At 39.8% G+C, this 69,520-nt stretch overlaps 7 protein-coding genes across 7 annotated transcripts; 6 read left to right on the plus strand and 1 right to left on the minus strand.

Annotated features, from left to right (window-relative positions):
- Positions 1 to 2,705: 2,705 nt before the first annotated feature.
- On the plus strand, positions 2,706 to 3,650 carry LOC121171551 (olfactory receptor 6N2-like). Its single transcript, XM_041003279.1, has one exon. It carries the CDS (start codon positions 2,706 to 2,708, stop codon positions 3,648 to 3,650), a length of 945 nt encoding a protein of 314 aa, XP_040859213.1.
- Positions 3,651 to 13,352: 9,702 nt separating this feature from the next.
- LOC121171493 (olfactory receptor 6N2) lies at positions 13,353 to 16,222 on the plus strand. Its single transcript, XM_041003200.1, has 2 exons — positions 13,353 to 13,429; positions 14,786 to 16,222. The coding sequence occupies exon 2, from the start codon at positions 14,792 to 14,794 to the stop codon at positions 15,743 to 15,745; it is 954 nt and encodes a 317-aa protein (XP_040859134.1). The 5' UTR covers positions 13,353 to 13,429; positions 14,786 to 14,791; the 3' UTR covers positions 15,746 to 16,222.
- On the plus strand, positions 13,359 to 22,866 carry LOC121171494 (olfactory receptor 6N1). The gene is made up of 2 exons (XM_041003203.1): positions 13,359 to 13,429; positions 21,787 to 22,866. The coding sequence occupies exon 2, from the start codon at positions 21,805 to 21,807 to the stop codon at positions 22,741 to 22,743; it is 939 nt and encodes a 312-aa protein (XP_040859137.1). The 5' UTR covers positions 13,359 to 13,429; positions 21,787 to 21,804; the 3' UTR covers positions 22,744 to 22,866.
- Positions 22,867 to 31,750: 8,884 nt separating this feature from the next.
- On the minus strand, positions 31,751 to 32,704 carry LOC121171552 (olfactory receptor 6K6). Its single transcript, XM_041003280.1, has one exon. It carries the CDS (start codon positions 32,702 to 32,704, stop codon positions 31,751 to 31,753), a length of 954 nt encoding a protein of 317 aa, XP_040859214.1.
- Positions 32,705 to 44,156: 11,452 nt separating this feature from the next.
- LOC121171590 (olfactory receptor 6K3-like) lies at positions 44,157 to 45,252 on the plus strand. The gene has a single exon (XM_041003331.1). The coding sequence runs from the start codon at positions 44,268 to 44,270 to the stop codon at positions 45,225 to 45,227; it is 960 nt and encodes a 319-aa protein (XP_040859265.1). The 5' UTR covers positions 44,157 to 44,267; the 3' UTR covers positions 45,228 to 45,252.
- A 9,085-nt stretch (positions 45,253 to 54,337) lies between these two features.
- LOC121171626 (olfactory receptor 6K3) lies at positions 54,338 to 55,309 on the plus strand. The gene has a single exon (XM_041003382.1). The coding sequence runs from the start codon at positions 54,371 to 54,373 to the stop codon at positions 55,307 to 55,309; it is 939 nt and encodes a 312-aa protein (XP_040859316.1). The 5' UTR covers positions 54,338 to 54,370.
- Positions 55,310 to 68,472: 13,163 nt separating this feature from the next.
- LOC121171553 (olfactory receptor 6K2) lies at positions 68,473 to 69,450 on the plus strand. Its single transcript, XM_041003282.1, has one exon. It carries the CDS (start codon positions 68,473 to 68,475, stop codon positions 69,448 to 69,450), a length of 978 nt encoding a protein of 325 aa, XP_040859216.1.
- Positions 69,451 to 69,520: the final 70 nt, after the last annotated feature.

A 69,520-nucleotide genomic window follows, 5' to 3' on the forward strand; every position in this document is an offset into this window, starting at 1 on the left:
GAAAAAGACATTGAGTATCCTGGCACTCAAGAGATTCCTTCTGTCCTGAAGTCACACTGGAGCTCTCAAGATAGATATCTTCCTCTCATTTATCTCTAAAATCTCCAGTTCCCTCGGGAAGTTTTTCCAGTTTGAACTCAGTACTTGCTATGTTTCTTTCTTTTTGATATTATCTGTTTGTTAATAATTTATGGCTCTTCCCTTTGTTAAGTGTCATTTAACAAGTGCTTTTTGTCCCCACGTTCTGTTTCTGAAAAATAAAATATTTGGATTTTTGAATGATTCGAATACCTTACTTTCAGTAGATAATATTCTATTATTTCTATATTTAATTCTTGTTCGATTATTTATACTGTACTGGTACATGTTTATAGGTATGACTCAGCCAATATCAGGACTTTTGATAAAGTTATTGAGCACATGGACTTGAAAAGTGCACTTGTATCATAACAATGGTCTAGGTTATAACAGTCATGCCAATTCATAACACACAACTTGTGCTCTGCTTCTAACCAGCTCCATGCTTGCAGCCTTGGAAAGCAGCAGAGGGTGGTTTAAGTCCTTAGGGCCCTCACCCACATGGGAGATCTGGAAGAAGCTCTTAGCTCCTGGTTTCAGATCAATTTAATTCCAACTATTGTGGCCATTTGGGGAGTGAACCAGCGTATGCAACATATCTCTGACTCTATTTTTCTCTGTAAATGTCATTAAAATAAAAAAAAAATGTAAGTAATTGTAGTCTTTGCAGATTTGGAGGATCAGCACAGTATTTTAGGTACTTGATAAGTATTAATTGACAGAATGAGTAAATGATAATGAACATGGTGAAGGTCAGGGTGATGTTGATAGTAATGGGGGCAGAAAAGGGCAGCATAAAAGTGAAGCACATGTGGGTTGCACTCACATGACAGTGATGTTCCTTGCAATGGGTGAGAAATCCGGACTACCCAGGCTGTAATTCTCCAAGTATGCAACTTGAGTTCTTACTCCTCATCAAAGCTGATGAGCCTTTCAAGGCAACTAGATATCCAGATGAAGCAATGGGCTAGAGAACAGAATCCAATGTTCTGCAGAATTGCAGAGTGGAGAAAAATCATTTGAGAAGTTGAAATGTTCTGTTTCATCTCCTTGTGTCAAAATTTATGTCCCAGAGGAAGTTTTGCTAAAAATCAGTTACACTGAGAAACTCCAGGAAACACAAACAAAATCAGTACTCCTTGGCAGTAAGCATTTCTGGGAACTTGAAATGTTAAGGGAGGGAATGGCTTGGGGGGAAAATGCTCAGGAAGATGCCTCAAGTTCTAATATCATCCTTATAGGCAGGTGATGGGCAGGGGTGGTGCAGAAGATATGAGAGTAGTTGAAGATAAGCAGGAGAGGAAAACTATGGGCACATTGATGACACTGCCTATCCCCAAACACACTGCAAAAAACATCTTTCAATAACTTTGAGAAGTATTAATTCTCAGGGTCATAAGGGGCTTTATAAAGCATCTACTTAAAGATATTCATATTTCTCAAAGCTTTACTTACTAATTTGAAGTACAGAGTTATAGATGAGGAGAGATAGGTAGATAGAGATAGAGATAGAGAGATAGAGAGAATTTCATCTGCTGGTTCACTCCTTATAGCAGTTCAAATACCAGGGCTAGATCGGGATGAAACCAGAAGCCAGGAGCTTATTCTGTGTATCACATATGGGTAGCAGGAGCCATATCCTGCTGATTTCCTAGACACATTAGACAGGAATTGGTTTGGAAGTTAAGTAATCAGGACACACACACACACACAAAATACCCACATGGGATCCCATGTGGTGGCTTAACCAATTCCACAACAAAGCCAGCCCCTAAAGTTCTTTATTTTAACCATAAACTTAGGGTAAAGACAGGCGTAATGATTGGTCCAATTTTCTTTTTTCAGGTTTTGCAAAATAAGCTTAGAAAGCCAAGTCCCAAAGAGAATACCTTTTCTGTTAACAATATTGCCCAGCTAGACCTATGACACAGCAGTCTTGCCTCAACAATATTTTTTCCCATCCATCCCCCTTGAGAATTTCTGTTGCATGTTTTCCATGGGGATCATCCATTAAAATTTATCCTGTCTGCTCATGGATGCTACACTTGACTCTCTAGTTGTGAGATTTGAGAAATAATCACATTTCTGTCTTTTCCCTTATGTTGCTTCTTCAACCCTTAATGAAAACAGTGATGAGCAAGGGTCCATGAAGGAGCCTTTGCAGTCACAGTTGAGAAACTGTGCAACTCCATTTTCCACAGTTTGACACTGTGATGCTTGGACAGAGAATATATTGTGAGTGGATGTTTAGGGCATCACACACAGTCTCCTCAAGGACTGAGAAGGGATGAGCATGGCAATGTTTCCTTCTCCCTAGTTCCTTGGTGTTGATGTGGGGAAAATTCTTGGGAATCAAGATTCCAGGGCCAGAGCTTATACAACTGAAAAAAGTATTGATATGTGAACAGGGAAATCTTAAATTCATTCACTCAAGTTCCATCAGCAATAAATATTGAGCAGCACACTTCTTCCTTCTATTTTCACTTCCTTTTTGAAAGTGAAGGGAGTTGCTTTAATCATCCTTGTAACTAGGCTCATACACTCTATGCTTTTGTCTCAAGAAATTTCCAAAGAGGGAGAAGCTTGGAGAAGTTTATCTTCTGTTTTACTCCTTGTTCCTAGGAGTCATGGATCACATCAATCACACCTGGACCAAGAGTTTCATCCTTGCTGGTTTCACTCTCTCTGGGACCCTACGACCTCTGGCTTTCTTGGGAACCCTAGGCATCTATCTGCTCACCCTTGCAGGAAACTTGTTCATCATTGTCCTGGTCAAAGCAGATTCCGGACTGTCCACACCCATGTACTTCTTTATCAGCGTCCTCTCTTTCCTGGAACTCTGGTATGTCAGCACCACGGTGCCCACACTGCTACACACCCTGCTGCATGGGTGCTCACCTATCTCTTCAGCTGCATGCTTTATCCAGCTGTATGTCTTCCATTCCCTGGGCATGACTGAGTGCTATCTGTTGGGTGTCATGGCCCTGGATCGCTATCTTGCCATTTGCCGCCCACTGCACTACCATACGCTGATGAGCAGACAGGTGCAGGTCTGGTTGGCTTTGGCCAGTTGGGTGGCTGGTTTCTCAGCTGCACTTGTGCCAGCCATTCTCACAGCCACGTTGCCTTTCTGCTTGAAAGTGGTGTCCCATTACTTTTGTGATCTGGGGCCTCTAATGCAGTTGGCATGTGTGGACACAAGCTGGCATGCTCAAGTGTATATAGCTGTGATAGGTATGATTAACATATGTGACCTTGTTCTCATACTAGGACTTTATGGGGGCATCCTCAAAGCTGTGCTGAAACTGCCCTCAGCTGCCAGTCGTGCTAAGGCCTTTTCTACATGTTCTTCTCACATAACTGTAGTTGTTCTGTTCTTTGGCTCTGCTTTTATAGTCTATGTGGGGCCACCTGGAATTCAAGCTCAGGGCACAGACAAGGTTATTGCCTTACTGTATACTTTTCTTACCCCTTTTCTCAACCCCATTATATACACCCTTCGTAACAAAGATGTCAAGGAAGCTGCCCGAAGGATTGCTCAGAGAGTTAGTACTGCTTTGAAGAAACTCTGAGGATTTGTGGCATCATTCTGCATTCATTTGGTTATCACAGAATCCATAGAATTGATCAGTTGATTCAATCTATCAATAATATAATCAATAAAGATTTGTGAAACAGAAAATCAAAGTGACAGGAATCTTGGATCAAGAAGGACTGACAAATGTGAAGTTAGGAGAGATGTGTTCTTTGTACTGATACAGAAGGAAGGACATATTTATGGAAAACAATCAAAAAAGGGGGGTGGGGAATAAAGAAATTTGTATAGAGCTAAGAATTAGGAAAATATTCCTTTGTGTTGAGAGAATTTAGCAGATCCTGTTTGTGGGGCTTTAGTCAAGGAGCTTTTTCCTGAGAAATGTCTGGAAGACAGCTGTGAAATTAACCAGAAATATAAGGGCATCTATGATAAATGCTCATTTGTACTTGTGAGCTGTAAGGTGAGCAATCAGCGTGTGAAATTGAACATTCAGGGGCAAACAAGCATTTGTGAAGCTGAAATTGAAAATTTTCTGTCTAATGAGGAAAAGCAGAATATTGGAAATTAGTGGCTAACTCTACTGATGATCTGAAGTGAATTACAGAAAGGCACACTGTGTTTTGAATTTGAAATTTCTCCCAACCAGGAAACATCCTTAGCATAGTTCCTTCTGTACAAAACTAGTGTTGGGCACCAGGAGATTTAAAAAGTAGGCACAATTTCTATTTTTAAAGACCTTGCACTTTTGTTTTGAGGAATCAATTCTATCTCTTTTCTTCTCTCTTTTGTACTTCTCCTCTGTCCCTGTCACCACTGACACATCAGGACTAGTGGCAATACACCGACAAGCACCAATTAACAGTCTTTTTGTGCTTTGTTGTATGTGCATCTATGGTGGTGAAAGGTCATGAAAAATGGTGGGGAAGAGCAGCGTGACTGAACTAGAATAGAATGTAAATTGCATAATATGTTTTTCAAAAGTGGAGTCTTACTCTTCTAGAAACCTCGTTGGCACTCCTTTGAAAGGCCTCTTCAGGCAAGGGATGGAACTATGGTACCCTCCCAGAAGGTTTCTGTGTCAGAATCAGAAGGACAGACCTCTACTGAAAACATCCGAAGAAAATTAAATTTTGTAATTAAAAACTCTGGGAACCATTATGTGCCTTTAAAAAAAAAGCAGTAAGACAAAGAGACCTTGGTTTTCTACTTTTGGAAAATTACATCAAAGTGTCTTTTAATGAAAGGGTGCATTGGTGTTTAGTTGGTTTTGAGAGGAAGAGTGTGTACAGAAGAAATTGTGTTTGATATGATGAGTACTGGCGTTGGGCTGCTTGTACACTCAGCAATCCTAAGAGCACACTGTTCTTTAACCTCCATGTAGTCAATGGAGATCGCTTGTTCACTGGGATCTTAGGACGGGAGTTTCGCCTCAAATAACTTCTCACTGATCATCCAGCTTAGACCTCACTATATCCTTTGACATTTAATATGCTCTACTTAAAGCAAAAACCCATGATATTATTACAAGGACAAGATCAATCTTTAAGGAGAAAAAACAATTGTAGAAACAACAACAACAACAAAAAAAACACCCCGTAATTCTTTTACTTTCCATGTCAAAACAGTTTTTCTTTTGTGATGAACAGTGGATAAGTTCAAGTCTCAGGATAAATCAAGCATGCGGGGTTTGAAGACTTACTTTGAGTCAATGCTGATGGCACCAGAAGTTCACTGAACTTGTGCTTCAGATAGTGCTTAAACAGTTATCTGTTCAAAGTCTCTGCGCAGATCAGCCTGAAGTCAAAAAGTGGGAAGCAAAACTCAACTGTATTACAGGACAATTTAGAACTAGTCTGGGACTAGGATAACACCAAGGTTTGCCAGTCCATTTCATGATATCCTTATCTCATTTGGGCTCTAAATTTCCATTTGTTGACATGTTTGTTTGGGGCAGACTGAGTACCATTCAGCAGAAATGGGTGAAATGTAGAATCAGCAAGCCATATAGACTCTCTCTGGATCCCGTCGTTCCCACAGAGTAATCCTAAACAAGTGGAAGTCATGGTCTGCCGCAGAATTTTGAAAGAATTTGCTTATTAGTCTGTCTACCCGTGACCTCTTGCAATGTCAATGTATCCTTTTTTTTTTTTTTTTTTTTCCTGGAAGTAACTCTGAACTCTGCAGCTAACAGGGCCATCCCAGGCCATCTGCTTGTGTAGTAATTTATGGCTCCACCGATATCTTTTACAGGTGAATATAGAATATTCCTTATTAACTCCCCTAGAGTGGAGAAATGGATAAATGTCTTTCCAAAATCAATTGGGAGAATCGAAACTCAGTTTAAAAGCCGAGAATGAATTGATTGCGATTAAATTAATTGTGATAAAGAACATCACCAAAGAAATAAAAAAGCAAACAGAAGCATACTTGAAATGAATGAAACTAAAAGATAATATATAAAATACTTGCGGGGCACAGCAAAAGCAGTGATAAAAGGGAAGTTTATAATGCCCAATGTTTACCTTAGAAAACTAAATGCCCCAAATAAATAATCTAATGAGAGATCAAGAGCAAACCAAACCCAAGTTGACAGGAGGTAAGAAATAATAAAAATGAAAGCAGTGATAGATAAATTCAAACTAAAAAACAATGCAAGAGATTAAGAAACCAATTTTTTTTGAGAAGCAGACAAGACTTTAGATTACTAAGGACAAAAACAAAACTGAAATAAATAGAATTAGGATGAAAAAGAAGGCAATGTAACCCAAACCATTGAATTAAAAAGAATCATAACAAACACTTTTGGAAAACGATATGTTAAAATTGCTGGAAAACTTTGAAGAAATGGGGAAATTTCTGGAAACAGCTATGAAATAATACACAATGGGTTCAGTTTGAAAACTGACAGAGACCATTTCAATTTAGGGTTTTAAGGGCTCCATAAACACGCAGCAAGGAGAAAGTAAAATGTTATTACCACTTTTGAAATTGTATTCTGAAAGCTTGCATTTTGTCTGTTGTAAAAAGAAAGACAAAAATTTATTGCTTAGGACTATTGAGGAGAAGAAATGATTGATAATAAAGATAATTTAGAAATTGTTCTTTCTTCTTCTTTTGTATTATTATTATATTTTTGACAATCTTTACATAGTTAATTAGTGTAAAAAGGTTTAAGGGCTATAGGGCTATTGTTTCATTCATGTTTAAAGGGGCGTATTCCCGCATGTAGGGTATGCTCCAATGTTCTTGCTCAAGGGATTTTGATAGTTCACCAGTTATGAATCGCTGCCAATCTTGCCACTCCAAGCACTATGAGGTCTCTGAAGAATCCACTGATTGACATAGTCCCTCATAGAGTCTCCATTTGCCCAGTATTTCGCTGCCAACATATTCCTGAGATGGTTGATTGATCTGTTCTGTCTTCTCTCTTTTCTTGGTTAGGGTTCTGAGTCCCACATTTTGATTGGGGAGATCTCCAAAGAAACTTTGTCTGAGGTGTGCTCAAACCAGATTCTTGTATGTGCTAGCAAGTAGAGGGCCCAGTTCAGTCCATGGCCCTGGTTGCGATCGCTGGGTTGGCTCTGTTTTTAGCCTCGACTTTCACTGGAACCAATGGGTGTTGCAGTCCAGTCTGGTTCTGCCCAGCACATTCTCAGCCCTCACATAAACAAGTGGCTGTAGCCTAGTTGGAGCAACCCACAGTAAACCCTCACCAGGCTTGCCCCCTACCCGGGTTTGCCAGGATATGTAGCAGTAATCCAGTCTGTCCCACACCCCATTCCACCCCAGCCCCTGTCCTAGTTTTCCTGCCCTCCCGTTGAAGTGGTAACCCAAGAAGGATGAGCTCACTATTTCCCTCCCAGGCCTCTCCCACTCCCGGATTATGCACTTTCCAGATAGTTCTGGGGTTTGACTTGACAGAACTAGGCCCCAGTGCCAGCCTCTGCCAACTGTTGCTGTGGCTAAGCCCAAACAACTCTCACCCACTCTAATTTTGTTTGCACCAGAGGGAATAATCAGCCCAGCCTGGCTTTTCCCTGATCTAGTCCACATGAGGCGTACAGGTGTTGTATCCCTGCCTAGTCTGGTCTGCCCCCATCCCAGCCCATGCTCTCCTGCAGGGGTAGCTGTCCAGCAAAGGAACCTTCCCTTATTCCCCTGCTGGCTCTGCCCCCTCCCTCCCTTGTTCTCACATGTGCTAGTTGGGCGCTGTGGTCACTTCTGGCACAGGCAACGTCAGCTTGACATTTGGTATTGTGCACTAGTTTTTGTTCTTAGTACTAACTATGCTTTAAGACCTTCTACAGTCTTCTAATAATGTTTTACTACTCAGGAGAATCGTGAAGGTTTATATTTTAATTGCGTAATAAAATTAAAAGCAATATTCTCCCTATTTCTTTCTTTGAATAGAAAGAAACTACATTAGTTCTGTGCTGTTTGAGTTTTATTTGTCACAGATTCTAATGTATGTACACATGGTCTGTTAGCTTAAATTTTTTCAATTGGTACATTTTTGTGGTTTGAATAATTAATGCTATTATTTATTTGTATATCTTACATGCCTTGTTACAATTCCTTTTTGTTAAATATTTTAGATACACAGAAAAAGTGATATGAATGCTCTTGTAACTCTTCATGTACTGTTTTGCCATATTTGCTTCTGATTTTTAAAGAAATAAAATGTTACTTTTATGTAAGGAAAGAAGAAAAAAAATTTGTTTAGCTCCTGAGAAAGAAGAAAAAGCCAATCCCCATCCACTGTTGTATTATTCATATAGCAAAATTGTGCAGGTTTGGGCGAGGCTAAAGCCAGCAGCCAGGAGCTTCATCTACATCTCCCACTTGGGAGCAGGGGTTGAAGAGCTTGGGCCATTTCTGCTGCTTCCCAGGCATGTTAACATGAAGCAGGACTGGAAGTACAATAGCAGAGAGTTGGGGAAAATGCCCACAGTGGATGCCACGTCACAGGTGGCAAATGAGCCTGCTGTGCCACAATGCTGGCCCTTTGACCTTTACTACTACTACTACTACTTGCCTTTCTTTGCTTAAGATTTATTCATGTTACTTGGAAGGAGAGAGAGAGAGAGAGAGAGAGAGAGAGATAGAGGTACTCCAACCCCTGATTCATCCCAGACCTTGACCCATCTGAAGCTGGGAACCAGGAACTTCTTCCAGGTCTCCCATGTGAGTGAGTCCCAAGGGTCCCAAGGCTTTGGGCAGTCCTTGACTATTTTCCCAGGCCATCGACAGGGAGCTGGAAGGGAAATGGAGCAGCCAGGATATGAACAGGTACCCAGCTGGAATGCCTGTTTTGGCAGGAAAAGCATTAGCCTGTTATGTTAGCTCACCAGTCCTGTGACTTTTAATTAAAGGCACAGATCTTCCTCTGTAAAATGAAGCTCTGTCAATAAATTACTGCTAAACCAATGTATTTGGCTCTCTTACATATCTTGGCTCATCAAATACTTGTTAGGTTAATTATTTAGAGGAGAGGAGTCTAACAGCAAAACAGTTTCCATATCTACTATGTGAAACAGGAAGTGTAGACTAACAGGTATTAAAATGATGAGGAATTGGAAATAGAGTGGTTGAGACGCCTTTAACACATATCAGAGTGCCAAGGCTTCACTCCCAAATCTGGATCCCAATTGCAGCTTCCTGGAAATGCAGATACTGAGAGACACATGATGTCTCTGTGGGCCGGATTCTTGTCACCCACATGGGAAGCCTAGATTGAGTTCCTGGTTCCAACCACTGCTGTCGTTTAGAACTCACATCAGAGAAATCTCTCTCTCTCTCTCTCTTTCCTTCCTCTCCAAACCCCTCTATGTGCATGTGTGTCTGCCTCTTAAGTAAAATATTTTACAGTCCTATACAGTTAATTTTTTGTATTTTATAGTGCTTAACTGTCACAACCCAAATCCACATATATGAAATGTGGCTGGAAGAAAAAGCCAGTGATGGCCAGAGGACACATAGATATTCAGTTGTGCCAGTGAACATAACAGGTCCTTCACTTAGGGTGTTGACGAATAAAGAGCCTCAAGTGAGATCTGCCCTGAGAAAGGCTTCCTTTACTTGTGACAAGTGAAGGAGATGGTAATGACTTACAGTCCTTTAAATTAATTACTTCCCTTAGAAGTAGTATTCTAGAACTTTTATAGTAAAGGTTGGAGAGGTATCCAGGATTTAAAAAGTAGGGGTGAGCTTTGCCTGCTCAGCACAAGTTTTAATACAGTTTGTGTTCAAAATTTGGCTCATGTTGATTTATAGCTTTAATATAGTGGTCTGCTTTTCTGTGACCACAAAGGCGCAACATAAGTTTTAGTGGTATACCATCTGAAAAACAAGTTCAGGAGTAATCCTTTCAGATTCTCTGCCAGTGGTCCAAACACTCTCTTTTGAGAAGACATTCTACACACTTTGTTTACAATAGTGGTCGAGAGTACAGGCCTTGAATGAGGTGTTATCCTAGGGATGTGATCCTCTGGTTGTAGAGCCCCAGAAATGTTACTGTGAGCTATGATCTCAATATAAGACCCCATTTAGTAACACTTGCTAAGTAACTCACGTCATTCAAAGCACACTATAACGTGATTCTCACAAACGCTATATGAGATTCCTTTTTTTCCTTAAGATTTGTTTATTTTTATTGGAAAGGAAATCTACAGAGAGTTGGAGATACAGAGAGAAAGATTCTCCATCCATTGGCCCACTCCCCAAGTGGAGGCAACAGCCGGAGCTGAGCTGATCCAAAACCAGGCGCTTTCTTCAGATCTCCCACATGAGTGCAGGGTCCCAAGGCTTTGGGCATCCTCCACTGCTTTCCCAGGCCACAGGCAGGGAGCTGGAATGGAAGTGGAGCAGCCAAGACATGATACAGTGTCCATATGGGATCCTGGAGTGTGCAAGGTGAGGATTTAGCCACTGGGCTATCACATGTGGGCTCTATGAGGTTCCTTTGATTGCTATTTTCATTTTATATTTGAGCCACGTAAGGACCCATGTCAGGATTATAAACCCAAACAGCTCAGAGTCCATGATCACCGCTTCCAAGCTCCACCACTTCCTTAAGTGTTGATGGCGTAATCAGAGAGACTCCTCAAAGAATGACATTTGATGGGACCATGCACAGGACCAGCAAACAAAACTGGCTAAAAGCTTGTGAGGAGACACAGAATCTCTTTAGAGTTCTGAGGCAATACAGAGCAATATGTTTGCAGGAACAAAGACAGGGCGATTGGGACCATAATCCAAGAATCTGTGTTACATCATTGGAAGTAGAGGTTACACAAGGCTGACAGGGATGGGAAATGAAGTTGCCTTCATTTTCTGAACATGTGTACCCAGGTGAGAGACCTTAACAGTTTGTCATCAAGTTCCCTCCCAAGAGCCTGACTCTCACTTTCCTCTGGGTGTTGGAGTCATCCCCTTCCCTTTACCCCTTGTGAATTGAAACAATGTTGGCTCAGGGGACTGCCAATTGGGATAAGACTCACTTAAGAGTAAGAAAGGCTCTCAGATCCTGCCTCACCCCTTACATATCCTGAATCAGGCAAGACCAAAGCAAACATTGGATTTTCATTGGTTCATTGCTGGGCAGGTGATCTGGGGGCTACACTAACTATACAATTTCGATTCTGAGAGATGGGACTAACAGTGAAGGATTTGAAACAAATACTATTTTCAGAGTTTAGTGGAACGATGACTTCAATAATTGTGGTTTGGAATATTCATCTCTGTGAAACCACAGCAATTAATTTGAAAGGGATTCTAGTTTAACAAATGTATTTGCTTTATTTAAAACTCAGAGGGATGGAGAGAGAAAGAACAAAATAGAGAGAGAGAGAGAGAGAGAGAGAGAGAGAGAGAGAATTGCATTTTCTGTTCATTTCCTAGATAGCTGCAACAGCCAAGGCTGCACCAGGATGAAGCCAGGATGAAGCCAGGAGCTGCTGGGTCTTGCACGTGGGCGACAGGGTCCCAAACACTTGAACTGTTTTCCACTGCTTCTCCTCAGCCATTATCAGAAAACTATATCAGAAATGGAGCTGTTAAGACATGACCCAGTTCCCATACTGGGTGTTGAGGTTGCAGGTAGCGGGTTTACTCACTATGCCACAGTACTGGCCCTAGAAGACGCTTTAAGGGCCATCTTATAATTCTCCTTTTGATTTTTAAATTCATTATACAGCAAAAAGATGTTGGGAATATTTGAAAGAATCTTTGAAAGTGTCGGGAGAAGGAAGTTGTCCTTTATGCTGCTATAAACTAGCTAGGTGTCGGCATGGGTGGCAGAAAGCCAAGTTTTCTGAAATGTCATTCATGACACAGCAGCTGTGACTAAGACCTGATGTGGTGTGATGTTGTTTCAGGAGGAGATGCTCTTGATAAGCTGCACAGCGGGTGAGAGAACCTTACACAGGTTTGTTAAGCAGATGATTGAAGACACTCGGTGAGGCGAAAGTTTATTTTCTAGAGATCGGCTGGGTGCTCCTGAAGTTGTCTCACAGAGATGCTAACCCGTAGAAAGAAGAAATGTCAGTGACAGTTCCTTGTAAGTAAAAGATGATCAAAAACATTTTTTACAGTTTCTCTGAGTCAATGGGAGTAGAGCAAGTGAGACCAAATTAAATTTCAGACACTAGTTCATTTTCATAAACAGAGCTTGATGTGTTCAGTCGCAACTGAAACAACAAAAATAACCTAAATTGAGGCTACAGAAAGTCAAATCCATCTAAGGAACATCAATTAACTTCATGGTTCTCTGCTTACTGTTCCTGGTATCAGTAGGGGGGACAAATCACAATTCAATACTCTATTCTCTAAGGTCTTACCCATTAATGGACTCACAGACTGAGTGAAGAGCATTAATTTCGTAAGTGGACAAAGTAGGTGTTACAGGAACATAGAAAAAAGAAAAACAAGTGGCTTTTTCTGGAGTCAGGACAGCCCATTATTAAGCAGCCAGCATTTGACCAGATTCTGAAGTGTGAGAAAGGGGAGGACAGGAGGACGAGAATTCAGGAAGCACCATGTGATCAGGGTTTGAAGGCACAGAAATGTCAGCAATCAACGACCTCTGTTTTAAAGTGTCTGTCTTTCAGAAAGGTGGATGCAGTGTCCCTTCTTGAAGAAGGGACTTGAGTATCATTTTGAGTGAATTCAATACTTAAGATATCAAAACCCAAAGTTTGTTTCTGGTACAGGTCATTTGCATTTGAAAGGGATATTTAAGGTTCAGTGAGTTGTATAAATAGGAGGAAAAGTATTACTATGCTATGGATTGAATTGGTTAGTTTAACATCTTTTTCATCTATTAACCTTAATGTCACAATCATTATGTCATAGATTAGGATAAAAAAAAAAGCCAGAAACTGCTAACAGAAACTGAAGAAGGAGAGAAATATAGGGCATAACTGGCCCTAGTCACTATTTTATACATTTAAAGGCACATTGTATCTTCTCTTTTCTGTTTTTCTTTTTGTGTCTGCTACACATTGTGCATGAGGATGGATAGAATGTGTAACTATGTATATGTATTCCTTACCTGTCTTAATACGTGTATTTTGGAAATACAGGGTTTATTCTCACTACCACTTTATGATTTTGTTGTTGTTGTTAATCCTTCAAATCTGCATTATCCAAGTGTGGTAATTATTTCTGTTCTTGTCCTATCAGGAAAACCCAGATGGTAAACTCACACACATATTTCTGAGTTTGAGATCAAAATTCATTTCAAGATGCTTTAAAAACATTCATCTGAACATTTGGTCATTTGCAAATGTTCCTCAGTGGTGCCTACATTTTTGGGTGAGTTTTCTGAATTGCTTTGCTATACAGAATACATGCTTCCCTAACTCAAGTTGCCTACTTTTTATCTGAAAAGTGTTTTTTTCCTATTTTATTCAGTTGATAATTATTTTTCTTTAAAACTCAGCTCAGGCCTAGTGAAGTAGCATGGCAGCTAAAGTCCTTGCCTTGCACGCATTAAGATCCCATATGAGCACTGGTTCTAATCCCGGCAGCCCTCCTCCCTGTCCAGGTCCCTGCTTGTGGCCTGGGAAAGCAGTCAAGGGCAGCCCAAAGCCTTGGGACCTTGTACCCGTGTGGGAGACCCAGAAAAGGCTCCAGGCTCCTCATTGGTTCAGCTCCAACCACTGCATCTGGGGATTGAATCAACAGACAGAAGTATTTCCTCTCTATTTCTCCTCTCTGTATATCTGATTTTCCAATAAAATAAAATGAATCTTTAAAAAAACTCAGCTCAAGCGATTCTTCTAAGAAGCCATCTTTAGTCTTCCCAGTCTGAGAAATGACACCTATCACTGATAGTCTGCAGTGTACTCTACTTCCTAGTCTACACAAGGATGAATGATTGACATTATCTACTTGATCAATGCCAGTGTAAGTTCATTGTTGAAGTTTGGATTCATTGACACATTTTGTTTCCAATTTATGCATATAAACGTTAGCTAAGTAAAAAGAAATGATACACTATTCTATCAATCTCATGTACAAAATTTACTCCTATAGAGTAAATTTGAGAAAGTCCATACAAAATGAAACTAGAGAGTATAACTTTATATTTCATATCTGTAATGTAGTATCCTTATGAAACACAAATAGGTAAGAATCTTTCCATTCTCTCTCCTATGAGCTTTCTCATCTGGAAAGTAGACATAACAATGGTACTGATTAGATGTGTTTACATTAATATGTTGAATACAAAGCATTTGTTAAAGTGCTAATATGAAGGTATGCTAGAAGTTCATGCAAAATGGAATGCAAGGGGGGCAGGCATGACAGCCTGGTGTTTAAAGTTCTTGCCTTGCATGTGCTGGGATCCCAAATGTATGCCAGACCCTGCACCTGCCTGGGAAACCGAAACATCTTCCTCTGTGTCTCTCCTTCTCTCTGTATATCTGACTTTCCACTAAAAATAAATCTTTTAAAAAATGGAATGAAATGATACATTTATTTTGATACAAAAATTGCTGAAATTCATGCATAGCATTCTTATGAATTAATGTTAATAGGGTAGTATTAACAATAACATCAGCAATAATGGTAATAAACGTGACACTGAGTTGAGAGATATATGAACTTTTCACCTGTGTTTGGATGCCATGTTAATTCAGTTTTTTCTCCTTTCTTTCTCCACCTCAGTGTCTCATGGAACAACACAACCACTCCAGTTTGACTGAATTTGTGCTCCTTGGCTTCCCCAATGTGGGGCATGTCCGGGGCTGGCTATTTGTCCTGCTACTTATAGCATATTTATTCACCATCTGTGGCAACCTGCTTATCTTCTTGGTCATACGACTGAATGCAGCCCTTCACACACCCATGTACCACTTTGTCAGTGTTCTTTCCTTCTTAGAGCTGTGGTATACAGCTACCACCATTCCAAAGATGTTGGCTAATCTTCTCAGTGAGAAGAAGACCATTTCTTTTGCAGGATGTCTCCTTCAGACATATTTCTTCCACTCCTTAGGGGCTTCTGAATGCTACCTTCTCACAGCCATGGCCTATGACCGGTATCTGGCCATCTGCCGACCTCTCCATTATCCTGCCATTATGACCACAGCACTCTGTGCCAAGATGGCTGCCAGTTGTTGGACTTGTGGCTTCCTGTGTCCCATTTCTGAAGTTATCCTGGTTTCTCAGCTCCCCTTCTGCAACTATAATGAAATCCCCCACATCTTCTGTGACTTTCCACCTCTGCTGAGCCTGGCCTGCAAGGACACATCTATTAACGTTCTGGTGGATTTTGCCATCAATGCGTTTATTATCCTCATCACCTTTCTCTTTATCATGGTTTCCTATGGGCGGATCATCGGGGCTGTGTTGAAAATAAAAACAGCAGCAGGAAGAAGGAAGGCTTTCTCCACATGTGCCTCACATCTAATTGTGGTCCTCATCTTCTTTGGGAGCATCATCTTCATGTATGTGAGGCTAAAGGAGAGCTACTCACTGACCCTTGACCGCACACTTGCTGTAGTGTATTCTGTACTAACACCACTGGCAAATCCAATCATCTACAGCCTTCGTAACAAGGAACTCATTAAAGCCATCAAGAGAACCATCTTCCAGAAAGAGCTCAAAAGTAGTCCAATACGCCACTGACTTTCTACTGAGATCCTTGCTTCATGTCCAGGTTCATCTTATGAAATTTTTAGGCTATTTAGCCTGGTCTTGAATACTCTTCCATTGTTACATGTAAACAGAATCCTGTCTCCTCTTACTTTCTTACAAACTTTGTATTTGTTACATTTTCTTTTCCACCCCCCACGTCTATACAATATCTACTTGAAGTCATAAGGGAGGAAGGTTTGAGGAATTTACATAGCAGTTAGGAGGGAGTCTACTAGTAAACGATTTGTTTGTCTAGCAGGTGCCTTTCCTTGGTCTGTTGGTTCCCATTCCCATGCCTGCAGATGAAGCACCTCTCTTTGATCTGTTATCTATTACCTGAGGATTAGGGAGTGTTTGGCTTGTGCATTTCCATATCAACCAGTCCCAGAGCCTTCCCAACAGAATTGCAATTGGCCATGGCTCCACACTGGCAAGGCTTCCCAATATCCTCTCAATCAATATCTTCCTACAAGGCATTAATCAATTGTCCTACAGATTGGAAATGGAACAGCCAGGACATAAACCAGCGTGCATATGGATTGCTGATGCTGCTGGCCACAACTTAACCTACCACATAATGTTAGCTCCCTCAATGTATTTGTCCAGCCTTCACTACTGGAAAACATTTTCTCCTGGTTTCCATAGCACCATATCCTTCTAATTTTTCCTTAGCTCTCCAAACAACTTTTCTAAATGTTCTCTTATACCACTCTCTAGCTAAATGTCCAGTTTTTGTTTTTAAATGGCTTTAGATACCATCTGTTCTGTGCAAACAACTCCTAGGTTTCTATCTCTACACTAGACACTGTTTTGAGCTTTTGACACATATGTAACTACACACTTGAGAACACTATTTGAATGACTCACAGGGATTTAAAATTTTATATTTTGAAGAATGAAATTTTCGAATTTCCAGCCATGAATACTGTATGCTATGATTGTCCCAGTTTTGTGCCAGAAATTATAAGATTTTATTTATTTATTTGAAAGGGAGACAGAGGGAGCTCTCTTACCCCTGCTTTTCTTCCTAAAGGCGCAGAGTATCTGTGTCTACATGAAGACTGAAGCTAGGACCTAGGAACTGAATCTAAGTCTCCCATGCAAGTGGCAAGGACCCAACTACTTGAGCCATGACCACTGATTTGGTCATTGGGAAGTGAGAATCAGGAACCTCATGTAGGACTCAAACCCATGAATTCTAATATGGATGGCAAGAATTCTAACTCCTAGACCAAACATCTGCCCACAAGTGATATGTTGAAATCTAAATTAGAAATGCTATTCCTAAGGCCATTCCCAATTGGATGTAAGATAAATCCTAGTGTCTCACCATGCTTCACGAGGCTAACAAAGCAGTTTACTGTCATTCTCTCCAACGTGACCCTCATTTCTTTACCCTTGTTTTATTCTTCCCTAGCCATATTGCCTCTTTTATTCTTTCAGACACTCAAATCTTTCTGGATTCAGTCTTTTCCATTGTACTTCCTTTGGTTCACTCCTTTTGTGTGTTCAAATATCACTTTCAAATGACATTATCTTTGAGAAGAATTCTGAACACCCAGCTGAATTCATGTTACTCATTTTCATCCTTTAAATTGTTTTATTTTTCTTCAAAACAGATGTAATCAATTATGCGTATGTGCTTTTGTAAATAAGTAGAACAATGTGTATATATATTATATAAATTAGAAAAATATGAATATACATTTATACATATATATTTATATATATAGTTTGACATTCTCTCCTAGAAATCTACAAACTGTGTTTGCTCTGATTTCATTTCAGACTTGTTGTTTGCTGTTTTTCTAGAATTTAGAATGTCTAAACGTATTATTTTGAACAACTGGTGAAAAAATATAATGAATATTATTTATTCCTGTCAGTTTTGTCATTGATCTTCAGTGATCCTAGTCTGATTCCTAACATTACTAGAACTCCTGGGTTCCAGGAAATACTGTGAGTCATCGTAGTTGTATTCATGTGGCTCACAAACCATCAGTCGCAGTTTGTTCTATGTCATCTTTGAATACTCCTAATAATTAGTCTTTATCTGAAAACCAGTTGTGTGCCACACTAGGTTATCTTTTTTATTTTGAAGATTTATTTTATTTTAAATTTTTTGGGGAAAGTCACATATACAGAGAGGAGGAGAGACAAAGAGGAAGTACTTCTGTCTGTTGATACACTCCCCAGTCAATCCGAAGCCGGGACTTCAGAACCTTTTTCAGGTCTCCTATGCTGGTGCAGAATTCCAAGGCTTTGGGCCATCCTTGATTGCTTTTACAGGCCAGAAGCAGGGAGTTGGATGGGAAGCGGGGCTGCTGGAATTGGAACTGGTCCCCACATAGGATCCTGGCACGTGCTAGGCAAAGACTTTAGCATCTAGGCTATTCTGCTAGGCCCTAGGTTATAATCTCTTGATATGTGTTTATTTATTCTCAAATTATGTTGAATAGGTAAGCAATCTCCAGATAAGCTTCATTGTAAAATTAAGTAGGTCAAAGTTACTATTTAACCCTTTATTTTCTTATGTAGCAGTATTGGTCTTGAATTTCAAAGCTAGCAATTAATCATAAAAATGAGATTTTTATTTCTCAATCACAAAGTTCTTAGAATCTCTGGAGCTTTCTAAACTATTTTCTCATACTTTTTGATATTCTAATAACTGCTTCAATTTCAAGACCTTTTTTCACCTACTTTTTTTTTTCCTCCTGTGTCTGCTGAGGGGAGAACGGAAGGGGGCTGCTCCTTGTACTCAAACTACATCAGCACCTGGAGATTGGGAGGCAGTCATTTGATAATGCCTTAGAGCCCCTGATGTTGGGAGAGTGTTCCGAGGGTGTTACTGAGTGGTTTTGATTGCTCTGAGACATTGTTGGCTTCCTTACGCCAGAGTTGAGAAAATCCTTCCAAGACCCACTGGCTGACCAAATCCATCCCAGTGTGCATCCATAGACCCAGACACTTGCTGCAAGGCTTAAACTCTACTGCTTTCCATTCTTTGATGAGGCACTTGGTGTCCTCTGCTGGCCTGGAGGAGCTGGCTGTCATGGTCCTGTGTATATCCAGACACGCTGTCCACTGCACAGGCATCAGCAACTGATGAGATTCAGTCCCAAATCTTGCACTCCCAAGGTTGGACCATGTATTTCTCTGTGGCCAGGATTTGAGTCAGGATATCTAGTTGGAGAGTCCCTTAGGGACTCTTGCATGAGGTGACCTCAGACTTGATTCCTATGTGTGGAAGCTAGTACAGCGTCAGGTTCTGCCACAGCCCATGCACACACCAGTGGATGCAGTTCACTAGTCAATTCTGCCATTAGTCCCATTTCTTGTGTGAACTGACGGGCACTCTTGCCTTGCCCAGCCAAGTCCAGCATAAACTCAGTCTTCATGTGGCTGAATATGGAAGAACTCCACAATTCCCTACCTATCCTGCTCCTAGCCACGGTTTTAGCATGTGTTGACTTGTGTTGCAGCCTAGCCTGGTCTCTCATGCATCTCCATCTGGCTGTAGTACACCCATGAGTAGTGCAACTTAACTCAGTGTTAACCTTAAACAGATCAGGGTCACGCATGCTGATGGGTGTTGTCATCTTGACTAGCCTGGCCTGCACATAGCCTTTGAATGTGTCTGCAGGTGCTGCAGCCTGTCCCAAGTAAACTTCCTCCCTGTTAAGCAAGGTGTACAGTCCACCCTGACTCAGCCTGTCGCTACTCCCCCAATTCTTGCATAAACAGGTGAGTGATGTAGTTACACAGAGGCGAACCCACAAATCCTCTATAGATGCTGCCCCAGATCCAGTTCTTTTGCATTCTGATGAGTGCTGCAGCCTAGTCTGGCGGCCCATCATCTGGTGATGGTAAAGTATTTACAAGCATGTCTACCTACAAATGCTTTAAATCAGGGCCCTTCCTCAAGAGAAGGAGAAATCAATGATAGACAAGGGATATTAATGAAAGGGTGAAGATGTATTTTAAACAGAACTTAACTACTAAACTAGGGTGTTGTTTAAGTATGTGTTTATATAGTCATTAATCAAATCAAACTAATGTGTTCATCCGCTAACATATTGATCATCTATTTGTGATCAAATTTTTAAAATCTTTTCCCCTAACATTTTAAAACTCAAACACCAAATAAAGTTCTGATGTTACATAGCCAGCTAGAAGAATATCAGGAATTTTAAATCTTAGATCGTGAGAAAAGACTCTTTTGGGGGTAAGTTAATGCTAAGAGGAAATTTTTGTTTTCTTGACAGAGGTAGGAACAGCAGACAAAATTGGGAATGTGCATTGGCAATATCTGTGCCATCCACACTCTGTCCTCATCATTTTGAGATCCAAGAAGGTTAGGAAGAAATGTCCTGTTATCATTAGGAGGTATATGTTTTCTCCCAAATCACACAAATCCCCTTTCCCTAGAATTTCCACAGCAGTTATTTCATTTTTGTTCAAGGAAAACATTCAAGTCTAAAAGGAAAACTTGAAGTGGCAGTTATTGCAGTAGTGAACTAACAGGTAATGAAGGACTCTTGGCTAATGAACTTCCTAGATGTCAGTTTGTCCTAAGAGACCATTTGAGCAACCCCGGGAGGTCTTCTCAGAAGACCCAGGAGCTTCTGTCCAATCAAGAATGTAGGTAATGGGAGAAGAATGTTTCATGTTTGACTTACTCCCACAGGTTCCATCAAATGCTAAGCTTTAACTTGTCCAGGTTTCAGGAGTGGTTCGATGTACTACTTCTAAAGAGAGCTAGAATCTGAACAGGCAGTTTCTTTGCACTTACGATTCTGCAGTGATTGGGCTCCCATAATCAAGCCAGAGCAGGTGTCTCCTCCTCACCAACGAGCTAGGGTAAGGACTTGGTCAGGCGGGTATTGGACCCTGTTACTTCCTTGTCTGAGCCTTGGGAATGCATTTGCAGCTTTCAGAAATTTCAGAATAGGTGTTGTATAACTAGTATTTATGGGGCACATCATTCAGAACACAGAAACACCATTTATAGGAAAACAAGTGTTCTGTTTACCAAATGCTACAGTGTAGTGTCCAGGTTCAGATTTAACTAATTGTAAAAGTATAACTCTTATCTGAATGACCTCCTCTTTATGAGTTCCAGTTTCTTTGTTGCAAAACAAGACACTGAATAAGGTGAATTCTAAAGATACACCCATCACCTTTTTATTTCTATAACTAAAACGTCATGGACTATGAGTAAGATAATTACAATATCTAGAATGCAGGGGACTTATTCTCTAAGTTTATTGGTGTGAGCAGAATTAAATATAATTGTAAGTAACCAAGGTAAGATAAATGCTGAATTGTACATGTAGCCCGGTTTTAAGGATCCTGACTTCAGTATCAAGAAAGTGAAGGAATTAATCAGGAACTAATGAGCTGAGGAAATAAATGTTATATTGTTCAACATCATCTTTATTATTAGGATATCAACAATTTTCTAAGCATTTTTGGAGGTAAGGCTACATATGAGATTTATTCATTTGTTTCACCAAGCTCACTGTGTTGCTGTAGTATAAAATGAATATATGAAAACAAGCACAATTCATAAGAATATGATTAGAGGAGCAGTGCAGAAGGATGGCTGAGCGCTCAGAGGTGAGGAACAGCAGTGTTTATCTTGAACAGTAAGGCAAGGAAAGTGACAGATATGATGGAAAGCAGTTTAGGTTTCCCAGAATGACTTGGGATAAATATTTTTCCAGCGACAACACCCAGGAAATCAAGCATTGCTATCGCCATTTGTCAAGTCATGAAATTTCTATAATAATGACAATAATGGTTAAACCCAAATCAGGATGTGTTAATTAGAAAAAGGCACTACAAACGTAAGGGTGAATACTCAGAAAGAAGCTGTTGATTGGGGAAGAGGGAGTTGGAGAATTGAAATACTGGCCTCTCAAAACATTTAGTGGTAGAGGTACAGGTAGAGGTACAGGACAAACATTTGAAAGGTTTTCTTCATGTTGGGACTTCTATGGCTCAACTTTCTTCTATACTTCACATTCTAGGGATAGGAACTATGAACGATGGACATTGGCAACTGGAGCCAGGTAACAGAATTCATCATCTTAGGCTTCCCCCATCTTCAGGGTGTCCAGACTTACCTCTTTCTCTTGCTCCTTCTCATTTACCTCACCACCATAATGGGCAACCTGCTGATATTCCTGGTGGTCCGCCTGGACTCTCGGCTCCACACACCCATGTACCACTTCATCAGCGTTCTCTCCCTCTTAGAACTTGGCTACACAGCTGCCACCATCCCCAAGATGCTGGCAAACCTGCTCAGTGAGAAGAAGACCATTTCATTCTCTGGCTGTCTTCTGCAGATATATTTCTTTCACTCCCTTGGAGCTACCGAGTGTTATCTACTGACAGCTATGGCTTATGATAGGTATTTAGCCATCTGCAGGCCCCTCCACTACCCCACCCTTATGAGTTCAACACTCTGTGCCAAGATTACTGTTGGCTGTTGGTTGGGAGGTTTGGCTGGGCCAGTGGTTGAAATTTCCTTGGTCTCTCGACTTCCCTTCTGTGGTCCCAATCACATTCAGCACATCTTTTGTGATTTCCCTCCTGTCCTGAGCTTGGCGTGTACTGACACATCGGTCAATGTCCTGGTAGATTTCATCATAAACTCTTGCAAGATTCTGGCAACCTTCCTGCTGATACTCAGCTCCTACATGCAGATCATCTGCACAGTACTGAGAATCCCTTCAGCTGCAGGCAGAAAGAAGGCTTTCTCTACTTGTGCCTCACACCTCACTGTCGTTCTCATATTCTATGGTAGCATTCTGTTTATGTACGTGCGGTTGAAGAAGAGCTATTCCCTGGACTATGATCGGGCACTGGCAGTGGTCTACTCTGTGCTTACACCCTTCCTCAACCCTTTCATCTACAGCTTGCGTAACAAGGAGATCAAAGAGGCTGTGAAGAGGCAGCTAAAGAGAACAACCATAGTAGGATGACCCTGGAAGGCAGGGAAGGGGCAGGTTAAGGCTGGAATGACACTGTGGTGACTCTATGGGTGATTCGTTGCCTCAGATGGGAAATAAAATGCTCAGTGGTTTTACATATGGAATAGTGGAGTTGGGACAAATGACACTGGACTTTCAAAATTACACGATCCTTGCACTTTGATGGAATCACATTCAGTTTGACACTAGAAATGCCACACTCTCTTGCAATTTGTTACAGTAACATGACTAGAAGTCTCAGATATTTGTTTCATGCTCATGTGTCTTACATGTGATAAAGTCCTGTAAAATTTACCGAGTGTAATATACATTAATTTAATAATGTCCCAAATATAAATTCAGCAAAATAAATGATTTCTTATACATTACTCACAATCACTACATGAAGACAGCATCTGCGAAATAAAGAATTTTTAAATTCTAGTTCATTCAATCAATGATCAGTTGAGTGATGTGTAGAGGTAACTCAATCTCCACAAAAACATCATTTAAGAATATTTTCTAATAAGACTATGTTGAAAGCATAAAGGTCCATAAGCCACATTACTCAATGTCTGGTTTAGAACTCATAATAAAATAAAAGTGTATTTAATTTTATTTATGTCATTTTGCCCAGGATTCTCATTTACACCTTATGTTTCAGAAAAAAATCCAGAAAAATAACTGGAGGTAATATTCAGGCAATCTCATGTAAAGGCAAATAGAAAAACAGACAGAATACTTGTGAAAAGGGAGAGCTTTTTGTATTTTTACTCCAGCAAATTATACAAGTCAGTCTTAGTCCTGCTACCTATATGCCTGATACAAAGTATGAAAAAATGCAGAACTGGGCAAGTATGATGACTCAGTTGGCTAATCCTGTGCTTGCATGTGCTGCTATCACATATAGGCACCAGTTCCTGTCCTGGCTGCTTCACTTCCCACCCAGTTTCCTACTTGTGACCTCAGAAGGCAATGGAGGATGGCTCGAGACCTTGGGACCCATGTGGGAGATTTGAAAGATGCTCCTTGCTCCTGGTTGGATTGGCTCAGCTCTGGCCATTGTGGCCGTTTGGGAAGTGAACCAGATGGAAGATCTTTGTCTCTGGCTTTCAATTTCTCTGTAAATATGCCTTTCCTGTAAAAATGGATGAATCTTACAAAAAGGAAGGAAAATGCAGGACTTGAGTCAATGAGTTGAGGTTATAGGCATTGAAATTATACTTACTTTATAATTAGTTATGCATAAATATAACTTAATGGGCATTGAAATTACAGTGTATAATTTTTTATGCTCAAGTACAACTGGGATAATTTGTAAAAAGAAAAATATACATTCTCTTCATTTAAGCTGAAAAGTGAAGTGAAATCAGTTATCCAGTCAAGAATGCATTAATAGCAATACTTTTTTTGCTAAAACTGTAAATTTAGATCTAGATTGATAAAATGATTTCAATAAGTATCAGGCAAGTGAGAGTTAGGACTCTGAAACAAAGAATGCAAAATTTATTTTTATCTTCCCTTTCATGTCCTTGTAGTCTTTGAAAGGTGTGGAAAAGAAAATTAAAAACAGAAGCAGTCAGTATAATAAGTAAAATATGACAATTTGGATATGGGTCTGGAAAGAAATAGGCAATGGTAGCTAGGAGACTGACTTTTTTTTTTTTAAAAAAAAAGATTTATTTATTTTTATTGGAAAGTCAGATACACAGAGAGGAGGAGAGAAGGAGAGAAAGATCTTCCATCCGCAGATTCACTTCCCTGATGGCCCCAATGGCCAATCCAAAGTCAGAAGTCAGGAGTTTCTTCTGGGTCTCCCATGTTGAGTGCAAGGTCCCAAGTCTTTGGGCCGTCTTTGACTGCTTTTTCAGGTCACGGGCAGGAAGCTGGATGGAAAGCAGGCTGGCCTGGACACAATGCCCTTATAGGATCCTGGCATGTTCAAGGCAAAGACTTTAGCTGCTAGGCTACTATGTGGGGCCCAGGAGGTTGACTTCTAAGGAATTGCAAAAACAAGAGTGAAAAGTCAACCTCTCTGTTTTGAAAGTGAAACGAAATGCAAATAGTAGGAGAAAATATTTGTAGTACATCTGATAAGGCATTCTGATCTAACATACATACTGTGTAATTAGAATTCAATAATAAATAGTCAAATAATTCCATCAAGTTGACGAAAATCTGAATAGATATTTCTTTACAGAAGGCACAACTGGAGGTAAGCTGACAATGTTTTATCTGACACCTAGGACATGGCAAGGATGCCCTCTGTTACCACTCTTACTTAATAACTGAAGTTCAAACACAGCTATTGGGTAGGGAATGAAAGTATTCCAAACTGGAAGGAAGCAAGGCAAATTGTTCTTAATTTCAAATGAAATAATCTTATAAACAGAAAATCCTAAATAGTGCACTAAACAATGACAGCAGAGCTAATAACTGAATTCAGTAAAGTTGACAGACGAAAATATAAACAAATAATAAATAAAATTATCATTGTTGCAATATACAATAATGAATCTACTAATAAATATATTAAAAACTTAATTGCATGTCTAGTAGCTGTGAAAGATACTTGAGAATAAATTAAACTGGAAAGCATAAAACCAAGTGATGCCTGGAATTGAAAGCAGCACAAATATATTGGATAGTATTTCATGATCCCAAATTGATACAATTAAAGCTGTTGAAATGCCCATATGAACCAAAGCAATTTAGAGACCAATACAATTACTGGAGATACCTATACCATTCCTCAGAGAAACAGAACATTTTATTATTATTTTTTTATTTAGACAATCTTTACATAGTTAATTAGGGTAAAAAGGTTCAAGGGCTACAGAAAAGTGGGTAAGACTAGTATTTTTACTTGGTTGACCTGTTCTGTCTTCTCTCTTTTCTTGGTTAGGGTTCTGAGTCCCACATTTTGATTGGGGAGATCTCCAAAGAAACTTTGTCTGAGGTGTGCTCAAACCAGATTCTTGTATGTGCTAGCAAGTACAGGGCCCGGCACAGTCCATCACCCTGATCAGCTGATGGTTGCAATTGCTGGGTTGGTTATGATTTCAACCCTGACTTCCACTGGAACCAATGGGTGTTGCAGTCTCCAGCCTGGTGCTGCCCAGCACAATCTCAGCCCTCACATAAACCAGTGGGAGCTGCAGCCTAGTTGGAGTGACCCACAATAACCCCCACCAGCCTCGTCCCCCTACCCTGGTTTGCCAGTATGTGTAGCAGTAATCCAGTCTGTCCCACACCCCATTCCACCCCAGCCCCTGTCCTTGTATTCCTGCCCTCCCGTTGAAGTGGTAACCCAAGAAGGATGAGCCCACTATTTCCCTCCCAGGCCTCTCCCACTCCCGGATTATGCACTTTCCAGATAGTTCTGTGGTTTGACTTGACAGAACTAGGCCCCCAGTGCCAGCCTCTGCCAACTGATGCTGTGGCTAAGCCCAAACAACCCTCAGCCACTCTAATTTTGTTTGCACCAGAGGGAATAATCAGCCCAGCCTGGCTTTTCCCTGATCTAGTCCACATGAGGCACATAGGTGTTGTAGCCCTGCCTAGTCTGGTCTGCCCCCATCCCAGCCCACGCTCTCCTGCAGGGGTAGCTGTCCAGCAAAGGAACCCTCCCTTATTCCCCTGCAGGCTCTGCCCCCTCCCTTTCTTGTTCTCACATGTGCTGGTTGGGCGCTGTGGTCCCTTTCTGTAAAGGCAACCTCACCTTGGCATTCTCTATTGTGCACTAGTCTTTGTTGTGACTGAACCTGGCTTGACCCACACTGTTCTGGTGCTCGGAGTTGCCAGTGGATGATGTGGACAGATCCAGCCTGATCTTCCCCTGACCCCTTCCAATTGTATGCCAGTGGGTAACTTTCCATGGCCTGTTCTGGGCTGTTTCCTATCATGCTTCTTGCGCTTACCTGCCGGGTCTGTGTCCTGCCAGAGGAGTTGCCCAGGCTCCTCCATCAGAATCTCCCTCAATGCCAGGTTTCTCGCATATCAGTAGCTCCGTGAGCCAGCCCTACTCAGTTCACCTTTTGAAACTTTCTATGGAGCTACAAAAGATCCAGAATAGTTAAAGAGAACTGTGTGTTCATACGTAAAAAATAAAACAAGAACCTCTCCCTTCCACTTTCCTCTCATGCTTGTGTTCCAGGCAACATCCCCAGGTATTGATGGGCATGGCATTGAGCAGTGAGGCCACGTCAGCAGCAGACAGATCACAGCAAGGAGAGATTTGATCCTACTCTTAAGCTGCACTGGTCTCACTTGGTTGAGCATCATGACACCTGTGTGCAATGGACACATGGGGTCATGTGGTACTTCTGTGTCATTGACCCAAGAAGAGGCTTCTGGGACAGACTGACTCCTTATAGGCCTTTCCTAAAAGTTCATATGGAACAACTCATGATAGAACATTTTGGAAGAATTCGAGTTCAGTGGAGTATTTTAAGACCGAATAAGTGAAGCATTTCAAAGCAGACATGGAGCAAACCTTGACTTAGGGTTCTATCTAGTGCTGAAATAGCAGAAGTATCGATAGAGTAAGAGAAAATAGGCACACAGATCAGGGTTTCTATAAGGAGAGTCACACATGGTGGCATATTATTACAATGAATACTCCAATGTGTAGATGATGCTATATGCCAAGCAGCATCAAGAATTTCCAGTGACCCACGATTTCATCTCAAGAGCAAAATAAGGTGCCAGAAGTCAACCTTCTAGGAATTCAGTTTTCCAAAATTTTATGCAAATATTTCCAAACAACTCTTTTTAGGAAGTTCAGCAAAATTTAAGAGAACACATAGAAAAGATTCAACATCATGACAGAAATATTTTAAAGAGAGATGGGAACAAGCAAACAAAACGAATGCTAAGTAAAATGAAATGCAACAGAAGGGATTAGAAACAATAGATCAAGCATAAGAAAGAATCAGTGACCTCAAAAATCATTTGGAAATATACATTTGGAAAAGAAAAAAGGAAAAGATAGTGAAGGTGAATGAACAAAGTTTATAGAAAACACGGACCGGAATAAAAGAATAAATAGTTGAATGATGATGGGGTTTCAAGAAGGACTTGAGGATGCAAAGGGATGGAAGACATACTCAAAGAAATAAGGACAGAAAAGTTCCAAAACAAGAGAATGATCCAACTATCCAGGTACACGGTGGTAGAGGATCATCAGTAAGGTTCAGCCCAGGCAAGTGCACCCTACAATACAAAGTCAGGCATTCCAGGGTTAATGATAAAAATAATGAAACTTCAAAGCTACAAGATTAAAGGAGCAGGGCCCGGCGTAGTGGCGCAAGTGGTTAAGTCCTCGCCTTGCACGCCCGGGATCCCATATGGGCACCGGTTCTAATCCCGGCAGCCCTGCTTCCCTTCCAGCTCCCTGCCTGTGGCCCGGGAAAGCAGTCGAGGACGGCCCAAAGCTTTGGGACCCTGCACCCGCGTGGGAGACCTGGAAGAGGCTCCTGGCTTCGGATCGGCATAGTATCGGCCCGTTGCGGCTCACTTGGGGAGTGAATCATGGGATGGAAGATCTTCCTCTCTGTCTCTCCTCTCTGTATATCCGCCTTTCCAATGAAAAAATAATAAAAATAAATCTTTAAAAAAAAAAAAAGATTAAAGGAGCAAATAGCACGTAAAGAGGTCCCCAGTCACCTGACTGTGGACTTCCCTTTTTAGATCAAGAGGGCACGTGAGGCTGCTTTTACAGGACTTGAAGGGGGGAAAATGCCAGCCACAGATACTGTGTCTAGCCAAACTGCCTACAGATACGAAGGAGAGTCGAACACATTCCCAAACAGAATTGGTTTATCACCACCAGGTCTGTTACAAGAAATGCCAAAGAACTGGAAGAACAAAGCATTAATAATAGTGAAGAAAATATCAGACAGTAGAATATTCACCACTAACAATAATCACAACAGTAAATTCAGAATGTTTTAATGTCACAAACATGGTGTGTAAATCATTTATCCTTACTGTGAAGATGAAAAATTAGTTATAATCACTACATTAAATGTTAACATACACGCAATGTTGAAGGAGATCAGATGTAACATCAAAACTTCAAAACGTGGAGAAGAACTATCAATGGGTTAACTATTCTAATTAAAAGATATAGAATGAATAGATTGAGCAAATAGAGCTGGAATGTCTACTACCTAAGAGAAACTCACTTCACCTCCGAGGAACAATGAGATTGAAACAATGGAGCCAATTGCTTTGTACAAGTGGAACCCAAGAGAAATTAGGAGCATCCATACCTCTATCAAATCAAACAAATATTAAACCGAAGGCAATAAGAAGACAACAGAAAACTTAGTGTATCATTATAAAGCTTTCAATCTAGGAAGAGGAAATAACAAATTACAAATGTAACAGTATATGCTCATCAAAACCCAAATGATCATGTTATTAACATTCATTATGGTAATGATAATATTATTAGTCAAATATTAATATACCTAAGGCAAGAGACAGACTCAAAGGCAATTATAGCAGGTTACTCCACTTTCAGAAATAGATAATCTAGAAATAAAATCAAAGAAACTGCAGAGTCATATGCACCCCAGATCAATTGACCAGAATTTTTCACCTGGGATGAAGCTAATGTTGCATACTCTTATTTCATCATTACTCATTGTTTTTCCTGTATTAAATTATCATAACATTACATGAATGTGTGTGATTGATACACACATCTAAAATAAAAATGCATGCAAACTCACATCAAAAACATATTAAGGTATAAGACATCACTACCTACCCAGAAATGCAAATCAAACTATGATGACATAACAATATGTCCCCCATGAATGATTGGAGTCAATAAATAATAGAAACATATTTATTATTAAGGAGGTGAGGAAAGAAGAAGCTTCATACACTGCTAATAGGAATAAAAGGTATTATCTCTACTTAGATAACTTGTTACAAAATGATCCAGAAATTCCACCCTTAAATTTACAATCAAATGACATGAAAATAAATATGCACAGAGAAACTTAAAAATGGTGAACAAGATAAACAAAAATAAAATAACTTAATTATTTAAATTAAAAGCACAGAAATAATGAAAAATATCCTATATTTGCATGTGTAAAGAATTAATGGTGCTAAAACGCCTATAATAACTGCATCAATCTGTAAATTCAATGAAATTCCTACCATAACTCCAATGGTACTTTTTCACAGAAATTGTAAAACTGATCCTAAAATTTCTATAGAACCATAAGTGACCCTAAATAACCAAAGCAATTTTGTTTGTTTATTTATTCATTTATTTTTATTAGAAAGGCATATCAAATTTACAGGGAAAGACCGAGAGAAAGATCTTCCATCCATCTGCTCGTACCACAAATGGCCACAACACCTGAAGCTGAGTCAATCTGAAGTCAGACCAGAAGCTTCGTCCAGATGGAGGGTTCCAAGGCTTTGGGTCCTCCTTGACTGCTTTCCCAGGCCACAAGCAGGGAGCTGGATGGGAAGCGGGGCCGCCGGGATTAGAATCAATGCCCGTATGGGATCCTGGTGCATGCAAGGCAAGGACCTTAGCTGCTCGGCTACCATGCTGGACCCATAACCACATGAAATTTTGGCTGACTCCTGACTTCAGCTTGGTTCAGCTCTAGCTGGAGGCAGAGGGAGAAATAATTTAAGCAAATTATATTTATTTGCAGCAACATTGGGCAGGGGAAAATAGTGTTAAAATGATGATTTCTGGAATTCTACCCTAGGATAAAGGCTGTCCCCCTCCCCCGCCCTTTTTAAAATTTAATTTGTTTCAAAAATTTTCAGAGATAAAGAAGGAAAGATAGCCAGAGATGAGGTCTTCCATTTGCTGCTTCATTCCCCCAAATGGCCATGATGACTAGTTCTGGGTTGAGCCAGGTCTCCAACAAGGGTTGCAGGGTCCTAAGCACTTGGACCATCTTCCACTGCTTTTCTTGGTGTGTTAACATGAGCTGGATCTGAATTGGAACAGCTGGGATTTCCAATTGGCACTCAAATGGGATGCTGGTGTTGCAGACAGCGGCTTAATTTACTGTTCCACAATGCTGGCTGCCAAGGATATCTTTGTGAAATTAATCCATGTTTGATGTTGGCTTAGAGGGAAAATAGTAAAAGGTATACATTGAAAAATAGTTTGGAATGTGAAAACCTGATTCTGAACGGTTTAGAGGAGATAAAATAAGTCCCATTTCCTTAGGATGGGTAATAATGAGTATGTAGGAATTACCATATGACTAGAAAGACAGGAAAACAAACAGACAATAGCACAGTATTAACAGTGGCAAGAACAATTTGCTGGGTTTTAAGGTGTCCTAAGACATGGAACATTTAGGCGACAGTCAAAATTCATGTGAAGTGTATGTACCTAACAGTACTCGAAATTAAGATCCAACTCTGGCGTTATTTGCTCATGTGACCTTGGGAGTTAAACTTTATTTAGCATTAATCTCAACATATAACTAGTAGTGATATTTGGTCTTTTTATTCCAGGATATTTTGAATCTCAAAAGAATTCATTTAAGTGAAAGTATGTTTAGTAGTAATATGTTACAGAAATATGTTTTAGTATTTACATTTGTAGAACACATTTGGGACTGAAATTCTATAACTAGTCATGTATATGATTGGCCAACAATTGCTGAACTGAGTATGTGAATTAAATAAGTGAAAAGCAGAGAATTTTTCTCCAATGTGAAGTAGTTTATTTTTATGGGAGGCAAAAATGGTGGAGGGATTCACTACAGAAAAGGAACTGGGGGCATGCCCATAGCAGCAATTATGTCTAATGGTTCTTCTGTCTTGCTTTCTGACCTCACCAGCATATGGTCCCACAGAAGAGCAGGGTGGAAGTGCAGCTGGTGGAGGCTAAGGAGGAGGCCAACCTGTGCTATAAAGCAGAATTGACACACACAGTTTCAGTTAACACAGAGTTGAGCTAAATAAGCTATCTCCAGTTTCTAGCAAGGAACATGAACATATAATTGAATCATTTTTGTTAACTACTGGGGGGTCCCTTATGATAGTGGAAAAGCCTTGCAATGGCATCTTTCATATCTTTGTTTCTCAGGCTGTATATGATGGGATTGAGGAAGGGCGCAAGGATAACAAAAGATGCAGCAATTGCTGTGTCCCAGAACACTGAGTAGGTGACTGAGAATCGCAAATACATGAGAGCCACACTGCCAAAAAACAGTAGGAACACAGCAAGATGGGCAGCACAGGTAGAAAAGGCCTTGTGGCGGCCTTCAGCTGATGGCATCTTCAGAATCACCACAATGATCCGAATGTAGGACAAGGCAATGACCAGGAAGGAGGCCAGGATCTCTACTGCATGGATGGCATCAACAATGACGACTAAGGATGTATCTGTGCAGGCCAAGCTCAGCACAGGTGTGAAGTCACAGAAGATCTGTTGGATCTGATTGGAGCCACAGAAAGGTAAGGTGGCGATCCATACAATTTCAGGGAGTACCAGAAGGAAGCCGCAGAGACAGGATCCAGCTGTTAGCTGAATACAGAACTTGGGAATCATGATCGTTGGATAACGGAGGGGATTGCAAATAGCTATGTACCGGTCAACAGCCATTGCTGTCAGAACACAGCCTTCTGTGATGCCAAGGGAGTGGAAGAAGTACATCTGCAAAAGGCAGCCCACAAGGGAGATGGTCTTCTGCTCGCTGACTAGAAGGTGCAGCATCTTAGGGATGGTGGTTGTGGTATACCAGATCTCCAGGAACGAAAGGACACTGATGAAGAAATACATGGGGGTCTTTAGGGCTGCATCCAGCTGGATGACAATGAATATCACGAGGTTGCCAGTTAGGATAAATCCATAGATGAGAAGCAAGGGGATGAAGAATAAGAGGCCACCTTCACGCAGACGTGGAAACAGAGAGAATAGGAACTCAGTCACCATCGTCTGATTCTCACTGGCCATCAACAATGTCATCTGTGAGGTGAAGGAAGTAAATAAAGAAACCTCTAAAACTGGAAGTTGATTATTCATTGAAAATTGTTTCAGTTTTGTATGTAAAAAGCTACTTATTCAGAATCTTTCATTTTAAAAGAAATCCAGCTAAGCTACTTCTTATGTTGCACCCCCATTCCAGAAACATTTGAGATACTTGCTTTTAGACTGCGGAATGATCATTTTGTATATATCTTCAAGTGATGCAAATAAAAAAGACAACATGGAAATTTTATTATCTGGAGATACTTTTTACAAGTTCAATTTGTTTTTAAAACCAATTTTGTAATAATTTTTTTCCTTATTATATGAAGGGCTCTAACTTCACAATGGAAGACACTGTAAAAGAGGAATATTTTCCACCACTGTGTCATTTACTTTGGAGGAAATGTCTAAGTCCTTCCAACCTCTAGGACAGACTTACCCTTCGTTTTCATTGGCCTGATTTCTTCTTCAGTCTCTGTTGTGCTCACTCCCAGCAGTTCGGAGAATAGCCTTAAATTAGCTTGTACTTCTGTTTGCTAGCATAAATATTCTTCAGTCCTGTTCTTTAGAAGAATTGTTTATAATTATGATAATAATAAAACAGAGTGGTTGGCACAGCAAATTAAGCTGCCATCTACGACTTAGGCATCCCATATGATTCAAGACTCTGTTGTTTCATTTCAGTTCCAACTCCCTACTAACGCACCTAGAAAAGCAGCAGAAGATAATCTAATGTCTGAACCCCTGATACCCGTGAGTTCTTGGCTTCTGGCATTGGCTTGGCTCAACCTTGACCATTGTGGTCATTCAAAATATGAACTAATACATAGAAGATCTCTTTTTGTAACTCTGCCTTTCAAATACATAGATTGCATTTTTAAATGGACATAAAAAGTCCTTCAAATAAAAACACACAAAAGTATCTTCAGGAGTCTCCCAATAATTCTTTGTTATTTTCTCATTTTCCCCAGCCCTCATATCTAGCCTAAATCTAGATGAAATAATGATCTTTATTTCTCTACCTTTCATTGTGAATCTCATAGTAGCATGTTTGTTTCTGAGAAGATGAGAAGTACCCAAACACTGCAAACTTGTTTTCCTGTATGCCTCTGTTTTCTTTGTAAGCTTCTCTCTTTTTTTTTTCCTGTCTGTCAATGGTTGATATTGATAGTTTCCCAAACTAAGAATTCTTTCAGAATCACTGTGCCGCTGGTACCTAGACAGACACATAACCATTTCCATATACCCCATTGGTCTATGATGGTCACACCTTATATCCAAGATAAGGGAATTTTTGAAATACAGAAAAAATAGTGTCTGCCGTAACTATGACTATTATGGGAAGGAAGTATTCCAAAACCATATTCAATGGAAATCAAACCAGTATTGATTTATATAGAAAGGGAAATTAAAGTTTTACAAGGATAATAAAGTTAGTGACAACAATAAGCATTGCCTCTCACTTTGGCTACTACAACATCCATTTCAAAGGTCTTCTTAATGCTCACAAGTCATTTTAATACATACACATATATATCCTAATATATGTTATATATATACATACATACATTCTAACACATACATATACATTCTAATATGTTTTATTAGAATATAAGATAATATATAACATGTATTATATATAATATATAACATATATATTAGAATATATATATTTCTAACCTTTGCATTTTCTGCCCCCCTTTTCACAAAAGCTTTCAAAAAAAAAGCTCAAGAACAGTAAGCAGAAAACAGATATAGCAAGGCACAGAGCAATACATTTACCACATTCTTTTATTTCTTAAAGACAATCACACACACACACACACAATTTGCATTGGTTAGTGTGTCTTGCATATTTCAGGAAAACATAAGATTCTACATTTTACTTTCTGCAGTTTTCTGTTACTTGATAATCTTTTATTTTGTAATACATGGACTCTTCATGGGTGTGTTTCTCATGCATGAAAAGAAGTGTTCGCCAAATCCTCAGCCACTTTAATCAGGCTACAATCACATTTTGGAGTCAAAACTCCTTCTCTTTATTCAGCACATTGGCCCAATGGTGCTGGTATTCTTCATTTCTTACTTCATCCCTTCTTCCCATTGTCTCAATCTCCTGTAAGAATTCCGGCTGTCAATGCCCGCTAAGTGATTCTGTTATGAAAGTCTCATGTATCCCCACTGCTGAAATAACCACTGTTCTTCTGATCCCCCTAACTGCTTCACTTTTCCCTGTTTTAGGATGTCCAATAACCTTTCCTTGCTTCTTAAATGCTTGCGTGTCAGTATTACTCTGCCAAGCAGACAGAAAATTCTGTAAGAGGAATTATACAAGGATGTGCCACAGTGTCACTGAACAGTTCCCAAGTGACCATGATGATGTGAGGCACTTTACACACTCCACTTATGTGCTTCATTTCATTCGTTTTTGCTTTTGATGGAAAGAATGTTACTATTGTTTAAAAGGTGTAGGAACCAGAAGAAAAAATAATGTGTACAAATTCACATAGCAAGGCCCCAAATAGCTTACAAGTCAGATCTGTTTGTTTAGGAATTCACTGCCACATATAGAGAAACACAGGCCAGGATTCATCAGCCATTTGCTTTTTTCCTTTGAATATCCTTGGATGTTTAGCACTGTGTGGGTAAATGGTGGAGGAGCTGATAGGGTTTCTTCAGAAGGCCCAAAATGGTTTCTAATTAAAAGACTAGGAAAATCAATGTATTGAGGATGTGTTTTGTTCCTCAAGTTTTGAGGAAGAAAGGAGCAACAAACAAGTAATAGTGCTCAGCAGAACGGCAGAGCTTGCTGGGGGAAGACAGCAAATACCGGAGATGTCCTCACTCTGGTGTGTCGCTTCTCTGTTATTTATCAATCCAAAGCAACAGAAAACTGTCATGCTTAATAGATGAACAGGACACCCCAGCACGGGGAAAGATACAAAAAGCCAGGACTAAGTCACCATCAACACCAAATGGAGTGAAAAACAGCTTACTCTAAGCTTGGGATCTTCCACACTGGAAAGGCTGCGCACTTGTTGATCATGTATTAAGAGATTCTGTTACGTGCTAATTACTGCCACACAGCTCTGGGCTCCTGGCTTTGAATCAGCACAGCTCCGGCTGTTGCGGCCACTTGGGGAGTGAATCAACGGATGGAATATCTGCCTGTCTGTCTCTCTTCCTCTCTGTATATCTGACTTTCCAATAAAAATAAATAAATCTTTTTAAAAAATGATAAACTGGGTGCATTATCCTAAAAGACAGATAGCAACTGAATTCTGAGGAAAGCCTAAAGAAAGTACTGGATACGTACAGGAGGAGGGCTCAGGTGGATGATGCATCTTCAGTTTCATCAGCATCTCTGTCATAATCTTTCCCTTCCCTTGTTTATTTAAAAGATATAAATAGCTTTGAAACCTCTCCAGGGGATATTTCAAATGGAAAGATTATCTTCTCTGGGAGACTCTCTTTGGTTGATGTTGTATCTGAAGAAAAATAATGCTGAAATTTTCAGTCTTTCCTCCAAGGGACAAATTAGAAGAAAATAATTAGGCATTTTGCATGGTCTTACCTCCATAACTTTCATGTGAGTACAAATTTTGTCTTTCATAGAGAAGCATATGATTGGGACCTTGCACCCTGCACTTGCATAATGGTCAGAGTACACTTCAGTCTGGATGAAGATGTGCTGAGACAAATCTGACAAGTGGACACTGTTTTCTCTGAGGTTTTTACTCATTTTTCTCTATGGTTTCCATTCTCTGTGCTTAAATAATAAATCACAATAATATTAATAATGATATAATACAAATGTTTCTAAACTTTTAAGATGCACATCTCATCTTACTCTTTAAAAATTATTTGGGTAGCTAAATTTTCTAAAAGAGTTATTTATTTTTACTGGAAAGGCAGATATACAAAGAAAAAGAGAGACAGAAATATCTGTCTACTGGTTCACTCCCCAAGTAAAGAACTGAAGAAATAGGAGTTGTTATTTTTTCAAATGGAAAGAAATTTAACACATTCTCCAGTTCACCCAGGCAATAAAACATGGATAGAAAATTGCATATTGATGACCTAAGTTCAAATCTAGCTAATTATTAACATAACCATTAAATATATTTCTACCAATATATCAATGGTATGTGGCATGCCTAGATATTTCTTTCTTTCTAGTATCTTTTAAGAACACTTGGCTTATTTAAAAAGAAAGAACAAGGAAGAGAAGATGACATGTCTGCTCATATCTCACATCTCTTGTTCACTTCTGCAGTAGTCTAAGATAAAGGTCAAAGCGAGAGTCACACCATGGAGGCATGGATAAACACCACAGAAATAATTGTGAATGTAACATCTCTGGGATTTGACATCTGACTATTTGGCCATGTTGGAAAAAAAATCACTGGATATGATTTGCTTTAAACCCAAATTAATTTACGAGATTACAATTTAGAGATAATTAACCAAAAAGCAAAAGCTAGTAGGGGGAAATTATGAAGATTCATTTCAGGTGTGTTATTTTGACAATGTACAACAGCTCTTCAGTGGAAATGTCTGATAGCCATGAACAATGAAGGACAGGAGTTAAGAAGTCAGTGGGCACAGGCTTGTTTTACTGAACTGATTGATTATAATTGTAGTATGAAAAAATGCACAAGATATTCTAAGGACCAGATGGTTATAATTGGTAGATGAAAGGAAACACTTGTCTGTAATAAATAATGATCATTTACCAAAAGTGCCAAAGTAAGAAAGAAATGGAAAAGAAAGAGAAAGAAAGAAAGGAAAAAAAGAGGAAGAGAGGGAAGAAGGAGAAGGGAGAGAGAGGAAAAAAGGAAAGAAGGAAGGCAGGCAGGCAGGAAGTCCTACTATGTTAGAATTGCTTCTATGAACTATGTATAAATAAGCAACTAAATAAATAGGAAAAATGGATTTCACAAAAGTGTTGAGTTGTATGCCATATTTTACATGTGTGCAATCAGCACTAGGTGTGGTTAATTTTTCAGTCTAATTGCGAAGTGTCATAGGTCCTAGAAGAGAAGAATGAGTTTGCATATGAATAATATTAAATGGTGATGTGCACTGACATAGTGGTTTTGTAACTGTCAGAGTAAATTAGACAAAAAGGGGTATTATTAGAAGATATTAAAACAGTTACAACGACAGGAAATAGAACGACCACATAGACTGAATCAGAAACAACATTAAGACTTTTGTAACATAGCTGTAAGAGACAGACTAAGGTTGCTAATTCTATGTGTTTTGCCAAGGAGAATGTAGTTTGCACTGTAGTATGTAAAGAAACAGCATTCTTCCCTGGCCAGAGGAAGAGCAATCAACATAACTTGCATCAGCACCAGCATAATCTTTTTGTTGTTCTTGAACTCAAGGATTCTAAACCCTGTGGTTTTTCTTACGGAGCCACCGGGGAGTCCATACAGGCAAATCAGATTTCCATTGGACAGATACAGGTGAAGGTTTAATAAACTCAATGGCCCCTAAGAAAAACCCAGCCCACATCAGCCATGATTTTGTTTTATTGTAACTGGCTCTGTGTTCTGACAATTTTTCCCTAAGCCTTTGCTGGGGCGATATCCATGCTATTCATTATACACTGATGGGGAAAGAAAATGAACTTCAATATTACGTTGTTGAAACCAATTTCTTCTTCACAAATGAATGGGAATGAGAGCAACAGCAGGTTTAATGATGCCTTGTAAGTTTCCAGGGCCAACACATCCTGACTTTTTTGTAATAATACAAAACATAGTGGCACTCATTGCATCTACATCCTGAAGCCCACACTCAGCAGGTTCAACAGACCAATTAGATCATTCTTGGTTTAAAACAATTGAAATGTCAGCTCCAGCGTCTAGTAATCCAATTTTTGCCATTAACGGTCAATTTGAGAGTGGATCATTTTCCTTCAGCTATAAGAGTTGTTAAATTTACATGTTTATTTGTGCAACCAAACTCCCCAACTCTCGTGGTTAGAGGAATTGGACATGAAATACAGCAAAAACAAGAGCTGTGAACTTCTTTTTCCTGCCTTAAGGGATCAGGTCCAGATACAGGGGACTATAATCATCAATTAAATTTCTGTTTCGTAATTAGAATCAATAGCTCACAGGTATGCATTTATAAATATGTATATATATATATATATGTATTATTTTTTACACTAAGGCTGCTGTGTCCAATTATTAAGCCAACTGTGTCTTTACGAATGGGTCTAAAAATTCCAGAAGGTATTGTATAAGAGCATTGAAAGGGAGTGACTGTGAAGCCCTGAGAGGTATCAATGCCTCAAGCAGCGCTTCCAATGGCAGTTGGTTTGAAATCTGTGGCTCTCCTGCAGGCACAAGTTGAACAGATGTTGGCATCTACAAACCCCTGATTGTTGGGAGCTTGGAGTTGGTCCTGCTGGGAGTTTCCTGGAAGCAGGGGTTGGCCCTCATGATCAGGCTTAAATTTTCAATCTTTTGTCCAATGTCAGCCTTGACGAAATTTAGGACATATTCCTGGGAAACTGTTGTTAGTAGGATTAGAGCCATATTTTGAGTTAAAGGAGGCATTCAGCATTGTTTTCAAAAGTGCCCAGGTTTATCACAAGTAAAACATTTAGCATTCATTTGCTTTTTAATAGGAAAGGGTTCAAGAGCCACTAGTGGGCACAATGTTGGTGGAGCCTTCTGTTATGAGAGGCTTTCAGAGTAGCATGAGAAAATAATTCTTCCTCCCCCATTTAAAATTTTTTTAAGATTTATTTATTTATTGGAAAGCCAGATATACAGAGACACCCCTGCTTTTTTAAAAAAATGCTATATAAGTTCGTGAGGCTAGGTGAGCAGGAACTCAATGCCTGTCTGTGATAGGACTCCACTGGGAGGAAGGCCCATATGAGCCAGCCACACTCACACCTCTGCATGGCTTTTGGCGGTGCAGGCCTTTCATTGGTATTTCTACCATTCTATTAGATAATTAATGTCTCATGCCTGCCTTATATCTCTTTTTGTAAAAGAGGCTAAAACATTTTTTTCATGATTTATTTCTCCTTTCCTTTGGTGTTTCTATGTGGAGGTAAATATTTAGTGCAATTTCAGGAAAATATAGGGTTCCTTTGCATGTATTCTCCTCCTATAACACACAGGATGTTTCAAACCCAGAATCTGTTGTATGTGCTCCTCAATGTAGCTGGGAAGACTGTTCAAATCCTTTTATGACCCCAGGCCCTTGGGAATATTTGCTACAGGGGACACAAGAACATGTGCTATCTCATAGGAATCCCATATTCCTGCAACTGCTGCTAACCCACTTGGATCCCTGGAACTTGTCAAAGAAATACTGCTCCACTGGGCTGGGGTGGGTTGTGATAGGCCACCTCTGTGAACCCCTCCGCCCCCAGCTCCATTGCAGGGCATTGCTGGATGATGAACAACTGTGACTCCATCTCAACCTGGTGACTCCAATCCCTACCCCCTAGATCAAGAGCCAAGAGAAAGACAAGTCCTGGATACATGGCCCATGATCAAAAGCCTGTTTTTGACTAGAACACTTGACCCCAGTAACCATTGCTTTCACTTCTCTGATTTATGACTCCCAGCTCCACCATCTGTGCTTTTATCTAGCTAGTTATGATTTGTCTGTTCTTCCTGCCTAAAATGTGGTCTGAACATTAAAAAAAAACCTTCGCTTTGGAGGCTTGAGGGCTGTTGGTGGGTGGTGATGGCGGTGTATCTGGTGTGGTCACTGTGGGCCTGTCACAGGGACTACTATTTCTGACTTTTTTGTGATATCAGTGAGCTGATCTGATATTATTTTCAGTGCGTAATGGAGAAAGTCCTTTTGCCTGTTAATTCTACTTTGTTAGTTTGATTTCTTCTTCCTCTTTTTTTTTTTTTTTTTTTTTTACTATTTTATCTTAGCTGATGCTTTATAAGATAATCAATTCTTTCATTGCTTGAGCAGAAAGAAGTGCAAGTATCTATTTCTACCTGATTTCTATCCTGCCTTAAAAACTCAAGATCCTGTAGATGTGGCTTTTGGAAAAGGAGTGTGTCAGCAAGTTTTTCCCTAGTTGGCACCATGGGGAGTTAAGTTGTTTTCTGCTAGACACCAGGGGAGAACTCTCTAGAGAACTGTTACTCCTATTTGGCTAATCCAGGAGAAACCTTGAGTTGTGGCTGTGGTTATAACCTTCCTGCTTGTGCTACAGAGTACTTATGAAGAAGACATTTGAAAACCAGGAGGAGGAAGCTCTAAGTTTCTGGAAGAGGTGGGTATGAGTTGAAGAGTAAGTGGCCTTTTTGACTGAATATGGAGACTTTCAGAGTCATGTTTTCTTAGGCTCAAATAAATAAAAACACCTTGAAATTTTGTTAAAGATTTGAATGTACAATGGAGAATGTAAAATGGAGAAAAGAACTAAATCAGTGGAGGTGAGTTTGGTGAATTTGTGTATGAAGACAAGAGATGGTCATATGATATTTATCACCTGTACAAATTATTTACTAAATGTTGGGTTGGCTCTAACTTCGAATCATTTCACTTGTATTAATTTCTGGGTTAAATATATATCTAGGCATCTGTGCTTTATTTGATGGTGTCAGTAACCCCGTTCCCCTCCCCATCCTCAGAATGAAATATTTGCAGGATAACTAGTGGGACTTGCTAGCTGAGTTTCTGGGCAGAAACCCTGCTAGGTATAATTTTGCTTATAAGTATCTTCACGAAGTTGTCCTTCTGTGTATACCTTTCCTTATTAAAGATTCCAGTCCCTAAATGCCTGCCAGCTTTTTCTGTCTCCATATTTTAATTTCCATTTCCAAAATACATCACCTATAGACTATAGCATTAGCTTCCCTATTTATGTCTCTACTTCTTCTGATATGGAAACACAAAAATCTTACAGCCACTATTGTGTATCATAACCAGAAAAACATAATAGAGAAAACTTACAAGAAGATATTGAGATGTAGGAAGTACTTAAAGATCTCACATGTATTCATAATATTCGTCATAAAAGTTTCCATTTGATTTGGCAGCCTAAATACAGGTTGCATATGGTTTTTAGATAGAAGGTTGACATCTTTGGTTTTAAGAAGTCTTAGTTTAGTACTCAGGTAGAGAAAAAACTGGAGTAGGGCAAGTCTGAAAACAATGAATCCAGAAAAATTAAGACAAGAAATAATAACAGCATAAATTCTCTTTTCTTTCAAAGCTATTGTTTTGGTACAAGCATACTTTAAAAAATATACAGGGGAAATTTTTGTCTCAACCCCAGCCCCCCATCTCAATATAGGTTTAATGTTCTTTTGTGTATGTAAAAACTGAAAAAAAAAATTGGTAGCTGTGCATTGGCCCAACTTTCCTATTGGAAAATATTTTTTCCAATTTTTGTATCTATCAGCTGTTTCTAATTGTTCATCTCCTTTATGGTAAATATCAGTAGTTACCTCCCTTTAGCAGTCCAGCTTCAACAACTTTACTGTTGAGTAGTTTAACACAATGAAATTGAACCTCAGAATGTGGCCGTGCAAGAAAGCATTTATTAACAAATAGACCTAAACACTATTAAACTTGTTTGCGAAATCTCATGAGGGATTTTGATTACCTATCCTTTAAGCTTTCAGATTAGTTGAATGAATAAAATGTTGCATCAGAGACAAAATATTGGGTCTGGCATTGTGATGCTATGAGTTAAGCTGGTAACTATGAGCTAATCTGTTGCTTGCAATATCTGCATTACATCTGAGCACATGTTCAGATCCAGGCTGCCATACTTCCATTCCAGTTTCCTATCAATGAACCTAGGAAAGTACCGAAAGGTTACCCAAGTATTAGGGCCTCTGCCACTAGTGTGGCAGCAGTTGGGAACTGAAACAGCAGTTAGAAGTTGCCTGTCTTTCTCTACCTCTCTGTAACTCTGCCTTTGAAAGAAATACATAAATCTTTCTAAAAATGCAGCAAAATCCTTACAGACAGAAAATCCAACTTTATAGTGAGATTGTGTGATACATCCCTTACAAAGTGAGGGATAGAAATGGATGAATATTGTTCCAATTGCTTCCCTGTGCACGTGTAGGTTGCTTGATTCACTATAGCCTTATATCTCTTCAAGCAAGGGGTTAGGTGTATTTTCAGCTAATCAACACACAGCTAGGTCACTTGGTTTTTCATAAAAAAAGAAATCTAAATGCGTGTTTCCAATTCTCAATTAACTCAGATTTTTTGACCAGAGTTTTAGCAGTTTCCAAGGCCATCCTAGTCATCGTTGGGGAATGGTCCTGTGCCACTGACCTGTAGTATGCAGAGATCAAAGATGCTGCTATACGTCCTGTAACGCAGATACACTCTTTCCTTTAGCCATGGTTAATGAGGCCCAACATGGAAATGTCACTGAGCTGAGAAAACTTTCTCTGTGTTATTTAATAACCTGTACAATTTGGATATATATACATATTGAAGCTCTTGCCAAGTCTGTGTTGTTACTGAATGTGCTCTCTGCCTCAGTGTATTTCAATTACCAACTGCCTTTAGAGGACACAACTGGAGCAAAAAGACAGCTTGTTGGGTATGGACTGTTGGGTTTCAAAGTAAATTACATTTAGTATAATATTTGGATTTATCTTCTTCACTGAATTGTTGATATTAAAGCAAACCAAGTAAATTCAGTAATTCAGTATCTGTGACTTCTTTTTTGAGGGGCCCACCTTAAAGTGATTGATTAACAAAGGGGAAGACACAACTCATTTTGTGTCTTCAAGCATTTAATATCAAAAAGTAAAATTTTCACTTCTCTAAATGTTTCTAACTTACTATTACAATACACATTCCAGTGAATATCTTTTGAACCATTTTTAAAATCTAAAATATTTGCTTTTATTTACATAAAAAAGTAGATTCCAAGCAGTCTTTTTTTTAAGATTTATTTTATTTTTATTGGAAAGGCGGATATACAGAGAGGAGAGACAGAGAGGAAGATCTTCTGTCCGATGATTCACTCCCCAAGTGAGCGCAATGGTCGATGCTATGCTGATCCGAAGCCAGGAGCCAGGAGCCTCTTCCGGGTCTCCCACACTGGTGCACGGGTCCCAAAGCTTTGGGCCGTCCTCGACTGCTTTCCCGGGCCACAGGCAGGAAGCTGGATGGGAAGTGGAGCTGCCGGAATTAGAACCGGCGCCCATATGGGATTCCGGGTGTGCTAAGCGAAGACCTTAACCACTGTGCCGTGGCGCCGGGCCCAATTCCAAGCAGTCTTAAGGCTCTCAAAAGAAACTACTGAGCCAAAAGGTGAGAGAATTTGTACCAATTCAAATATATAATCACTGAAACCACTGACTAATTTAGAGAATAGTTCACAACATCAGATATTATGACTACTAAGAAGCATTTGAATATCTGACTGGATCACTTCATAATTTGCAATTCATATACAATATTTTATTTAGTGTACAATATTTCAGGGTTGGTCAACTGTTTGCAAAGGAGGTTTCTATTTATCGTTGATCATACTTAGACTTTTAATTATATTTTATTCCATCAGCTGATAAATGAAATGACTGAAAATAGGAATCAGCAGAATCAGACGATGGTGACTGAATTTCATTTCTCTGATTTTCCTCATCTTGAGGATGGCAGCCTCTTCTTCTTCTTCCCTTTGCTCTTAATTTACATGTTCATCATTGTTGGCAATCTCATCGTCTTCTTTGCTGTCCGGCTGGATACCCGACTTCACAATCCCATGTACAATTTCATCAGCATCTTCTCCTTCCTGGAGATCTGGTACACCACAGTGACCATCCCCAAGATGCTCTCCAACCTAGTCAGTGAGCGAAAGACCATCTCTTTCACTGGGTGCATCTTGCAGATGTATTTTTTCCACTCACTTGGGGTCACAGAGGGCCTCGTCCTCACTCTGATGGCTATTGACAGATACGTTGCCATCTGCAATCCCCTGCGCTATGCAATTGTGGTGACCCCTCGATTGTGCATTCAGCTCTCCTCCGCCTCTTGTGTTTTTGGTTTCCTTATGTTGCTTCCAGAAATTGTGTGGATTTCAACTCTCCCTTTCTGTGGCCCCAATCAAATCCATCAACTCTTCTGTGACTTTAAACCTGTGCTGCGTTTGGCCTGTACAGATACATCACTGATTCTTGTGGAAGACGTGATCCATGCTATTTCCATCTTGACATCTATCTCCATCATCACCCTTTCCTATTTAAAGATCATCGCTGTGATCGTGAGGATTCCCTCGGGAGAGAGCCGTCAGAAGGCGTTCTCTACCTGTGCAGCACACATCACCATTTTCTTGATGTTTTTTGGCAGTGTGGCTTTCATGTATCTGCGCTTCTCCATCACAGTCCCACCACTTCTGGATAAAGCCATAGCACTGCTGTTTGCCGTCCTGGCCCCATTTTTCAATCCAATAATCTACAGTCTTAGGAACAAAGACATGAAAGAAGCCATCAAGAAAATACTCTGTTCTCAAAAGACGCCTGGTATCTTTGCGTGCTGATGAAAATTCATGCTCAGGTGTTCAAATAAATTGCATCATTACCACAAATTTGAAATGGTCACTGCGTACTTTTTTTCTTCATTTAACCAATGGTTCTTTTCAATTTTCCAAGTAAGAACTGCATTGTGCATATTGTATATGTAAAATTAATCCTACGTTATAAACCCTTTAAACATTTCCATATAGTGGTTGACAAATTATTATTATTTCAAATATTTGCTACAAAGTCAGATAGACAGAGAGAAGGAGAGACAGAGAGGAAGATTTTCCGTCAGTTGATTCACTCCCCAAGTGACTGCAACAACCGGAGCTGTGCCGATCTGAAGCCAGGAGCCAGGACTTGCTACTGGGTCTCCCATGCTGGTGCAGGGTCCCGAGGCTTTGGGCCATCCTTCACTGCTTTCCCAAGCCACAAGCAGGGAGCTGGATGGGAAGCAGGGCTTCAGGGATTAGAACCGGTGCCCATATGGGATCCCAGTGCGTACGAGATGAGAAGCTTAGCCACTAGGACACCATGCCAGACCCTATACTATTTTTTTGAACTTAAAATGCTAAGCCTTGATAAAGGTGTGAATTTGCTTACTTAAAAGATAGAGGGAGAGAGAGAGAGAGAAGGAGAGAGAGAGAGACAGAGTCACTTTCGGTCTGCTGAGTATTCTACCAAATGTTCACAGGAGCTATCTGACCTCCCATATGACTGGCAGGGATGCAAGTACAGTGCCATCTTTTCCCTCCTTCCTAGTTGCATTAGCAGGAAGTGTGATTGGAATCAGAATAGCCAGGACTCAGACTAGCCAGGACTCAGACCAACATTCTGATATGGGACACACATAGCTAACACAGCTGGCAACGTAACCCACTACAAATGCTCATTCCCAATTTTATTGACTATAAATATTAATTCAATTATTTTTACTTAAAACATAAGTCTAAATTATTTCTTCAATTAAAATCTTAAATCTGATGCACAAAGTATATTTTAATGAACTATTTTAAATAATGCAAACACAGATTTATTAAATGCGAGCTATTTCAAAAATTTTATGCAAAATGGCAAAATGGAAGTAAACATTAGGATTATTTTCATGCAAAATATTTTTGAAATGCATGCATGTGAGACGTATTCAAATTGCTCATGGAAGACATGCATTAAGACAAGATCAAAAATGGATTTCCAAACTTCTAATCCTTTCATTTCACTTCTCCATGAGCCTCTTGAAGTATCTTGTATGCATGAATTCTTTATGAAAGATATTAAGATTAGATTTTGAGTCACCACAGTGGGTTAAATTGCTACTTGTGATATCCGTATCTCATTTTGGAGTGAAGTGTAAAGTGTGGCTTCCTGCTAATGCATCCTAGGTGGCACCAGACAATGCCCAAGTGGTTGGTCCTCTGCCGCCCATGTGGGCATCATAGACATGGTTTTGTAGCTCTGGCCTTAGCCTGGCCTATTCTGGCATTTGGTGAATGGTTCTTACATCTTCTTCTCTCTCCTCCTCTCCCTGGCACCCTGGTTTTCAAACAGATGATAATAAACATGTGTTTTAAAAAAATGAACAAAAGATATAAGATTCATAATTACAAGGAGATGTACTATTTATTAATAGGGGAAAATAAAATCAAGTAGATTGGACAGGTAACAGTTGGATCATAATTGTAAATGTGATGGTTATTTCAAGCTATTTTAGTGGTTATATCTGGATTAGAAAATGAGCGTGCTAGCATAGAGGTACTTGGAAGAATAATCCAACTACCAATGAAAGCTAAAAGGAAAGAAAAAAAAATAGTGTAGGTATTTTGTCTTTTGAAGGACTCAACGAGACCTTTAATTTGAAATGGGCATGGGATAGGTATGGAAGACTAAAATATTCAGACAAGTAAAAATTAAAGTTTTGAAGACTTCTGTAAAATTCAGTTCCTCCCGATAAATTCTATCAACTTGGTAACCACTGGAGACTTTGGAGCAGAGGGGAAACACTGTCTACTTGGGAGCTTGCAAGAATCATTCCTGAACCTATATGAAGAAAACATTGCTGTGGGGGAGATGTGGAAGCTGTGAAGTCAGCTGGAGGTTGTTGCAATAGTCCTGGTGGTAGTTGATAGTGGTTCAACGAACATGCAGAAATGTAGCTCAGTTGGTCTAATTCTAGCTAGGATGTGTCCCAAAGCCAACACTTCCTCCTGATATATTGTAATATAGTGTAAACAAACGTGAAAGAGAAGTCAAGTACGACCAATTGGACTGACAGAGTAGCCATGAAGGGAGACAGAGTGTTTTGCAGAGAGAAGATATTAGAGAGGAAAGCTATCAGAAGTTTAGTTTTATATATATATATACACACACACATACATAATACATATCATATATGTATATATTAAATATATATAATATCAAATATGATACATACTTATATATAAATTATATATAAATATATAAATCTATTTTTATTTTTATTGGAAAGTCATATATATTTATGTATAGAGAGAAAGAGTGTGTGTGTGTGTGTGTGTGTGTGTGTGTGTGTGTGCAAAAGAGAGAGAGAGAGAGAGAGAGAGAGAGAGGAAGAGAGACAGAGAGGAAGATTTTCCGTCAGTTGATTCACTCTCCAATTGGCTGTAAAGGCCAGAGCAGAGCCAATCCAAAGCCAGGAGTATAGAGCTTCTTCCAGGTATCCCACATGGGTGCAGGGTCCCAAGGCTTTGGGTTGTCCTCTACTGCTTTCCCAGGCCACAAGCAGGGAGCTGGAAGGGAGCAGGGCCGCTGGGATTGGGATCAGCGGCCATATGGGATTCTGGCGTGTTCAAGGCAAGGACATTTTGGCCACTAGGCTACCACGCCAGGTCCTAGTTTTGCATATTTTTTGTAAAGATTTATTTTATATTTATTGCAAAGTCAGATAGACAGAGAAGAAGATCTTCTGTCTGATGATTCACCCTCCCCCCGCTAAGTGGCCGCAACGGCTGGTGATGTGCTGATCTGAAGCCAGGAGCCAGAAACTTCTTCCAGGTCTCCCATGTGGTGCAGGAAACCAAGGCTTTGGGCTGTCTTTGGCTGTGTTCCCAGGCCACAAGCAGGGAGCTGGATGGGAAGTGGAGCACCGGGATTAGAACTAGCAGCCATATGGGATCCCAGAGAGTTCAAGGCAAGGACTTTAGACACTAGGCCACCACACCAGGCCCTAGTTTTTGCATAGTTTAAAAAAGCAAGTTTAATTTAATTAATTTGTTTTTTTATGCATTTATGCATTATTTATTTATTTATTTATTTAAGATGCTGCAAAAACAGTGTTGAAAGGGACATATATAATCTCAGGTATTTACAAGCATTCAGTCTCTTATGAATGATCTACTAATGAATCACAAGAATTTATTGAGAAAGATACAAACAACTAGGATGTACAAAAATGTAAAATTCACTGCAAAAGGATTTAGGTTTGACACCACACAACTACAAATTGAAACAAGAAAGAGCCATTTCCTAAGAGGATGAGCAAAGCAACCCCTAGTCATATTAGCATTGAACATCCCCAGGGGACAATCATGAGAGACAGAAAAACACAGAGTGAAACATAGCCACTCCCAACTTTCCACCTCCACACACACACACACACACACACACACACACACACACACACACAGCGCTTCCATCTAAGTATCTTACAGAATTGCCACAATAACTGGAACAGGTGTATGCTGAGACTCAAAGCCAAGAACTTCAGCTATATCTCCTACACTGGTGCCAGGCACCGGAGTACTGATCCTTACACGCTGCCCCCAGCATAAGCATTAGTAGGAAGCTCTAGTTAGGAGTGAGGCTATCTTGAATCCAGTAATTTCCATGTGACATTCAGTCATGTATTGGCCTGCATGTCAAATGCCCACTGGTCCTCTAGACATCTAACAATATATTGGGTGGATTGCTGAAGCTGTGAAGGCTGGGAATGTGATGTCTATGTGATTCTTGAGCATATTTATTTGAAGTCATGAGAGTGAATAATAGTATTCTGAGTTTTGGAGATTCCACTATCATGGATACTGGAAAATACGAAGATTCAGAAATAAAACAAAGAAGAAATGAATAGTAAAAAGAGCACTGAAAATTGTGTTTAGCAACCTGGAGATCATGATTAAACTTAATAAATGAGCTTTGTATGGAATAGTAGAGGAACCCATTATCAGAGGAAAAAGACCTAGTACAGTAGCATAGTGGTTAAAGTCCTCACCTTGCACATACCGGGATCCCATATGGGTACTGGGTTTGTGTCCTGGTGGTCCTGCTTCTGATCCAGTTCCCTACTTGTAGCCTGGGAAAGCAGTCAAGGACAACCCAAAGTCTTGGGACCCTGCACTCACGCAGAAGATCTGGAGGAGGATCACGGCTCCTGACTTTGGATCAGCTCAGCTCTGGCCATTGCGGCCACTTGGGGAGTGGATCAGCAGATGGAGGATCTTCTTCTGTGTCTCTCCTCTCCGTATTTCTGACTTTCCAATAGAAACAAAATAAATCTTTAAAAAAGATTTTCAGCAATCATTGAAAATTTCAACTAGAAATTTTGGAGTTTTACTATCAATGAGAGAAGAGGATTGGGTAATAAGTAGAATTATTAAAATATTCTGTTGAATTTATTGTGATTCACAATAATGAATACATTTTAAATTATAGAACACATATACATTCATATAGAAAACACTTTTGTTCAAAATGACACTTATATTTATTGCTTATGATACTTCTGACAGTTTTATTTTCTCTCATTAAAAACATTTTGAAATTGATTTCACCACTCACTAATGAGTTGTGATTCTGAATGTTAACACAAGGAAGTTACAACTTTTTTTTTTTTTTAAGATTTACTTACTTTTGTTGAAAGGCAGATAAGATTTACGGAGAGAAGGAGAGACAGCAGGAATGATCTTTCATCTGCTGGTTTACTCACCAAATGGCTGCAATGACCAGAACTGAGCTGATCTTAACCACGAGCCAGGAATTTCTTCTGGGTCTCCCATGTGGGTGCAGAGCTGGAAGGCTTCTATTGTCCTCTATTGCTTTCCCAGGCCACAGCAGGAAGATATATGGAAAGTGGAGCAGCCGGGACATGAACTGATGCTCATAAAGGATACCAGCATTCACAAAGCAAGAATTTAGTCACTGAGCCGTTGTGCCTAGCCTCGAAAATTAACTTTGATTAACTTTGAGTACAAATTTAGCAGATGATCTGCATTTTTAATTTTGTGCTTATTCATAATTTCTATTTTATTTACAGTGAAGTATATTTAAATCTCAATTATTTCAAAAATTGATTAGCATCTAATGCTTTTCCATTTTAACTCGTCTTTCAGAAATCAGGGAAGTTATATACATTTATACATGAATACATGCGTATATTTCTATTTATGTATCTATCTATAAATCCTTAACTTTATGAAAATAATTCTTCATAAAAATATTCATTCAAATAACCTTCTGATTCTTAGCATATGCATCTAAAGAGGCCTACACCCTGCTAAGATTCCTAGAGTTCCCAACATTAAGGAACATTAATGAGAAGATTATCAAAGGAGTGATTCGCATTAATTAAGCCATGGGGAAATAAACTTGTGTTGCTTTTTCTTGTTATCAATGGGAAATACCCCAGTGGAGAATATCACTAAGTAGCCTTTTAAACAGATACAGCAATCGTCCCTGTTAAATTGAAGTGATTTAAGCAGCATCAGCCTGGAATAGGGACAGAAGCCTATTGCCTTTACTAGAGGTAAGAGAACTCATGTGAGTCCAGAATGTGGGGTTGAATATAAAACACCAAAGCAGAAAGAAAAGAACACTTTCCTAGCATTCCTTCTGTGAATTTAACAATATTGTTGAGTATGTTTGAAATTGTACAGTGGCTGAATGGATTTAATTTCATTGTGAAGGATGAAGAATGCTACAATTAGTAATCAGTGATGTTCCATTTTTCTGAGGTGTGACACATTAAATGATGTCATTTTACTGGTAATGGTCTTATTTCTGATTTCACACCTGGTGAGTTTTCTAAATTAGTCTGTTTTTGCAAAATTTCTGTCTACTTTTCATTGAGCTAGATATGTATATATATCTAGCAAGATGATCTTTTTAAGATTTATTTTTATTGCAAAGAGAAGAGATGGAAAGAAAGAGCCTTCATTTGCTGGTTCACATCCGGAATGGCCACAATGGCCAGAACTGGGCTAATATAAAGCCAGGAGCCAGGAGCCTCTTCTGGGTCTCCCACATGGCTGAAGACCCAAGGACTTGGGCTGTCTTCCACTGTTTTTCCAGGCTATTAGCTGGATAGGAACTGGAGCAGCTGGGAAATAAACCATATGGGATATTGGTGCTTGTAGACAGAGGATTAGTCTGTTGAGCTATAATTCCAGGCCTAGTTGAAGTCTTCCAAATAGATTATGATCTTGGAGGTTACTATTTTATATCCTGGTTCTGGAAGCAGCCGAGTGAAAATAAACTAGTAAGAATATGACTGAAATAAATAGTGCAGATATATCAAAGAAGCCTGTTAGTGAAAACCAACCCAAGATATTGACTCAAACAGAGCAAGTTCCATATCCCCAGCTCGATTTTTAGTGTGCTTTTCTTCAAGTAGAATTGGTTGACTGTTTTTCCCCTGGCAGTATCTGATAGATTGATTTATACTTGACGTGTTTGTTTCTGTGGAGTGTCACCCTAATTTTGCTAAAGCATAGAAACCTCTATTCTATTAAAAGAACTAACATCGAGTATTTTAGGCATAAAGAGGGACCCCCCCGGGGGCAAAAACAAACAAACAAACAAACAAAAAAAAAACCCAGCAACAATAAAAACAAAAGTTAAGACAAAATTTCTGACTATTTTAAAGGCCCAAATGCCACCGCTTTCAGAAATGTATGGTCTGTACATGGTTTTGAAAATGAAAACAGCATGAATCTTTCCACCTTGTTTAATCTTTTATGTGTGTAGTTCAGGATCTTAGTAGTGTTGAGAGAATATGAGCTACTCCAAGTGTTGGGACAGGTAAGTGAAATAAAGACCCTCAAAAGTAAACAGTCAACAATGTTATGGGTAAGAAGATGGAATCTGAGGCATGGTGTGCTGTCTTCCTCTCCCCCACAGGCTGGCACACCAGTCCAGGCCAGGTGAACCAATGCCCACAGAGGGTAGTCTCAGTATTCAGGCAGCCACGGGTCATGAACACTTTCCTAGGAGAAAGCAAATAGCTTTCTCATTCTGCATTCTCCTTCAGTAGACTTAAGGTCTTACCTTGTGGCTATTGGTAAGTAAGTTATCATTCCTTGACAAGTCAGTTTTTAATATAACAAAATCTATTTATTTTGAGTGTACATATGCACTTGTTTATTTTCTCCATCAATTCATGAATGGTAACTAGCTTGAAGTGAGTGAAAACTGATAATTTGGTACCATCCATTTTCATTAACTCAGAATTTTATCTTTAAAATTATTATACTGAATGACTTGTGAATTTGCTGTCAGGTTGATCAACTTTCTCAATCACATATGAGTCACACATTTTACAGTTTGCATAATATCAAAGAACTAGTAAATATTAATCTTTAAATACTTTGGGGTTAAAAGAAGAGTTGAAGATTACTCTGAAAATAACATTTTTCTGTTTACAATAATTCTTTCATGAAAATCTAAGGGATTAACACAACAATAAGTCCTAATTCTCCAAAGCCGTTTGATTGACCAGAAGCTGCTAAGCAATGTTTGACAAACTCAGCCAACATAAACTAGTTCCTTATTGAATTTATTCAAGATTGTATTTTATTCTGTTACAAGATCCATGAAAAATGTTAATGCATGCCAAATATTATGCACTAGTTTCATCTTAGTTTTCCAATACAATTCTTAAACAAAACTACATGAAATATAAAACTAATGTTCCTCTATAAGGAATGCTAAAAATTGTATTTGCTCATGAAAGGTATTTGCTGTCTTAAAAGGGAAATGTTAACATGGCATAGACAAGTTACTTCTGGTGTAAGAAGTTCTTCTCTCCCATCCAAGTGTGAATGAGGCCTGACTGCTTAGCTGCAGAGGTCAGATGAGATCAGGTGTGTTCAGGGTGATACGGTCATAGGCAGAAGTCCATTTATTTATTCTGTGCTTTCCTCAGAAAGATAATTTCTTAGTATTTTTCTAACTGCTTTAGTGTGCTAAGCACTTGCCCTTGACTGACACCCCGTCTGCTGGTTTGACCAGTTCCCTGGCTTACCTGAATAATACTTCCTGATTTTTAGACAACATCTTCGTGTCCCATGTCAGTTTCAAGGGAACATGGCATCGAGAGGCCTGAATTGTGTTAGAACTTCATATTCTGGCTCTTACTTTCCCATTCCCTAATAGTCGTCTTCAGAATACATAGATTTAGGTACTTTGGAAATATCTTGGATTGATTTCACTATCCTTTGTAATCTGGAAGTTGGCAGCTTAATTTAAAATAAACTTTCTGCTGATAAATGAATCACCAGACTCTGCTTTTTTATGGCAGTGCTTTTCTGGTTTTTTTTTTTTTTCCTGTTGCTGGGAATAGTGTTTCCTACTAAATTTTTACCTGGATACTTCTGCCTCTGTAACTTATCCTCTTTAGACACAATCAAAGCCACACTGTGGTACAATAAAGGATAAGAATTCTGAAAATGGGAAACAGGAAAATGAAGAATGGGTTTTATAATAATTGTATAGTGAATGAGAGAACTCAATATTTTGTTTGATCTGTAGCCAAAAGCAATTCAGGAAATTATTACAAGCAGTTGTTATTAGTAACTCTACTATTTAGATCCTACTTATTTTAGTCAATTTAGTTAGTATAAATGATAGTCTTGGAATCTGATTTTCTTGTTGTATCTTTTATTAGAATTTAAGCTTAATGAAAGTAGAGACTATTTTCTTCATTGCCAAATTCAACAAACCTACCTTGTGCTCAACACCTGTTAGCTATTACATGAATGCTTCAAAAATTAATCTAGAAATAAAGGTTCTTGGTCTATCTAAAGGGCATTCTCATCAGAGCTGATATTAACAAATGCATGTACTTGCATTTCATCTAGAAAGGCAAGTGTGCTGTGTCTTTCTGTATGTAACAACTGAAATTGCTAAAATCTTGATGACAAGCAACCAAACAGCTGCAGTGACAGAATTCCTCTTCTGTGGATTCCTCAAGTTTGAAGATGGTAGCCTCCTCGTCTTCATTCCTTTGTTAGTCATATACATATTCATTGTTATTGGAAATCTCACCGTGTTTTTTGCTGTCAGGATGGATAGTAGTCTCCACAACCCTATGTATAACTTCATCAGCATCTTCTCATTTTTGGAGATATGGTATACTACAGCTACCATCCCCAAAATGCTCTCCAACCTCATTAGTGAGCAGAGGACCATCTCCATGACCGGATGCCTCTTGCAGATGTACTTCTTTCATTCTCTTGGAAATTCTGAAGGGATTTTGCTGACCACCATGGCCATTGACAGGTATGTTGCCATCTGTAACCCTCTCCGTTATCCAACCATCATGACACCGCGGCTGTGTGGTCAGCTTTGTGCAGGCTCCTGTATCTTTGGCTTTCTTGTATTGCTCCCAGAGATTGCATGGATTTCCACACTGCCTTTCTGTGGTCCCAATCAAATCCATCAGATTTTCTGTGACTTTGAACCTGTGCTGCGCTTGGCCTGCACGGACACATCCATGATCCTGGTTGAGGATGTGATCCATGCCGTGGCCATCATCTTCTCCATTCTGGTAATTGGCCTCTCTTATATCAGAATCATCACAGTGATCCTGAGGATCCCCTCTGTGGAGGGCCGCCAGAAGGCCTTTTCTACCTGTGCAGCCCATTTGGGTGTTTTTCTGATGTTCTATGGCAGCGTGTCCCTCATGTATCTCCGTTTCTCTGCCGTCTTCCCACCTATCCTGGACACAACCATTGCATTGATGTTTGCAGTTCTTGCTCCCCTTTTCAACCCGATCATCTATAGCTTAAGAAATAAAGACATGAAGATTGCAATTAAGAAACTCCTCTGCCATCAGAAGGTGTTTGCTGAATAGGTGGATTAATGCCAGCTTACGAGCATTGCTTACTGTGGATGTCATACTCACGTACTAAACCAGAACATTAGAATATGAATCATTCACTATCGCCTGTTACTTGGCGTCCTTTTATCCCAGTTCTGCCATTCTGTTTATGCATGTTTAGTCTGTTTATAACATGTTTGATTATGATAATATAGACTATCTTGAATTGCATTGATAAATTATAGAAAGAAAAAACAATGGTTATGTTAATAAAATGTCTTATAACATTAATTGTATGAATTATAAAAATTAATCTTAATAAGTGTTATAGCATGTGTGAGCTGAAATATCTTCAGATATTAAAATTATAAAATATGATAGCTAAGAAGATAAGATCTGGAGAAAAGGCTAAATCTGTATTTAATAGCTTGCTCAGGGCAAGCTATTATTAATTTTTCCACATACTGATTTTTAACTAATTTTTCCATTAGCTATTTTTTCCATTGCCTTTCATCTATGAAGGCAAAATTAAAAGATCTTAAAATATGATTCTTTTAAATGAATCATTCTATGTAAATGCTTTTGGTATTGCATAACACAGCACTGGAAAAATAACTGTTAGTGTTAATACCATCTGCCAATATTATAGATCATTTTGAGAGATATACAAGGAAAATTGAGACTGGATAATTCATAAACAAAGGAACAATTCTCATAGTTCTGGAGCTGGAGAAGTTCAAGATTATGGTAACAGCATTTAGCAGGAACCTCTGTGCTGCATGATAACATAGTGGAAGAGAACCAAATTTACATAAAGGGACAGACATGAGTGAGGGCTGAACTCACTTTCACAATAATGCACTCTCAGTACCAAAGCCACTGCTTAACAGTGCTGTCCATCCTTCCATAAGGACAGAGCTCTCATGGCCGAATCCCCTGATGAAAGCTACACCTCTTAGTAAAGGTTAAAATGACCATTACATTTTAATCTAAGTTTTAGAGAGAACATTCAAACCATAGCAGTCACTGATCATTATCTTTTGTTACGGATGTGTTAAAGATTGTTATAATAAAAAGCAAAAAAGTAAAAACAAAAATATTATTTTGAAGGCTTCGTAATAATCACTATTTAAAATAAGTTTTGCTATTATTTCTTCAGCACTGAGTAGTAACAAAACTTGATTTTACTTTGACTCCTTTGAATGTGTTTGAATTAAGCTATTTAAGTGGCCTCATGAACATTGTGAAGTGATCAGATGTAGAAATATGCTTATAAGCTGCATTGCTCTATTTTCACTTTCTTTGAAATATATTCCAAATATTGCCATAAAGAATCAATTTGCTTATTTAAAAATCATTTTATTTTTGATGTTGTTTACATACTTGAAAAGGTTGTATGCCCTTGTGGACTACTGATTAGGGTGGGGAGGGCTGAGGCATAGGGGAAAGTGAGTGAAACAAATGCTTTCAATTTTTTTTTCCTTCTGTATGTGGGGAGTAGGGAGGAGAGATGGAGGGAGAAATTCCTAGCCCCAAACTACATCAAATACCCTGAGATGGGAGAAGGACACCTGATGTCATCTAGGATTCCTGATGTGGAGAATATTCCAACAGGGCGTGGCACAGTAGCCTAGTGCCTAAAATCCTTGCCTTGTATTCACTGGAAACCTGTATAGGCTCTGGTTCCTGTCCTGGCTGCTCCACTTCCCTTCCAGCTCCCTGCCTGTGGCCTGGGAAAGCAGTCAAGGATGGCCCAAAGCCTTGGGATCCTGCACCCATGTGGGAGCCTGGAAAAAGTTCTTGATTCCTGGCTTCGGATTGGTTCAGCACCGGCCGTTGCAGCCACTTGAGGAGTGAACCAACGGGTGGAAGATCTTCCTCTCTGCCTCGCATTCTCTCTGTACTTTTACCTTTCCACTAAAAATAAATAAATCATAAAAAAACATTTCAATGATATTACTTAAGTGATCTCAGTAGTTCCGAGGTGCTGTTGATTTCATTGCTGCAAGGTTGAGGAAATGTTTCCAAGGTCCATCGGCTAACATCGTTCACCGTAGTCTATCCACTCCCTGAAATGCTTGCTGTCAAAGCTTGATCATAAGAGCTATCCAATCTGTTCCACCCTTCATCCTCTGACGTGGCACTGGCATCTTCTGCAGGCCTCAGTGAAGGGCTGTTGTGTCTCTTTTGTGCATCTGGGCATAGTTGTCCACTACACAGGCATCTGCATCTGAGGAGGCTGTTTCCTGATACACACACTCCAAGGCTGCACCACAAATCCTGTGATTTTCTCTGTGGTCAGAGTGTTGAGTCCAGTGGTACTGCCTGCGTTGGTTCCTCCAAGAAACCTTACTGGGGAGGACCTCAGACCTGACTCATGTGCATGACAGCCAATGTGGGGTCTGGGTCAGTCTGTCACCCATATCAACCTACACACACACTGGTGGTTTCAGCTACGTAGGCAGTTTTATCTCCAATCCCATCTCATCTGCAAACTAATGGATTCTGTAGCATAGCACTAACTCTGCCCAGCACACACTTGGCCTTTTCACACACTGGTGGGTACTTCACCTTTATTCCCCACTAAGACAGCCCTCAGCCTTGGTTCTCATAGTTATGGTTGGGACCTGCAGTCCATCAGAGGACTGCTCACAGTTTTCCTATAAGGCCCACTCCCAGCCCAGATCTTGCACTTTCTAGGTGATACTGTTGTCCAATCTAACATGACTTACATCCAGTCCTAGCACTTGCTAGCAGATACTGCAGTAAAGTCTGATCAGTTTACACTTATTCTGGTTCTTGTATATACCAATTTGTGTGTCCTACCCCAACCCAATTCTCACTGAAACAGCTCACAAACAGGTTAACAAGTATTGTTGTGTGCAGCCTGCTTTGCCCCTAGTCCAAGATCTCATTCTCACCAGCGGGAGCCGTGGCCTAGTAGGAAAGCCCCTGCAGCTTCCATACCAGCTTCACCCCAGAGGGTCTTAAATATACTGGTAGATGCTGCAGCCCATGTGGCATGGCCTGCCTCACCTCGACAGTTATAGGCAGGTGTTGTAGCCTGGTTCCACCTGGTGTGCTTCCAGTTCCGGCTCATAGTGGCTGGTGCAGCAGCTTGTCCCAGCCCAGGCAGCCCACAATCCGTGTGCTAATGAGAACTGGTGGGTATTACAGTCCAATCCAGATTATTCTGCACCCTGCCCTGGCTCTCTGTCTTATCCCTGTTAGTGAATGCTGTGAACTGGCACAGCCTGGCTTACCCCTAGACTTACCAATGTGTATTATCTATGTTTATTGTAACCCAGCCTAGTGCTTGTGCTCACCAGTGAGTTTCCCAAAGTCCTCTATCAGGCTGCCTCCCAGTCCAGATCTCACATGCATTGGTGGGTGCTTGGCCAGACCTGATTTGGCCTGCCTCCTCTTCTGGGATTCGCTGGCAGGTGTAGCAGCCTTGCCCAACAGACCCACACCTTTCCAGCTCTTACTGGTGGGTGCTTCAGTTTAGTCTTGACTGGTCTATCCCCCAGACCTGCCTCTCATGTGGTTCAGTGAATGCCATGATCTAACCCAACCTATCCCACACCCATTCTGGCTCTCATGAGCTCTGTCAGGTGCTACAGCGTAGCCCAATCTGGCACACTCCCAGACCCAGCCCACATACATGCCAAGGGATACTGAATCCACGCCTATTCTGGCATGTCCCACACACTGTCCTGGCACCCACATATAGCAGTGTGTGCCATGACTCAGCCTAGCATTGCACACACACACCTGCTGACAAGTGGGGCATTCTTGTCTGCTCTGCCCAACAGCTAGCCTCAACTCTCATGCTCACCTGCAAAAGCTACAGCATAGAAAGGGAGATAACCAAGTTCTGCTCCCAGACCAGAATCTCATGTGTGTCAGTGGGTGCTAGGCCTTTGCTGGTGGATGCAACATCCTGTTCCACCCCCACACCTAGTTCTTGGGTGAACCTGTGAGTACTTCAACCTCAGCCAACATAGCCTATTCAAAACTCAAGTTCCCATGAATATTGGAGAGTTCTGTGGTCATGCCTAGTTCAGCTTGTCACCACCCCTAGCTCTCACAGAAAACAGTAGGCTTTGCAGTCCCACAAACATGAACCTACAACTTCTCCACAGAATCTGTCCCCAGACTCAGTTCTCTTGAGTGTGATGGTCCAGGTTAACGTGGCCCACCCATTCTCGAGACCCTCTCTGCTTGGAGCATTGGCCTGGTCCTGACAGGCAACTCCTCCAGCCCTGGCTTTTGTGTGCATCGTTGGGCCATGATTAATGCCAGCTAGTCCATTCCAGGTTACCCTTGTGGGTGGCTGTCCTGGATTGATCCAGACTTGTCCTCCAGTTCCCCTCTCCAGACCAAACAGTATCAGCTCCTTTGTTTACTTGCAATTGCAGTGGCCTGGTCAGTGGAAGTCCTCCAGAAGTTGTTCCTCACCTGTAATGTACTTCTTCAGCAGTCTGTTCTCCCACATATTCCCATTCCGGACAACGTGCCAAGTGTTGAGAAGAATGAATGTTCAACCTACTATGATAGGTCATTGTTTATTTTCTGCCTGAATGGCCTATTCAGACAAATACCAGGGGCTTCAAATTCCATCCAGGTTTCTCACAAATGTGTCAGGCACCCAAACACTTGTGAAATCATTTGCTGTTTATGTATCAGCATTATCAGGGGACAGAATTACTAGTGAAACAAGTGGGACTCAGATCAGTACAGCGATATATGATAATGATATCAGAAACAGCAGCTTACCCTGATTAATAAAGTGTCTATGTCATGGTTACCATTTTATAAGAAATATTTATTTATTTGAAAACAGAAAGGGAAAAAGACAAGCAGAAATATCATTTTTTGCTGATTCACTTATCAAATATCCACAACAGTCAAAGGTAGTCCAGGTCAAAGACACCAGTGAGAAAATTCCATCTAGGTCTTCCATATGGGCAATCCCAAATTCTTTGGAGGTTTTTGTGGTTGGTGATTAAAATGGAAAGCTCTCTTGTTTTGTTTAGAATGTAAAGGTTTTTTTAATCATTATTCAAGACCTTGCATATATTATTCTAGTATCTTCTGGCTTGTAAGGTTTCTGCACAGAAGTTGATTATTTCTGTAGTGGCTTTTTGAAAGATATAACATTTTTCTTTTGTTGTGTTTAGGAATTGCTTGTAGTCCTTAACCATTGAAAATTTGCCCAGAATATGCACTAGAGAGGTATGTCTTTGTTGAGTATGATTGGGGTTCTTTGTCCTTCCTAATCTGGATATCTACATCCCAAAACCTTTGGGCATTTCCATTATTGCTCCGTTAAATAGATGATCCATGCCTTGTTCTTTTTTTCTCATTCAAGTATCACTGTAATGCAAATATTTATTCACTTGATATTATTCTATGTGTCCATATGTTTTACCAAACATATGGAGTATGTCCTGTAACGTATGCAAAGTAGTTTTCCTATCTCATCAGAGTGAGGTTCTAGGAATTCTGAGGAATATATTATTAATCATCATAGTCTTCAAACTACAGGATAGGTCACAAAGGAAAAGTTTACAGTATGTCAGAGATTGTGTCCTTCAAGCCATGGACATGAAGCAGAGAACCAGAGAGAGAGTCTTTCCCATGTCCCAAGGGCAAATATAACTGTTTTTGAGACTTATGCCCAATGGTGACAGTTTCAGAGCTGCAGTATATTGTGCAGCCCTTAGTTAAGTCCCATATTTTCACTTATAGATTGTTATTGGTATTGTACACTGGCAGACATGAGGTTGTAGTAATGGAATCAAAATGTGGAATCAAAATCCTCCCCAATTCTCAGGAGCTGAATTCAGGTGTCTTTAGAATACATTCCAAACATTCAGCTAAGTGGATGCCTTTACTAGGTCCCATGGTTTCATAACAGACTATTCTGTGGTTGTACACTAGCAGGTGAAAATTCAGATGTTTGGTATGCACATAGGGTTTCTCCATGCCCCATGTATGAAATAGGTGTCCCTGGGACTAAGCAAGCAACAACACAGCAGGGGTTTTACCTACTTTCTTCGCGACTAATTCAGGTGATGCTATGGGATATAGTTCCAATGGCCATACCTGCAGAATTGTACGACTTGGAAGGGTAGCTTATCTTGGTGTCACACACTGATCACAGTTTATAGTCAGGTTTGTGCACTAACAAGTGTATCTTATACACTATATAAACATTAACTCATGACACATTAGGGATCTAAATGTCAACACACAAAATCATCATACATCAGAAAAATACTTTAGGACATTGGCATAATCAAAATTTCTTAGATAAGACTCCAGCAACACAGGCAATGAATGCAAAAGTAGATTAATGGGATTATATAAGAAGCTCCTGCACAAAAAAAGAAAATTCAACAAAAATAGGCAATTGACAATTGGATAAAATATTTACAAGATATACATCTGAAAAAATAATTAATATTCTGAATATGTAAAGAGCTTAAGAACTCAACAACAAGTCAAGCTATTCATTTAAGAAATGCTCTAACCAGATGAATAGGTACTTTTCATAGGATGGAATAGAAAAGGCCAGTGGATTCATGAAGAAATGCTCCGAGTCAGTAGACATCGGAAAAATGCAACAAACCACATTGTTGTCTTCATTGCACCAGGGTTGAGAAAATATTCCCAAGGTCTGTTGGATGACCAAGTTCATCTCAGTGTGCATTCATAGACCCAGACATTCTGTGCAAAACTTGGTGAAAAGAATTGTCCAATCTGTTCTGCTTTCTGACCTCCCATGAGGCACTCAACATCTTCTGCTGGCCTAGGTGAGCTGGTTAACATGTCCCGCATCTGCATCTGGGAATGCCATCCACTGCACAGGCATCAGCAACTGAGGGAGTACAGTCTCAATACTTGCATTCCTAAGTCAGACTTCCTGTGGCTGAGATCAAAGTCCAATGATCTGGTTGGGGAGTCCTCCAAGAAACTTCACCTGGGGTGACTTGAACTTGTCTCTCGTGTGTGCCAGCTAATGCAAAGTCTGGTTCAGTCCTACAGCATCCAATGCACATACTACTGGATGAAGCTGACTGGTTAGTTTCACCCAAGCCCCATCTCCCACATGAACTGATGGGTGCTAGCCCAGCCTTAGGCCAGTCTTCACACACTAGTAGCTGCTGCAGCCTACTTGTGATGACCCCAATAATCCTCTCTATGCCAGCCTCAAGCCCAGTTTTTGTATGTGCTGTGGCTTAGCCTGGTCTGTCCTACATCTCATCTGACTCTTATGAACATTCATGAGTGTTGCACCATAGTTCATCCTGACTCACACCTAGACCTGGCCATCAGGTATACTGATGAGTGTTGCTACTTTGACAAGCTTGACCTGCACTCACACATACCAGTAGGAGCTGCAGCCCAACAAGAAAGCGTCCAGCTTCCCTTCCAGGCCTGCTATAAGACCTGTATCTTAGGCATGCTGGTGGATGCTTCAATCCAGTCTGGCATGGCCTACCCTTGCACATTCTAGCAAGATTGCAGCTTCTCCCTGCCTAGTCTACCCCCAGCCCTGGGTCCCATTAGTGTCAGGGGAGTTCTTGTCAGGTGGATTCTGTGGTCCAACCCGGCTCAGCCTAGCGCCACCCTCAGCTCTCCATTCAATCATACACAGGTGAGCCCACAATTCTATAGAATTTACCCCAGATCTGGTTTTGTTGCATTCTGGTGTGTACTGAGTTCCAGCCTGATGTGATCTTGCCCCTGCCTCAACACTTGCAAGCAGGTACTGTGACCTTGCCCAACTAGGCATGTCCTCCTGCCCCAAGTTTTTCATGTGCTGGTAAGTGGTGGGCGATGCTATTCAGCCCAGCATTTTGATTAATTAAAGATCAATCAAATAGAATCACCACAGAAAGCGAATTTTTAAAACAAAGCAATTTGAGTGCAATGTCTAGAAGCTGCCAGGCATTTGGCCTGGATTGAAGTTCCCAGGGATTGATATTTTCCTAATTAACAGCCTAAACTGCTTTTCTTAATTGGATTCATTAAGAAAATGGTTGTTTTTCTACTTGACTTAAATTATCCTTGTAGAATTCCCAAGATAGCCCATCTAGTTATATTCAGCTAGAGTGGGAGCAAAGTAGAAGAGAAGAAGTATAAAAAGAAAAATTGTACAGAGAAAGGCAAACATATACGTCACATGTTAATGGAGAAATTTAGTATAGGCAGAGAGCACAAAATAGAAATAAAAGAACAAATATATATATATATCAGTTCTAGATGCCCAAATCAATGTCAGGACTGATATAGTCTTCACTCATGAGTGCTATTCTAACTCTGGAATCCAACTGCAGCAAGGTCAGTGAAATAGCTCATTTTGGGAAATGGGAGTTTATCCAGAGAACTAGCAACATATCTCCACATCACTAGACACTCCTAATAGACCCACTGATACTGTGAGTAGCTGTTAGGAAGGTTTTAAGTAAAGAATTATACAGCAAATTATTACAAAGTGTAAAGCTTTTAATGATTAATTTTCCAGGGACCTGGGGTAAGCTCTAAGTCGAGCAAATGCTCAAAGAATTGCTACGGGTTTCTGAAATGCTCAGAAATGGTTGTGTCAACAAACAAGTCAGGTTTTCCATTGGCTCTTGAACAATGACATTTGTACTAGACTTCTCATTATTGAATTTTGGATAAAAATGGAGGAGAATTCAGCGTGCAAAATTGATCCATTTTTCCTTTTGGTTCAGGTGTTCTTTGCTTTTCTTTGGCTTAACTGTGCCTCCTTAGATTTGGGTCTGTTCGGAAGATAATTACTTGAGTGGTGTAGAAGATTGTTGCTCCTGGTGATGAGGGCATCAGAATTTGTGGGTAAATGAGATCTACAATAGATCCCTGCAGGGTGCCTGATACATGTAACGTTTATTTTTTAAAACTGGAAGAGAGACATGTGGAATTCAGGAAAAAAGGGGGCATAAATTCAAAGGGAGATAAAAGGAGGATATTTCAGGAAGAATTCATCTTAAGGAAACTTAGATACCACAAAATTCATTTCCTTTATATAAAATTAACACTTCTGACTGACTAGATTGGTAAGTAGCAAGTTGTTACAGCAACAAGAAAAAAATCATGGCTTAATTTCTGTAGAATAACAACAAAAATTAAATGCAGCATTAAAATAAGGTGAAATTTGACGTTGTGTTTAAAAAAAATAGGAGTTTGATGAGGTTTAATCACAAAATCCAAGAATACAATCATGACTAAAACAAATAGCAAACTATTAACAAACTATTTAGTACTAAGATACCCACAAACAAGATAATTGTTAATGCTAGGCAATTAATTCAATCATTAGGAAAGAATTATCTAAGCTGATTTGAAATAATGTCTTTTTATTTTTTTTATTGTTAATAACATTGTATTATGTGACACAGTTTTATAGGTGCTTGGATTTCCCCCACTCCTCCCACAACCCTCCCCCCATGGGGCATAACCACAGTTCAAGCTCAATTGAGATTCCTTCCATTGCAAGCACACACCCAGCATTGAGTCCAGCATCTATTTGTCCTGATAACATTTAACGGCTTCTTGGGGAGGCCTTCCCTGGTCTGAAGGCAAAGCAAACAGAGTAAGATCCCGAACAGTTAAAAGCCCCAACAAAACGTCAGTAATAATATATAGTGTTATGGAATTAATTGACATAGTATTGAGTAAACGATATGTTAAAAATAATGAAACTTCAAAAACACATGTGTTGAGACAGTATCAATGACAGGATTGAAAAAAATTAAAAAAAAATACAGGTTAAATTAAGGCAAACATGTGGTAGCTAACCTTTTGGGATTTGCTCATTTCCCTTAGCATTATAGTTTCCAGTTGGGCCCATTTAGCCACAAAGAACTGCATTTTGGATTTTTTAATAGCTGAGTAGTATTCCATGGAGTAGATGAACCAAAGCTTTCTTATCCAATCTTTCTCTGATGGGCATTTTGGTTGCTTCCATGTTTTTGCAATTACTGATTGTGCTGCTATGAACATAGGGGTGCATGTTGGTTTGTCGCAAAACAGGTGTTTTGGATATATTCCTAGGAGTGTTATTGCTGGATCATATGGTATGCAGATTTTGAGTTGTTTAAGTGTTCTCCATACTTATTTCCATAAAGGCTGTACTAACCTGCAGCTCCACCAGCAGTGGAGTAGGGTTCCCTTTTCACTGCATCCTCGCCAACAAGTGTCGTTGATGTTCTTTTTTATGTGGGCCAATCTTACTGGTGTTAGGTGGTACCTCATTGATGTCTTAATTTGGATTTCCCTTATTGCCAGGGAACTGGAGCATTTTTTCATATGTTTGTTTGCCATTTGGGCTTGTTCCTTAAAAGCAATAGCAGTTGGAAACAGAATAAAACAAATGGGACCTCATCAAACTAAGAAGCTTCTGTACAGCAAGGGAAACAATCAGCAAGGTAAAAAAGCAACCCACAGAGTGGGAGAAGATCTTTGCACACTACATAGGTGATAGGGGACTAATCTCCAGGATATACAAAGAACTTCAAAACAACCAAAACACCAAAACAAACAAATCACTCAAGAAATGGGCATGGGAAATGGGCAAACATTTCACGAAATAATGTCTTTTAAAAAGAAAGAATAGTTTGGAAGAAGAGCATGCAAAAAAAAAAAAATCAAGCCTAGAGTACAGGTGTGAAAGGGCAGTTGCATGAGGACAGTGATGGTTTTACAGGACTGCCCTTTGGAAACAGGGGTCTTAGTAAAAGACAGTAAGACTGGAAGCAGACCCATGTAGAAACACACTACAACCCTGCAAGTGTTTTTTGCTGACTGTGAATCAGAGTAAAGACAGTGGAATTAAATACATTATTGAGCTAGCAAGGAACAGGGAAGTCATACAGACCTTGCCAATTTTATTTAAGAGATATAAATTTTATTTAATAGATATAAACATAGCAAAATTGGCATCCAAGTTTTTAAAAAAAAGAAAAACAGAGAAGGAAACTGGTTAGACACCAATGATTAGATGGTATATTAATCTGTTCAGAAAACCCTACCAAAGTTTTGTGTAGCTTAAACAGCAGAAATATGTATTTTTTCACATTCCTGGCAACTGCTAATCAGAGATTAAGGTTTCAGGGATTTTCTTTCTCCTCAATTTGTAGTTGGCAGTCTTCTCTCAGAGTCTTTCTAGGGTTCTTCCGCTGAAACCATGTCCAAAGTTTCTCTTTACTGCTGTTACCTTGGATTAAGATTTGCCGTAATAATCAGATTTAATTAAATTTAATTTTACACGGTTATCTTTGCAAACCTAATCTTATTCTCAGGTACTGCAAATTGGAAACTCAATACACAAATTTAGGTCAGGAAGCAGCCTGAGCTGTAATAGGTGAAGATAGAACATATGAGTTAAGGGGGATGTGTCAGTGCAAGAGCACTAGTAAAAGGTGCAGCTCAAAAGTAAGACCCCAACGGAAAGAATTTCATTGCTAATTGTTCATTGTGAATGAGTGTAGCAGGTCAATGGATGTTGGTAAATATCCTTAAATTATTAAAGTCTTAAAGTATCTATCTGTGGAAAATACGTATGAGAAGAAAAGAATGTACAGCTGAATTCAAGATTACCTTTATGTTCCAAAAGTGAAAAACAGTATATTCATGAGAGGAGAGATTTTCATAGGTAGGATGATTGACCCTTGAAAGCTAGTGGCAAGGACGACAAAGTGAGGCTGCTGACTCCTTTTTAATTATTTGCTTATGTAAGGAGGACTAGTTTCATGTATTTCATGTGCACAGATCTAAAAGCCTAATTGTACTTTTCACTCTAACCTCCCTCCCATCTATACTTGCTCTCTTCCTCCTCTTTCTTCTTTTTTTTTTCAATTCTTACAATGGCATATCTTCAGTTCATTGTACAATTATAGGCTTACCCCTCCTCTAGATAAAGAGTTCAACAACTAGTATGTAGAAAACACACCGTTCTTCAAGGTAGAGGGGATAGCTGTAAACAATAATCAAGTAGTAATAAGCAATCAAATCATTGATAATCTAAGTTAAAATGTCAATAATTCAGTCCTGAAAAGACTGCTAACTTTTTCAATCAGGGAGTCACTAATAGGCCTTAAGAAAGAAAACACAGACAGGTTGAGTTAGGTAAATTTTTCAAAAGGATTCAAGAGAAGCAATAAGGATAATAAATATGCAGTCCACACTAGAAATTGTGATTTTTGAACAAGAGACAAAATTAGCCTAAGTAGAGACAATTTGCCCCCAAAAAAGAAAATATGGGGATATTTGATAGCTGAAGAGAAAAAATTAACACAGCAATAAAACATAAACTTCTTAATATGGAACAAATGGATAGGGCAATATTCTATAATATATGCATTCAATTATAATCCATAGAATTCTATAGTTTGATTCCATTTAACACCCCCATGCAATTATATTAGAACAGCACTATATTTATTTCTTAACATATTCAGTTTTCATGAATTATTTGCCTTGGAAAAGACCTTTCAAACATGAAATAATCTAGATAATCCCTTTCCTGGAATGTGCACAATAGAAAGTGTAAGAGGAAACAGAATGACCATATTTCAAAAGAAAATAACATTCAAACATTGCTATAGTTTTTCTCCTTTGCATATTCTTTGAGCCATTGTTACCAATCAACATTTGAAGACAGGGAGTCAGAGAGGTAGGATGGGAGTAAGGAAGAAAAGAAGGAAGAAAAGAAGGGAGGGAGGAAGGGAGGGAAAGAAGGAAGGAAAGACAGAAGAGTTCACAAGTGATAGTTTTGTCTTTATCAGTGAAATAACAAAGCATATGCTAATAATTATATGAACTGAGAGCTTGAGGAAATAATTTTCAATCAGTTGTGGACTAATAGTTATAATATCAGTAATACTGGAAAACAGAAAACAACATTATCTTAACTGTTGGTTATTTTTTCAATGCTTTGTCTAGCTCTTTGAACACAGGGGCTTTAGTAGTCGTGAACATGTGCTGGAATGTCATATTCTCAAATTCTAAGCCGTGACCTCTGGACCATTTCTTTGTTTCCCCTACCTCCTCCCTGCAGGAATCTATCCAAAGGCTGACTGTGTAAGTGTGCCTAGTCCCTCAGCAACAGTGGGGACCTCCTAAGAGGCTGGGATACTCCAGGAGTTGAAAGACTCCACTTGGACATGGAGAAGCCCAATTGGACCTCCTCCCAGGAGTTTATCTTTTCTGCCTTCCCTCATTCCTGGGTAGATTCTGTTATTTGCTTCATTCCCCTGCTTTTCATCTATACTTTCATTGTTGTCGGAAACCTAGTCATCATCACTGTCGTCCGACTGAACACTCACTTGCACACTCCCATGTACTTCTTCATCAGTGCCCTTTCCTTCCTGGAGATTTGGTACACCACAGCCACCATCCCAAAGATGCTCTCCGTCCTGCTTAGCGCACACAGAAGCATTTCCTTAAATGGCTGTCTCCTGCAGATGTATTTCTTTCATTCCACAGGCATCAGTGAAGTCTGTCTCTTAACAGCTATGGCCTTTGATCGCTACCTGGCCATCTGCAGCCCTCTTCATTACCCCACTCTCATGACCCCCAGGCTGTGTGCCCAGCTGACTTTCTGCTGCTGTGTCTGTGGCTTTATCACACCCCTCCCCGAGATTGCCTGGATCTCTACCCTGCCGTTTTGTGGCTCCAACGACCTTGAGCACATCTTCTGTGATTTCCTCCCAGTGCTGCGCTTGGCATGCACAGACACTCAAGCCATCATCATGATTCAGGTGGTGGACATTGTTCATGCGGTAGAGATTATCACAGCTGTGACGCTGATTTTCATGTCCTATGTTGGTATCGTGGCTGTCATTCTACGTATCCGGTCAGCTGAAGGCCGCCGCAAAGCCTTTTCCACGTGTGTCTCCCACCTCACCGTCTTTTTGCTCTTCTTCGGCAGCGTGGCGCTCATGTATCTGCGCTTTTCTGCCACCTACTCTTTATTCTGGGATACAGCCATTGCGCTGGCCTTTGCGGTTTTGTCACCCTTTTTTAACCCCATCATTTATAGTCTGAGGAATAAAGAGATAAAAGATGCTATCAAAAAGCACATGGGTCAAGCTAAAATCTTTTTTTTCACAACATCACGACCTCCAAAAAAGAGAGCTTAAAGAGGCTATAGTAAGTGTTAATGATTCCTCCTACATGTCTTTCAGAAATCTGTCTTTTTCCATCAGCTTT

This window comes from Ochotona curzoniae, unplaced genomic scaffold (genome assembly GCF_017591425.1).
Source record: "Ochotona curzoniae isolate NIBS_2020 unplaced genomic scaffold, NIBS_Ocur_1.0 scaffold_2683, whole genome shotgun sequence".
Classification (NCBI taxonomy): domain Eukaryota; kingdom Metazoa; phylum Chordata; class Mammalia; order Lagomorpha; family Ochotonidae; genus Ochotona; species Ochotona curzoniae.

Excerpts from the sequence above, each read along its gene's own strand:
- LOC121171552 (XM_041003280.1), bottom strand. The coding sequence starts at position 32,704 with ATGACATTGTTGATGGCCAGTGAGAATCAGACGATGGTGACTGAGTTC.
- LOC121171626 (XM_041003382.1), top strand. The coding sequence starts at position 54,371 with ATGACAAGCAACCAAACAGCTGCAGTGACAGAATTCCTCTTCTGTGGA.
- LOC121171590 (XM_041003331.1), top strand. The coding sequence starts at position 44,268 with ATGACTGAAAATAGGAATCAGCAGAATCAGACGATGGTGACTGAATTT.
- LOC121171493 (XM_041003200.1), top strand. The coding sequence starts at position 14,792 with ATGGAACAACACAACCACTCCAGTTTGACTGAATTTGTGCTCCTTGGC.
- LOC121171553 (XM_041003282.1), top strand. The coding sequence starts at position 68,473 with ATGGAGAAGCCCAATTGGACCTCCTCCCAGGAGTTTATCTTTTCTGCC.
- LOC121171551 (XM_041003279.1), top strand. The coding sequence starts at position 2,706 with ATGGATCACATCAATCACACCTGGACCAAGAGTTTCATCCTTGCTGGT.
- LOC121171494 (XM_041003203.1), top strand. The coding sequence starts at position 21,805 with ATGGACATTGGCAACTGGAGCCAGGTAACAGAATTCATCATCTTAGGC.